The sequence below is a fragment of the Melopsittacus undulatus genome, chromosome 1, assembly GCF_012275295.1.
Source record: "Melopsittacus undulatus isolate bMelUnd1 chromosome 1, bMelUnd1.mat.Z, whole genome shotgun sequence".
Taxonomy (NCBI): Eukaryota; Metazoa; Chordata; class Aves; order Psittaciformes; family Psittaculidae; genus Melopsittacus; species Melopsittacus undulatus.
Genome location: NC_047527.1, coordinates 24,485,699 through 24,557,787, shown reverse-complemented (window position 1 = coordinate 24,557,787; position 72,089 = coordinate 24,485,699). Strand labels below are relative to the sequence as shown.

At 41.8% G+C, this 72,089-nt stretch overlaps 1 protein-coding gene across 1 annotated transcript; it reads right to left on the bottom strand.

Moving 5' to 3' along the window:
• Window positions 1-36,088: 36,088 nt before the first annotated feature.
• CDH17 (cadherin 17) lies at window positions 36,089-58,683 on the bottom strand. The gene is made up of 17 exons (XM_005150969.2): window positions 58,618-58,683; window positions 55,770-55,868; window positions 54,984-55,121; window positions 53,299-53,437; window positions 52,833-52,991; window positions 51,949-52,148; window positions 50,141-50,272; window positions 49,167-49,317; window positions 48,330-48,545; window positions 46,867-46,943; window positions 45,218-45,409; window positions 43,976-44,220; window positions 42,038-42,168; window positions 40,669-40,905; window positions 39,600-39,716; window positions 39,387-39,503; window positions 36,089-36,198 (listed from the first exon to the last, which is right to left on the bottom strand). Exons 1-17 carry the CDS (start codon window positions 58,660-58,662, stop codon window positions 36,089-36,091), a joined length of 2,505 nt encoding a protein of 834 aa, XP_005151026.2. The 5' UTR covers window positions 58,663-58,683.
• Window positions 58,684-72,089: the final 13,406 nt, after the last annotated feature.

Here is a 72,089-nt window from a genome sequence, read left to right as displayed (position 1 = left end):
GGAGTTCATAAGCAATTCAGAGCTCAGCCTAAATGGAGGGGGTAGCTTACATCAATAGAACCTTTCAGGATCATTTAGGAAAAGACTACTGAAAGCAGCAGGTTGTTCTGCTTTCTGCCTAGCATACAGTAACTCTCAAATAGGAATATTGAACTGAACTAGACTAACTTTTATCCTGTACTCTGCTCCATACACTGCTTTCCTGCCTAGCATTTAAGTGGAAATATCTCTGTTCTGCATCATGACATGTAGTCTGAACATGACAATGTGCTTATCAACTGCTTATATTCAAGTCACCCCCTGGCTGATGTGTTGGTATTAAGCCACAGTCACCCCCTAGCAGTAATTCTCAGTGATGTGGCTCACTGGCGATTGACATGGCCACAGTAAATGGTCCATGAATCATAAAGGCCTTGTGTTAGGGAAAGGCAGTGCTTGCTGAGCCGTGTGGCTCAGTAGCTGCCTCCCCACTGCCTCTCCACTGCGGCAGAAACCCAGGTGATTGGCCAAGGTCAGCAACTCTGCAGAATGGGCCCTGAAAAGCAAATAATGGGGATAATGGGTTTCTCTAGAGCATATTTCTGTATGTACTGGAGAAACATCTGGCACAGGGACTGATATCAAAACAAGGAGGTAGTTGAGGCACACTACCAACCCAGCCTGAAGTGTTACTGTCCTGTTACATGTACTGTGTACATGTCTAAATACTGTTCTTTCTTCCAGACACGAGGGCTCAGATTTGGGTTTGGATCTGATTCATCCAAAACAGCTGACAGGGGCAGTAAATCCTGGATATTTCTTTTTTTCCTAATTTATTCCCAGTGCTGCTGAGTAATTCCCTTTTATAGAGCTGTCTTGTTGAGATACGTGTCTCACTCTAAATTTCCACTTCTTCCTACTTCTCCATCTAACTATTTTCTTTCAAAGACACAAATGAGTAAGAAAAGAAGGAAGGTGGCTGAGGACTTGGCACAGGCACAGGTTCACTGCAAAACCCTCCCTTGCTCTAACTGAAGACAACTGAAAGAAAAGACATGACGCTGGATTTTACATAGTATTTCTCAAATGTTGTTAAACTTCTACATGTTACAGTTTGTGGCTGCATTCTGTCTCCTGCTCTCAGCTTAAACAGTGCTCAGTGAAAGTACTTTACAATGGACACTTCACTGCTGCTGGCACTGATTTATGCTGCCTCTTATATTTCACTCTTATACTTATGGGAAAACAGCATGTCCTTGAAACATGTCTGTGCTCATCTAGAAATCTCTAATTTTGACATAAATTAGTATCATATTCATATCTCCTTTTCTTCTGTATTCTTTTCAGTGTTTTGTTTCTGAGATCTGTCTTGCCAGCCCATAATCTATGCAAGCTTGACGTTAGGCACATGAGTAACTCCACAGAAATGTTAATGCTCACAGACCTCAGCCCTTGCTTTTTAAATTGAAACTTGGAGCAGCCTTATGTGATCTTTATATGTGTGAGTTTTATAAGACTCACTCTTTGGTGATCCTGGTTATTACATCCATGGTTGTAACGTTATTGTAACTTGTTTCATCTATAATTGGTGCGACACAAGCCAGCCTAACAGCCTAATATGTTACCAGTGGGACAGGGATTACATCTCTGCCACCAGAAAGCAAAGTTCAGCTGCCTGAGGCTGTCCTTAATATGATAATTGTGTCACCACATGTTGATGACTCAAAACCATGAAGCAAAGATGGGGAAATTCAAACCCTTGCATCTGGGCGGGTCTCTGTGTCCAGCTGCCTCCCAAAATCCCAACCCACTGGCAATATTGTTTTCTCAGAGAAAATCCCCTAAGGCTATTTTACAAGTGGATTTATAGATCTGAATAGAATAGTAATACTTTAGGTGCTGAGCCCCATGGAAATAACTCAGGCAAGTAGCTTTAATTCATGAGTTACTACTTTTCCTTTAGTACCAGCATCATCTTCAGCTTTTTCTTTTGAGCTTTTCTGTTTGTTGTCTCTTTAGCTTTGCCCTGTGTTTTGAACACCAATAATCAGATGTTAGTGATGTACAGCCCTGAGCACTCAAGGCTTGCTTCTGATCATTTTTCAACCTTCCCTCAGAGGACAAAGAAAAAGTTGTGCTAAGCAGAATAAATGATTTCAGTAACTAAAACATCTCAGGAAATGTGGGGCATGAGAGAAAAAAGCAGGGAACCTACTGAGGACTGAGACTGTGCCCATCCTTGCTAAGGATGTGTGGCCCCGGAACTGTAAATCCACACCCTGTCTGTTCAGATGATGTTGGAAAAGGTCTAATAGAATGTTCTTGTGTTAGTTAATAATTTCTTCAAGCTCTCCCAGACAAGCTGAGTTGCACTCCACAAGGTCAGAATGCTCCTTGTACTCACAACCACTGTTCTTTTATTAGTGTATCGACAGCACAATTTTTACCCCAGTAACACAACAGTGTCAGGGCCTCATTTTCCATGGCATGAAACTATTCCCACTTCACCTGCTAGCAAACAGAGCTCTGCTTGTTTTCAAAGTAGACAGCCTGTTCCTACCTCATATGCCTTGACTTTGTCTTGAAAGCTTCTTTAGACAATGTACAGGGCAGTTTGTGAGCTATTACCCAGTTCCCCAAAGTAGCTTAATGTTTTTTCTATGGTGAAGAAGGTACTTCAGAAAAAAAGTGCTCTCAAAGCCACCTTGACTCATGTTGAATCACATCAGTGACAGAGTTGTTGCCTACAATCCTTATTACTAGCTTGTCATGCACGGGCATTGTAAAGCTAACAGCAAAAGGGTATGCATGAGTTTGAAATACGTAAATATTGACAATGTCTAAATATCAGGATGATTTTGACAGTTTTGTGACTTTTTCAGGCTGACAGAAATGTGCTGAATAAGAAATCCAAAGGAATTGCAGGTTCAGAGAAGCCTTGAGGTGAGGGGAGCAGTCCCCCTCTTCCCAGTGATGGGAAAATATTCTAAAAACAAGAAGGGATTTGAAAAGTGAAAAAAAGAATGAGGCAGAGCTGTTCCACCTTTAAAAGAGGAAGACAAAGGGCACAAAACCCCCGTCGGCTCTAAATAGCACTGAAAATTGTAGGGAAAGGAGAGGTTTGAGCCCAGCTTCTGCAAGCTTAAGTAAAGTACCAGAGCAACTAAGGAGAAGCCTTGCTGCTAAACAGGATCTGTAAATGCATTTTCTCATTTGATGCTTTTCTTTGCAACAGTGTTTGCAATTGCAATGGCTAAAATGTCATTCTTAGCTCATTGATGTAGAATAAGATGTGCTAATTCCTTCTGAAATTCATCCAGCATTAAAAGAGAAATCTGACACACACTGAGATTCCTGGAGATGATGTACCCTAAATGCCATTTTTACTGGCACTCACAAAGCAAGACACATTTGAGGATCCCCAACCTGCAACATGCTTTCCCTTCGAATTGTGTTTGTGAACTGAAGTAATCAAATGTTGTAGTGAAGGAGAGAAGCCTCCCTCACTGCTTGTCCCTCATTCCTTCTCCAGACAGGGAAAGGCAGAGGCATAGCAATCAAGGACTTTGGAAATGAATTCCTACCGTCACACAATATTACAAAGAAAGAAAAATTAAGACCTTTCTTCCTCCCTTGGTCTTTGGGTGTTGGTTGCACACATGGCTGCTACAATTCTCATTTTGTGGCATCCAGCAATGCCCCTACACTGGGCTCTGTTTTGGAAGATAAAGCAGAGGAAGCATTGGCATTGCCAGCAGCTGATGGCAGAAAGTAGGGTCAGAAGTAAGAGAACCTGAAAACGGTAAGTGCAGAAAAAATGCAGAGAAAAAATGAAGAGACTGAGCTGAGATGGAAGTGATTTTAGAAGTAAGGAGATTTGAGTGGTCAAGAGAGTTTATGAATCTGCTACAAGCGATGGCCAAAACAGGTGACCAAAATAACCAAACTTTAAATGCAAGATCTGTGGGGAAATCTGAAATCAAAGAGACTGTTAGGTTTTGTAATCACACTCCCTAACCAGGCAGGAAAATTCCTGAGAGAAACCTTAGAGACCTCTTCAGACAAACAATCCCAAAGGAGAAAGTTTTCGTGTTTCTACCAGGCAAATGCAGAGATTTAAGAGCATGGAAAATATGGAATCACAGAATAGTTTGTGTTGGAAGGGACCTTCAAAGGTCATCCAGTCCAACCCCCGGGCAGTGAGCAGGATCATCTTCAACTAAATCAGGTTGCTTAGAACCACATCCAGCCTGACCTTGACTGTCTCCAGGTATGGCACATCCATCATCTCTCTGGGCAGCCTGTGCTAGTATTTTATCACCTTCATTGTAAAGAACTTCTTCACATCCAACCTGAATCCCCCCTCTCTCAGTTTAAAACAATCATTCCTTGTCCTATAACAACTGCCCTGCTAAAAAGTCTTTCCCCATCTTTTTTACAGGCCCCTTCTACGTACTGAATACCAGGTTCTGCAAAAAGGCATGGATGTTACCTCGGAGCAGCGTTGCTTTTATGCCTTCTTCTGAATGTAGTAATGGTATTCAATAGCCAATAAATATTGGGAGGAGAAAGCAAAGTATTCTTACATTTCCAGAAAGCACAGAACAAGAACTCCACAGCAACTTTTTCCTAAACGAAGTGAGCGGTGTTGAGCATTTTTCACATGCTAGATAATGAATCTTGAAATAAAAGATAATTCACAGGCTAGGTTTCTGAGCAACCAGTGGGAGGGTGGTTGGCTGTTTATGTTGTTTATGTTAAAAGTCTTTGTATGGGTTAAATACATCTCCCTCAGTCCCATTTCTGCCTGGAGGAAAGCTGAGAGCAGAATATTATGCTGTAAATTCTTCTGGGACTTTATTTTCAGCATTGGCAATGCTTTCTTTAGGGAAAGAATTTGTAAAAGGATAGCGAAATTTAGCAAGATGTTAAATCTGCATTTACACATTTTTTTCATCTCTCTTTTTAACCCTATATATAAGACAACAAATGTCAGGAATTCTTCCATCTTGGAAGGGTTTAGGTGGAAGTTTATCTTTTTATGCCAAGACAGTCCTCCACTGGTAAACAAGGAAGTCCCCTGGGTCTTCCTAAGGTGGGTAAGGTGCAGTCAGCTTCACACTTGCCAGGATGCTTGAACAGGAATAAAAGAGATGAATAGTTTTGAGGGAGGATAGCAGCTGTACACAGGGGTGGCTGTGGGAGGAGCTGACCTGGTTCTTGCATGCCTGGTACCGAGCTGGGGAGCTGAGCTCTGCCTTGCTGGGTGGTTGTGGATATTTGCACCCACAGGACATGTTCCTCAGGCTGTTTTCCCATACTGGTGCCTGCTGGCCCAGGGTGGTTGGTGTCTGTGCTGCCAACCCCTCTTCTCTCTGTCATTCTGGTTGCCTGACCCTGGGAATAGCCCCTGATCACACCATCTCCCATTTTGCCTGGTGTCCCCTGGGGATTGTTAATCCAAACCCCAGGGTGCACGGCATCCACCCAGCTGTACAACAGCTTGGCACAACCTGGTTCTGTTCAATCTGCATGTATAGCCAGAACCAACATGTCTTACCCAACAATACACAGAAAAGAGTGTGAGCTGGACAAAAAGCTCTGCTTTAAAGTGATGTTAAATGAATTTCTAAAGTGGTGCTTGCATGACTGCCCCCTTCGAGCTCTGTTCAAATTGGTTGTGTGCTGACAGTGGCAGGTCACTAGTTTCCATCGAGATTTCATTGTTGATCAGTGAACGTACAGACTAGCCACAGGGTAATTTCTTCTCCTTATTTAATCAAATGGAAACTTTCAATCCATTTTTACATTCACAGAACAGTCATTGCAGTTTATTAAAGTAGGTTAAATATAAATCATCACCAAAAAAGCACACCCCAGCAGCATAATGATACCCTCCCTTTCCTCTGCAATATTGTCTTTACTTTCCTTGGTCTTGTGACTTCTCAGAAGTGCTTCCTTTAATGTTCATTGGTGTTTGTTTGCTAGAGAAAAGAGTCCTCTGTTAAAGGCTTTGACTTAGTGCTGGGGCTTGAAGGGCAGCAGGGCAGCAGTCACAGCTCCAGCACTGAGAGAAAGAAGTGGTACTGTCCTTTCCATGTTAAAATCAGCAGCAAAGCTCTCCATGGACTTTAAATGCAGCACAAAGAGGGCAGTTTAATTTTTTCACTAAATATAGGCAGCACATTCTGGCCTCCAGGTGACTAGAAATAGGCAAAAAGGATACGTAGGTTTTACATATTTGGACTCACTTGTGTATGATGTGATGGAAGAAAGGTGAAGGGGCTTTTCCCAAGGCACTGGGGAACTCCCCATGTAGGTCACAGCCTCAGGGCAGGGGCACTGTAGCCGCCTGAGGGTTTTACCAGCAATATTGACTGACTGGCTCTGTGGATGGCGCAGGGATGCAGGTCCACCAAGGCCAAGCTGATCTGCACTAGGTGTGGTCTGGAAAAATTCTTATTCAGCCAACAAGGTTGGGGTTGGGGATTTGGCATTGTTTCTTACTTTCATATTCCCCAATACAGCTCTAGACAGCATGGAAAATCAAGAGATGGACATGAGAGTGCTGGTATGGTGTCATTTGCTTGAGGAGATCTGGAAAAGGCTTCTGTCACCACCTGACATGACTTGGCTCCTCAAGCTCTGTAAAACAGAAGAGGTGGGAATAAATGCTTCCCAGTTAGTGAACGCTGAGCCATTGCAGAATTAAAAGAAAGTCAAACAGCTCCCAGGAAGATGTGATTGTTTGATGAATAAGAACATTTTATGGTAATCTCTGTATTTACAAACACAAGGATGGGTCAAATGTCTCCTCCTTGGAAATTGCTTTTTTTTCCCCTAACAGAAATTTCCTTTAAAGCCTAGCAGTTAGAAAATGTTTGTGCTAAAAATAACTTATGAGGGCTCTATCCATGCATGTTCTTTCTCACACAAAATTTATTATTTTGCAAGTATTGCTGGTTTTAGACCACTCAATATTTTTGCAAGGCAATGTAGACTCCTTTGTCACTGGATCATAGAAACTGTAAGTCTCGAACAACACTTAGCTTTAGGGACATCCAGGGAAGACTGCTAGTGTAACATCTCATGCTGTAAACTGAAAGGCATCAAAACAGGAGAGGATGTCAAAGGCATTTACCTGCCTAACTTTGGTGACAATATGCCCAAGTTCTCATGCACAGCTAGGTATATGTTGGCTGTTCACAGTGTTTTCCTTGAATACAGAATTTTAGCTAACAAAATGTCACTCATGAATGTAGGACAAATTGATAAAGCCATTAAGCATATTGTTGAAAGGCAGTGACAGAATTCAATGCTACATCTGTAACTGTGAATATTTAGTAGTACTTTGCAGGTCAAACTGTAACTAAGAAAGTTAGAATTTAAAATTCAATCATGATTAATAGGAAAAGATATTTGCATCTCAGACATCCTGCCTATGAAACATTGCATGCTGCTTGGTGTTTTTCACCATTTTAGAAAACACAGGTAGATGAAAGACATGATCAAAGACCAAGAGGTATTCCTCTAATTACTATAGTCCATATCCCATTGTCTCATCTGACTCAAAATTCCTATTGTCTCCATTTCTGTAGTGGAAATTTCACAAAGTTACAGGGAATTCTACCTATTAAGCTTGAGTAAAAGCCAAACTGCATTTGTAGTTCTTGCCTGTTTTTTTGCATTATGTATTTTGTAAAGTTAATGTTATTGATCTAAAAGATCTTTACCAAAGTTACCACTGTAACCAAATGCTTCCATCCCTGAATCTGCTGTGCACAATAGCTTGTGACAATGAGAATATCCTTGAAGACTTGATTATTTGCGTATCACATTGGAAAAATCCATTAATACAGAAAAGCACTGAACAAGACAAGAAATAATGACCTCCTCAAATTTGATACAATACTTTTTTTATCTAGGAACAAGTTATTTTGAATTATCCTGGCCTTTCACAGTATTTTCTTCACCCAACTGCTTAGCTATTTACTGTTAGCTCTGATATTTTGTAATGAGGATTCTGCATATAGTTTTAGTAGTTTTGCTATTAACTTGCTGTTGAAATAATAAACTATGTCATTAAACAAATTGTGTTATTCAAATAATTGTATCACAGCTTGATATATTTTAAATAAGTTGATTTATTACAATGTCTAGTGTATGAACAAGTTTAGAAGTTAAATGTCTTGCAGAAGACATCCATGCTATAAGATTAATGGGACAAATAAGATAAATGATAATTCTAAAACTACAACTTGCAAGCTTTGATGCAGCTGATGTCTTGAGAATGTTCCCACTCATTTTAATGTTCTGTGTAGGCAAAAGTAATTATTGGCCTACACAGAAAGACCTTAGGAAAATATAACTCATTAGAAAAGCGACCTACTGTATGAGAAGACAGATGATCCCTGTTTCTTCCCAGTGTTTTTACATCTCAACATTGCCATCATCTAGACACGGGTAGTGTACTCCCTGTTTTGACAATGTCAAAAGGAAGGAGGGACTCATAAAGAGATTTTTCATGCTAGTTTGTGAGTCCATGGTGAGAAGAACATTTTAAAGGGCATTGTAATTCTGCTGGTATCTCAGTAGCCATGTCTGTATAACTCAGCTGGGAGGAAAAGAGGAACCCACTTCAGTTAAGCTTTTATTTATGGAGTTGAAGACAATCTATGATTGCTAGAGCAATGCCTCTGTCCATTCCCTGCCTCAGTTTTTCATGAGCACTTTTGGGATGTGACAGAGCATAAACTGCCGGTTGAATGGACTCTTCTTCCACGGAGGTTCACGGGTGCTTTGAGTGATTATGTCCAACCAGACAAGCAAAAGAAGCAAATCTTAACCTTGATGGGATGGAACCCTCTAAAAGCTTTGAAAGAGACTGCATGATCTGATTGTCAGAAAGATTTGGCTTCCATTGGCTCCATTGCCCAGTGCAAGCTTGGAGCAGGAGAGAGCTCTGCTCTTCCCTTGGCTCCATTTTCCTGGGAGTTCTTGCTTGTACTCAGCAGCCTGTGCTTGGAAGGGCTTCAGCCTTGCTGCCTGTTGGCAGCAGCCACTTTCCAGCTCTCCTTGAGTGCAACACCAGCATCGGGCAGGCGCGAGAGCACTTTTCATGCAGCTCTGACCAGGAAGCGCAGCGGTTGAGCAAGTGTTGGAAGTCAATACTGTGCTTGTCATTGACAGGTGTCATGCTCTGGAACATAACCCATGGTACCACACACCTTTATCTTTTTGCTCATTTTGTGTGGTGATCCCAATGCTCATTCTTCATGCTCTCACTCTTCAGGAGACAGGGACTGGTTGGCCTGTCTTCCTGCTGCTGCTTTCTGTTTTCCTTTCCCAGACTGCAATTTTTGCAGTCTTTGCAAGCTAAGCTGAAGATTACATCAGTCTGCTCCTGGCTGCATGTGTGCACTGTGTTGATGCTTGTGATCATCAGCTCTGGAACACAGTAAAAAAAAGCAACTAACCCAAAACAAAGAATGAAGAAACCCCCATAAAATAACATAAAATTAAAAGTAACAAAACCAAAATCAAATGGAATCATAGAACAAAATCCTGCTTTCACTTATAAGCTTTGTGACTTTTGTCCTTGAATGTGTATTTAGTGCTGAAAACCCCTGGCATTGCAGGGAAATAACAGTCTCATTGTTACTCAGTTCAGGGTGCGCATAGGGAATGGTATGGAATGGAATGGCATGGCATGGAATGGAGTGGAACGGAGAGGCATGGAATGGCATGAAGTGGCATGGAATGGGATGGAGTGGAATGCAATGCAATGCAATGCAGTACGATGCAGTAGAGTGGGATGGAATGGGATGGAACAGGACAGAATGGAAAGGAACGGAACTGAATGAAACAGAATGGCACAGAACAGAAGGGAACGGAATGGACTAAACTAGACGACAATAGAAATTGAATAGGCTATGCTATGTTATGCCTAGAACTCTGCATGACAAGTGATGACAGACCAGTCAGTCTCACCTCTGTGCCTCGCAAAATCCAGGAGCAGATTCTCCTGGAAGACATGCTAGGGCACATGAAAAACAACAAGGTGCTTGGTGACAGCCAGCATGGCTTTACTAAGGGGAACTCCTGCCTGACCAATTTGGTAGCCTTCTATGACAGGGCTACAGAACTGATGGACAGGGGTAGAGCAGTTGATGTCATCTACCTAGACTTGTGCAAAGCCTTCAACACTGTCCCATACAACATCCTTGTCTCTAAATTGGAGAGACATCAATTTGATAGGTGGACCACTTGGTGGATAAAGAACTGGCTGGATGGTCACACTCAAAGAGTTGTGGTCAACGGTTCAATGTCCGGCTGGAGATCAGCATGGTTAAACTTCATGAGGTTGGCATCAGCCCACCTCACAAGCGTGTCAAGGTCCCTCTGGATGGCATTCCTTCCCTCCAGCGTATCAACTGAACCACATAGCTTGGTGTCATCGGCAAACTTGCTGAGGGCACACTCAATCCCACTGTCCATGTCAGCGACAAAGATATTAAACAAGACTGGTCCCAACACCGATCCCTGAGGGACACCACTTGTTACTGATCTCCAACCGGACATTGAACCATTGACCACAACTCTTTGAGTGCGACCATCCAGCCAATTCTTTATCCACCAAGTGGTCCACCTATCAAATTGATGCCTCTCCAATTTAGAGACAAGGATGTCATGTGGAACAGTGTCAAATGGAAGAAATTCTTTACTATGAGTGTGCTGAGGTGCTGGCACAGGTTGCCCAGAGAAGCTGTGTCTGCCCCATCCCTGGCAGTTTCAAGGGTAGGTTGGACAGGGCTTGGAACAACCTGCTCTAGTGGAAGGTGTCCCTGCCCATGGCAGAGGTTTGGAACTGGGTGATCTGAAGGTCCCTTCCAACCCAAACCATTCCATGATTCAATGATTCTGTCAATTTCCCATCGTCATTTATTCTTTGGTAACGCTTCCTACAGTTATTCCGGCTTTGGTTGGGGCAGTGAATTTGAGCTGTAGACATCTGTATTGTAAAAAGTAAATTCAGGTTGTCACGTCTCAGTTCACTAATTCTTCTGCATAGTGATCAGAGGTCAACACCAGCCTGAGCTGTAAAAGAAGCATTAATGTGGAAGTCAGATGTGTTATATCTTGTCATCAGCCTTGGGCTGAGCATCACTTTCCAAACAGAATTTTGAACTTAGCCATAAATTACTTGGGATATATACAACAGGAAAATACAGCAAAGAGGACAAGGGAGAAATACCATTCTTCATCCTACTCGTAATCCTGCACATCTTTCTCCACTTCCATGTTACCTAATATAGTAGGGAGAGCTCAGCATATCATGGCTGCTCCTGCCTCCTTCCCACAGCACATCAGACTCCTTAGCTATTACAGCCAGAAAGCATGATGTTTAAAAAGATATACCTTCTGCTGACTTTCAGTTCTCCCTAGTGTAGCCAAACATTTTAAATGGGATTGGTTAATTGATAATGGCAAGCGCTAGGGGTTTATGTCAGACACCACAATAACTAGCTGATAACATTCAACCAGTATTACAGTGTACACTGGCAAATGTTTCCTTTATATGGCCAAGGAGATCTGAATGACAGAAAACCTCTCCTTTGAAGACAGAGCATGCTAGATGCTTTATTAGATGACATTTTCTGTTTAGACTGAGAAGCCATTGTTTCCTGATTATCCTGTGTGAAGAGATGAGGAATGACTGAAGAACTCGCTAGTTTGACTGGCAAAAGCACAAAATCAGGCAGAATGTACTTACCAGTGTCTGCTTTTTCAATTAAAAATTTAAAAAGCTTGCTGTGCTTTCTGCATATTCCGGTAGGTATGGAGATGGCTGCTGTTCTGTGAGGTAGGGGGAGATAGTGATCTGTTTTGCTGCTGTTCACAGAGGTCATGGGCACACATCTTTGGGTTTTTTTTCCAGTGCTCAAAACATGTTTGATGGGGTCTCTTCCCAAAACACATTGCCAAATCCATGTGGCTGAGCAATTTCAAAATACAGAGCTATGGATTCTGACCTGCCGCAGCTGTGGGATATCATTTATGATAATGTCCCTGAGCTGAAGGCAAGAAAACACAGAATTGGTGTCTGTAGCTGTTTACCTCTTGGCAAGGAAAAAAAAGCAACATTACAAACTGATCTAGAAGAAGTACACATCAGAAGAAACAAATCAGAAGTAGGCTCACTAGCAAGTAGCGATCTTATCTATGAAAGGAAGAGATAGTCCCAGAAGTGGTGGTATTCATCAGGACACAGTTAACTTGGTGAACCTCCAAGAGTTTATGTGCAAACACATACAGAAATGTACTCCCAAAATGTTAACAGAGTTTGCCTGCACTTTTCTCAGCCACAGCACCTCCCCTGGGAGAAAGGGAAGCATTGTGGTGATGTGCCAGAGGGGCTGGAGTGCACGGATAGCAACAGGCATGTGGTGGTGGGGGGGCAGCTGCCTAGAGAAGGGTGCTGGCTGGAGATTCCCTACAAGCCGCCAAGAAAGGAGATGATAGATGAAAAGAGACCAAGATGGGGAGAAGCAATCAAAGGGTTACTGAGAGGGTTAAGGCTGCTTTAGTCAAAGGCAACAGCTTCGTTACCACCATTCTCCTTCACCATGCTGGGAAGGGTAAAGGGAAGTGGTGGAATGAGTCAGACAGAAGGTACAAGGGGCCTGTATGATGTGCTGTAGGACAAGAGGCAAGGCAGCAAGTCCAAGAAACAGTCCTCCAGAGCAGCAACCTGGCCACAGGGCTCTATGCATTTAAAGACTTCTTTCCTATAGTTTTGGGCTTTGCAGGACTGTATAAACCACTTTATATTTCAGAGGCTTGAGTGTTTGTCTCTGAGATGGAAGTTCTTAATTAGCCTGACTGTCCTTATGGTCATTCCTTGGTGGCACACTGTGGTATGAAGTTCTGGGGAGCAGCAAAGGTGACTTGTACTCTCTGAAGTTTCTAGCTTGCCTTGTGATTTCTTGTAACATGTGGTAAGACTTACTCTCAAACAGCATGAAAGGCACCCGGTTATGTGATCCAGAGGGATACATTGCTTCCCAAGCTGCATAACTTCCACTGGCTGAGACACAGGGAAGGTGGAGCTCACTGCTTCCTACGGCCCCACCACAGTCCTGCAGATCCAAGAGAAAACTCTTTGCTCCTATTCCACCACAGTCCTGTGCAGGGGTAGGTGTGACTTTTGCTAGTAATGATAAAGCAGTGGCTGAATCATAAAGATGATCTCAACAACGTTGCCTGATCCTTCTGAAATGTATAGAATTATCAAGCATGTCATTATGAAACGCTTAATGTACAGCAGCATCCCCAGGCACAGCTGAGAAAGCATCACAACACACATTGTGCGAACATAGCCTTGGGTGGCATGGTTTAGTGTGAGGTGTCCCTGCCCATGGCAGGGGGTTGGAACTAGATGATCTTGAGGTCCTTTCCAATCCTAACTATTCTATGATTCTATGATTCTATGCAGTTAGACATTGTCTAACGCAGGAGCTCCTGCTTTGAGTAAACCTGCAGAGGCAGAAAGGAAAACAGAGATACACAGGTGAAGGGATTTATTTTCCCTGGCCTGCAGTGACCTAAGGTTCAATGTCCTACTAAAAGACTCCTCTTTTTTAAATAATAACTAACATGCAGGAAGATGCTTCTCCCATGCTTTTTCAAGCAACAAAGCAGAATAAATAAAACTTGACATTAGTATGTGCATGCAAAGCCTCAATTAATCTCCAAAACACATTTTATTTAGAAAAGCTTGGGGGTTTGTTTTCTCTGCTAAAAAGCAGCCACACTAAAAATATTGTTCCTTTAATAATGGAAAATTATGAAGCTCCAACTCTGGCTGAAGATCAGCAAGCAAGCCTCTCTAAGCTGCCATGCCAGATGAATAGGGGCCATGGTGCTGGCCAGTGAGCTGAACTGCTTTGCAGGGGTTTGTGCTAGCAGAAAGGCCTCTGCACCAGTCCCAAGGAAACCAGACATGGAACATTGCAGTTGATGGGGAAGCACCTGGGGCATACTTGTTTTCATGTGTGTGTCACACTCACAAAAATCAGTACTGAAAGTGCACAGCTTCAATATCACCCCGACAGTTGAGAGTTCTCCCTAATGCTTAGGATAGCTGGTACAGTGCAGATCACCATGGTCCTTGTTGCCTCTTTACGCTATTGTCATAGTCCAGAACATGGGTCAGAGGAAGGCATGGATGAGAGGCAGATGTGCTGCAATAACCTTCATACACCAGCATAACAGGAGCACATGCAACCATTGGTGCTAACCCCTGGGAGCTCAGAGCAATGACGGAAAATATAGTCTTTGTCACAATATCAGTATGTGTATTTGGGTATCACTGAAGTTTTCTATCCCACTGTCTGTTTTCTATTTAGCTTTACAACATTACAGTTCTGGCCAAGCCATCGTTACTGCTGTTCCTTTTTTTCCACCAGCTGCATGTTGCAGATTACTTCTTGCTACTACACTGAGCCAAAGAAGTTCACAGCTGATACAAGAAGTTCCATAAATAAAAAACCAAACTAGAAAGACAACAGAAATTGCAGTGCAATATCTTAGAAGACTCGCACCAGAGGATGAGCTATTTTGTGTTCTTTGGGCATATCCCAGCAACAACTTCCCTTTGTTTGGGGCTCCTACAGAGAATACTTTCCACTGTACACGCTGCACACATGGTGGACGGGTACAATTTCAACCTCGTTGCGAAGTCTGGGGAGGATCCCCGTTGATCTTGGTGGGCCTGAGGTTCTTTGCTCTTTTGGGGGTTGGTATGGTTAGACAATCCAAAGGGTAACTACACGTGCTTTTCATTTCAGCGCATCCTCTGGAGATATTTGTATGGTGAAGCACAGCACCACTGAGACACAGTCACCTCCTGACTTGAACCTGATGCACATTGCAGTGTAGTTTGGGTAGGGTTTACCCAGGTGAACTCATAAAAAAGGCTGAGGAAGCTTTAAATTTGATGTTAGACAGACAGGATTGGGCTTAATAAACTTTCCAGAACTATCTTGCTTTTGCAAAGTGATGAACCAGCAAGTAAGTGATGACAGGATATGAACTGGATAACTAAGAGGGGTCTGCTCCAAGGGACCCTGTCTACAATATGGTGGTACCCAGGAAATGCTGTGCTAGATGCATAGCCTGTGGCTTGATGTTAGCTGGCCCCAGGCACAGATCATTATTTCCGATTTTTCCATAGAAATCACATTCTAAATATCAAAAGGAATGTGAGGATAAAAAACCAAACCAAAACAAAAAACCCCAAATTAATTTACTCCATTCAAGTCTGGATTTTTGTGATGAAATGAGCAGGGTGTTATAAAACAGAAATGATCTGACAGTGCACAGCAATAATTCATCTGCTCAGCAGAGATTACGAACAACAGAGACCTCTGGCTTTGCTGCTGTTGGCTTTATCCTGGCCAGTGCCAGGATAAATGGTGATGGACATTTGCATTGACACAAGGAAAGAAATACTTGTGTAAAGAGAACGATTTGCAGAGCAGGCTTCCTGCCTCTCTGCTGAATGCTCCTGCCAGTAGCTGAGTGCAAAGAATCCCCATATAGGGTCTACCTCCATTCTGTGCTGCTGTGTCATTGCAAGTGATAGGGACAGACACAGGTGGTTCAGACTTGAAATCAGGTTGGGACACTGAAGCCCAGTGTTGCCTGCTGAGGGCTCTGTATCTGTCTATAGCACCTCAAGCTCTGCCTCTCTGCTGCTGATGTTGTCCCTTTCACAGGTGATCATAGAATCGCAGAATTGCAAAATGATTTGGGACGGAAGGGACTAAAGGTCATCTCATTCCAATCTCTCTGCCATGGGTAGGGACACCTACTAGATCAGGTCACTCAAATCCCCATCCAGCCTGGCCTGATGTTTATTACTTATCAGGAGCTAGAGGAATACAACCTCTGAAGCAGCCATCTTTAAGTCCTATTGACAGCTTCACCTCCTTCCCCACCTTGAGAATGGAAACACACCGAGCCCCTTGCACAGTGCAGGTGCCCAGCACTTCTTGGAGGTGACCACTGGTCACAAAGAAAGATCCCACTCACTCTAGCTGGTTTGTAGCATCCCCAGAGTGTAGAGCAGGGACACTTTCAGAACATGTGACCCTGGAGCTCTGCAGGAATCACAAGCTGTAGTAGGAATGTTACCTCTCATGTTTGGAGGAGAGACAGTGCTGCCCCAAAGGAGTGGTGTGGTATGACATTGGTCCTTGAGAGATGACGCTGCTTGGCATCACACTGTTATATAAAGCTTTGCTTTGTTCAGATGTGTTTCTTAGATTCCCCTTCAAAACATAGACTTGAGGACAGATGCCATATCAGATTCAAGTTATGAGGAATAAATATTACAAAGCTTTAACAATTTCTTTCTCCAAAGGTAGCTCCTCCTAATTGTAAAATATTAGAGGGATAAGAGACCCTTCTGCTTGCATCTTCAGATAAACCCATAGGTTCATTGCTGAACAGTTTGTTTGGTTTTAATCAGCTAAAGACCCATAAATGCTTCCGACAAGGCTTGTCATCTCCGCAGCACTTCCAGTCCCTGTTCAGCTGTACCAGTAGCAGTCCCATGAAGGTTCGTAAGGGCAGTGTTTACACCTTCCAGCCAAGCTCCAGTGGGCAGCTGCATCACAGTGTTTGATTTTTCCAGACAAACAGCTTGCTGCTACTTTCTGACTCTGCTGAGCAGTCCCCTTGTCAGGATGGTCACCATCGTCCATCCCATGCTGCAGCTGGGGTAGTTCATGGGATGTCTCACCAGGCTGAGCGATGAGACATCGCACCCCGCTCTTAATGTCATCATTAAGCCAAATGGTAGCAAGGCTCTGAGTGATATTTAGCTGTGTTTAACTTTCTTGTAATAGATGTTTTAAAACAAGCTCCTGTTTTCAATGCAGAGTTGAAGAGGATTTGGGGTCACACGGGGGCACTCAGCTGGCATGCTCCCCCCCTTCCTCGCTCAGCTCCTTGGGACGCACGCAGCTCTGCACTATGGATGATTTTTCCACTGTGTTTACTGGAATGGCCCCATCCTCCACTGCTGCCCAAGTGTTCTGTTAACAAACTCAAGTGACAGCACTAAATCTTTCTTGGGCCCTACACCAGCACTGCCAGAGCTGCAAAGTCACCTGTCTTGGGGTGATATGGAATTAGTTATGTGCTTAGAGCACTGGAAACCAAGACTTACTATGTGCAATAAATACCTCTTTTGCTTGACATTCCTATGTGCGGAGCTTATACTCAACCACTTTGGCTGTTCCTAGAAATTCTCACGTGGTGCAAAAGCAGTTAAAAAAATGCCAGCACTGCCTCAGGCCTGCATTATCAGTGCTGCTTGCACACAGAACTCCTTTCATTGTCAGCAAGCAGCACTTATTCAATATTACTGAATTGAGTAATACTGAGGCAGCTGAGGGAACAGGAGAGCAAATGTGCAGCGCCACTAAACATACTGTGTTTACTGAGGACCAGAGCCTGCCTGCCCCAGCCAGGGTAGTCCCATTGCCCACAGTGAGGTATCCTCTCTGGTGGGGTTAGGATGGAATCAATGGTTTGATCCTGCCCCATTGTAAGTCCTGCAGAGGCAGAGGTTGTGACTGCCCTGAAAATCTGAATCACGCAGAGTCCTGGGGGGGAAAGAGTTGATGGAAGCAGCAGTGAGCAGGACAGCAGAAAATGTGTTGTCTCTGCTTCCTTTTCTAGCAGGCAGAGCTTTTTCAGCAGGGGACCAACTGATCAAGACTGGAAAAAGATATTGAGGAGAAAGAGAGGGTGTGGGCGGCCACACAAGAACTAGTGACATTTTTTCCAGTGGAAGACTTTTTTTTGTTCGAACAATGCCATTCATGTCAAACTGAAACTTTCCGTGGAAACATGGGTATGTCAAGAGCATTTTATTTTGGAAAAGGAAAGCCTCCAGAAGCTTTTAAGGAGAATGGAATATTTCAGTCTGGTTTTTGTTACTATTATTTTAAAATTCAACAGTCAATTTAAAAAATGCAATGTTTTTCTTTTACTTCAGGATGATCTTTTTTTTTTTTTTTAGTATTTTGGGTTTTTTCTTATTGAAAATGCAAAAGTCAATATGAAATATTCTGATGGACAGGGAATTATGGGTTTCCACCAACATAATTTGCTTTCTGAGAGTGTCATGGTGCTCTGTTCCCATTAGAAAAAGAAAGAAATTTCTGCAAACAGATATTCTGGTTCCCACAGTGTTCTAGGACCAGAACCAAAGCACAGAGACTGAAATGCAGCAGTAAAGGCATCATCATATGAATCATATTCATTCTATGATTCTATGATTCTATAACCTCAGCCTGCCTGAAGTGCCTGCTTAACCCCTAGATACCAGGAAGCTCTGGGTAGCTTCTCCTGACCCTGCCTTTTTCTTCTGAGCTCATGGAAAGGAAAAGATGGAGGAGTGAGTAAATGAGGTCCCACTCTGAAGGCATTTGTTGCTACATACCCCATTGCAAACCAGGTGGTCATCTGAATGTTCAAGGTGTAAATGCTCTTTCCCTGTTCTTAATCTGCCTGCTCTTCTAGGATGGGAATCATAAAAGAAATTACATTCATGCTTAATTTTAGCCTATTATCCAGCAGTGTGCCCAGGCAGCCAAGAAGGCAAACAGCATCCTGGCTTGTATCTGGAATAATGTGGCCAGCAGGAAGTGATTAGAGGAAGTGATCATCTCCCCATACTCAGCACTGTTGAATCTGCATCCTGAATACTGTGGTCAGCCGTGGGCCCCTTGCTACAAGAAAGACATTTTGATGCTGGAGTGTGCTCAGAAAAGGACAATGAAGTGAGGTGAGTGTTAATCTCCTCTCCCAAGAGACAAGCTATAAGAGGAAATGGCCTCAAGTTATGCCAGTGGATGTTTAGGTTGTGTAATTTCTTCCCCAAAAGGGTTGTCAAGTGCTGGAACAGGCTGCCTATGGAATGGTTGAGACACCATCCCTGGAATATTTAAAATACATGTAGAGATGGTACTTAGGGTCTTCATCTCGTGGTGGACTTGGCAGCATTAGGTTAATGGTTGGACTTGATGATCTTAGAGGTCTTTTCAGTCTAAATGATTCTATGTTTCTATGACCCTGAATGCACCTAAGTGTGCTCTAAGTTTAACACCTGCTTTGCACAGTCAACAAACCACTTCTGAAAATTTCTGTAATTTTGTGCCTTCTTGTTTCCCTTCCCATCCAGCTCTGGAGGGTGAGTGCTTTTCTCCTTGAATGACTTCACCAGCTCCTCCTGTATTCATGTGCCTTTCTCGCTCTGCTTCCTCTGCTTCTTTTCCCTTTTCCTCTGCTTCGTCAACTACTTTTCCTTCAGTTGCTATCCAGACTTTCCCTGCTAGTTGCTTCCTCTCATGTCCTGCATTTTTTTGCCACAAGTGTTGATTTTCAGTTCTGGTTTGGTTTGTGTTTTTTGTTCGGTTTTTTGTTTGGGTTGGGTATTTTTTTCCTAAACCCTGAGGCCTGTGAATCCCAAGTTACTCACATGCTTGCAGTGAACATGAAACATGAACATCTGACTCCTGGGGTCCTGTGCTCTGGACCGAGTACAAGAGCAAAGCAAGGCTTTTGGATACATCCATCACTGTGCAAAATGAGATGTACATCTGCCCAGTTCCCCACAGCCCAGCAGTGTGTTTGCTTAAAAAAGCACAAACTGTAAGGGAGCTGAAATGGAAGAACAACAGTGACATACAAAGAAAGAAAAAAGATTGCTTCCTGTGCAGATTAGCTGCATCCAAACTTAGACTTCAAAAAGATTTTGTGACTTTTAAACAAAGCAGTTCTCCTAATCACATGTCTACGGTAAAATAATGGCAGCACTTAATCCACTTTGTGCTTTGTTTTATTTAGACGCTAGCTGTAGGCTGTTTTTGTTATACTTCACTCACTGTACTACTGAAGACATTTACTATTACAAGGAAAATACATTGCAAAACTATGCACAGCTTGTAGTTTTGTTATATAATGCATGGCACTTGAAAATATGTTTTTTCTGTAACTTAAATAGAGATAATATTCCATCACAAGAAGTTGATATCATATAGTCTATAAAGGACTACAGGTTCCTGGCAGTCAAGAGAACTGTCAGTCCCCAAAGGGGAGCACAGTATGTGTTCATACACTTACTGAATGGTGTCAGTAATGCCTGTCCAACAGTGATATAACATAGTATAAAGCTTAACAGCCAGGTTGATGTGCAGGGCTTCTCATTTAAAAGGGAGGAATATATTGTACTTAAAGCAGAACAAGAGTGAGAAGCACTGCTGGCTGAAGATGAGCACTTTTAGATTTCCATGCATACAACATTTAATTCAAGGAATAGGAAGCAGAGCTCTAGCTAAACCAGGCTGAGAGCTCAGATGCAGGAACCACTGGTGGTCATGCCACTAGAAACAAGGGCCTGCCTCCTCCTCCAAGATCACGTGGGATCACCAAGCAGTCTCCTGCTTCACATGCAACCCTGTTGGGCACAATACTTCTACACTGGGATCCTGCTGCATGTTGATGCCAGGCAAATTTCTTGTTCCACTGCTTCTGCTAGGAGGATGTGTCACAGTCCTGCTTTTCTGAGTCGTAAAACCCAAACCCTATTATCTAAACTAATGCTGTTTGTAACTAGTTTACATTTCCAACTTTTTCCCCTTATATAGCTTTTTTTCTTTCCCTGGTGTTTACTCTTTCCAAATGTATTTCTAGAAATCCTTTGTATTCCTTTTCTCTTCCCCGCTAAGCAGGCTCTGGTCCGTCCTGTAGGATAGTGTTCGTCAGTCTGATCCTTGTCTGCATCTGCTCCCTTTTCAATTAATTCTTGACAGGGGATGACTAAGAATGTCAGCAGTGTTTCAGATGAGATATCCCAGTGTCTTGGAGACCAATATTCATAATTTCTGTCTGCACTGAAAGTTATTTCCTCTGATACACACAAGGCACATATTTGCTTTTCTCACAGCTGTGTTGCAGCAGTGGTTCATGCTCGTCCAGCACCACACCAGTATAGTAGGCTTCTTTCCCAGCAGTTCCCATCTGTTGTTTCAGATACAACAGAAACGATTTTTGATCCCCAAGTGATGGTGCCTTCATATTGTTAACTTTCAACCCATTTCTATTACTTATTTTTCAAGGTCACCTTTTATTCCTTTGTGGTACTCTGGTTCTGTGTTGTGTTGACCATTACAGACTACTTGTGTCTCTAGCAAATGTCATTGGAAAAATTACATTTCTTTGCTGAAGTCCCAAAGGAAAATATTTGATTAGATAAAACTAAGACTGATCTTTAACAAACTCTAACAATGTGCTTCAGCCCAGTAGTTCCTTTTCAACATGATCTGATTTTGCCTTCTCTGTGTGAAACCCTGGTATAATTTTAATCCCTCTTCTATCCTCTACCTTCCTCACTTATATTAACCATTTCCCATTTGACAATATGTCAAAATATCAGCTGATACTCAGTAGAATTAGATCTGTTATAATTTTTTCTCAGGGCAAATTCATACTTCTATCAGTCTGGGATAATTAAACTTCATAAATCCATGTGCCTTTTATCCCATGCAGCTACTATTTTCATGTCTTTAATTATCTTTCTTTTCAGTTATGCTTGCTCTTTAAAGCCAGAGTATTGGTCCTGGCCCAGAACACTATTTTTTTCCTCTTCCTGAAACAGAAGCATCATATTTGCTATTCTCTACTCATAATTGCACCATTTTCAACTTGCTACTAAAACTGTGGCTACCAAAACTGTGGATGCATGTAATTAATTCTTCAAGAATCCAGGAGACAGAAGCCCATTTTTAAAGTACCTGAAGGTTCGTTTATGCTTCAAATGAAATAATTTCCTCCAGTTGCCTTGCTTTCTTCCATACTTCAATTCATTTTTGTTATTGCAAAGTCAGACAAAGTATGAGTTGACTCTTTCATCTCTTTAGTCTTTACTCTGTTGTGGTTTCACTTCTCTCCCCATTGTTTGTGGGGTTTTCTGGTTGTTTGCTTGGCTGTTATTTTTTTAATATACTGCTGAAAAAATGTTTTGTTTTTCATTTCCACTGCAGCTTCTAAATCTATTCTGATTTTTTTGTTGTTTATTCTTACTTTATCTCTGCATGTCCTGATGTAAAAAACATTACTTTCTTTGCGCATCAGAAATTGTTTATAGTTTTTAAGGACCATAGCTTTATATGCTCATCAGAATTTGTTTGTATTCCTTACAGACCATTCCTAAGTTTTTCTTTGAAAGAGTTCCCAGCCAATTAAGCCTGGAGTTTTTCTTTTTCTCTACAAGTAGTTATTGCATTTTCAACTTAAAGAAGTACCAAGATCCCTTCTCATTCAATTTTCTGAGTTATTTAGTTCAACCACCTTCATTGCTTATTTTACTAAAGCTCATTGCTTGCGATTTCTGTTTACAGACCTATCTTTGGCAGTCTTTCCAGAAAATGTAAAATTTTAATATTATTACTGAAGTTATGTTTTATAATCAAGCATTCTATAATTTCCTCCCACTTACTGATGGTCAATCTAAAATAGTATTGGTTTTGTTTGTTTGGTAACTTTTGGAAAGTATCTTCTGGCTTAGTACACCCAGGAACATCTGAACTCCAGTAGAATTTTTTCTTCAAACTGAACTTGGAAGGTTAGAGTATGTTCACATGGTTGCAGCCTTTTGAATCACTGCATCCTAAACATTTCGGTTCTATTTCAGTTTGACAACTAAGACACACGCTTATGGTCCGCTACCAGTTTCCAGCTTAGTTTCTTGAGATTGTATCCTTTCTATCCTACTCTTCTTTTGGTGGACATAGTTGTTCTATCCTTCAGTGCAACCACATCCACTTTACTGCTTTATTTCTTCTTTGTACTCCTGTATAACCTTTTTCTTTATTCTTTCTTCCTTACTATTTTCTTCTCTTGATAACTCACTTCTGCTCCCCTTCTCACACCTGTATCTTCCTTTTTGCATGTCCTGTCCATCTTAAGTGTTGCCATTTGTCCACAGGCACTCTGTTTCATTGACCACATTAGGTGGGGTTTCATGAATAAATAGCTGTTGTCAGGTAATCCCTCTTGCAGCTTCTGTCATCTTTGTCATCACGTCCATTCCTAGAGATGTCTCCACTTATGCCTCAAGAACAAATTTAAATTGCCATCATTAAGTCTCCTCATCCTTGACATTTTTCTTCACAGCTGGTACAGGAAACTCTAAGCTCTCTTTTTATAGTCTTTTTTTTATTCATTGGTTTCCTCTTGTTTCTGCTGTGTCTGATCTAGTCAGCCAACAAAAATAATTTCCTCTCCCCATGTACTGCAGTTCAGTGGTGTGATCCTGGAGCTGCCCTCACTGTCCTCAAATGTCCTGCAGGTAGCAATGGATCCTGCAATGTGAGTATTTTTATCCTTGCAGCCCCTCCTGGTACGGCTCCTGCTGTTATTGTTTACTGCCATGCCATTGTCATAGTCAAGACACATTTACAGTATCTGGGTTTAGATGATGCATTGCCCTACGTAGCATCATGTAGTTCTACTGGGTTAACAACACTAAAGGCATATTTTTCCCCTCTCTCTAAGAAATAGACCATAACACTCTTTGCTGGTATACCCAGCAACGCTCTGGAACTTGATAGTGAAAGGTGAAGTTCATACTAAGGGTGAGTCTAAGCTTTGTCATTTATTCTGAATCAAGTCAAACCTGAAGATAGTTATCTCCCAGTCTTCAGAAATGAATTATTTCAAAGATAGCAGAAAGCACTGATTTTAAATTTAAGTTGGCTTTCTGAAAACACGCCTGCATTTATCAGAGCAGTGAATGGAAGACAGCACTCTACATCTGATATAGATACTTTGGTATCTTAAATAAAAAATGTCTTTAAATGCTCCAGTGGTGTTCCAGAATTTTATCCATTATATTTTAGCCTTAGATTGATGTACAGGGACATGATACAGCAATCAATCCTTTTCTTGGAAAACTAGAGTAATCTTTACATTTCCTTTGCCTTGGGACATCTCTGTCAAGACAATCTGTCTAGAGGTGTCAGTCATAATATTTTTGCAGACCATCTTCCAATAGACTATAGATGTTCCTCTTCTGCATCACTGTTTCGATACTGGATGCTTGGGGGCTGATCCAACAATTAAAAAATGCATGCTTCCTTGTTAGTGTATGTTACAGGTTCACCGAAGGCTTGGCCTCTCTATCTGTACTCTCCAAAATGGAGATTAAATGTTCCAGTGAATCCCATTTTGCTTTGGAGCAGCCGGTGATCACCTCATCCCTACACGTACACACTGAAACCCCGCAGAGCTCCGTTTTGTGGGGGCAGATGCCTCTAACTCTGCAGTTAAGGCTGTGCTATCAAAGCAGCAAGCGGCATGGTCCTTGTTCTCCTCAGTGTTTAGACTTCTATAACTTACTTATCAGCCAAGTAATCAAAACAGCAAGGCAAACACCCAGTAAAGGGCAAATGTAAGTTGTACGGCTCTGAGACCTCCCAGTTACAACACTGAAAAAAATGTGCAATTTATAGAGGTTGTTCTGCTGGAATTATCCTAGTAAGATAGTTCCAGTAAAATTCCTCATGCAGACCTACCCCACCTGGACAGACAAAATCAGCTACCTTGTGTTTATATTAAGTCTTGAAAGCTTATCTGCTGGGAAAAAAAAAAAAAAAAGATATTTCATCCTGAAGGCACAAATTGGGTTTGAAATACTAAAACATTGTCAATTTCTGGTGGCCAGACGCATGAACTCAAGATCTGAAGGGGGCCTACAGGGATGCTGGTGAGGGACTATTCATTAGGAACTGTAGTGATAGGACAAGGGGTAACGGGTTGAAACTTAAACAGCAGAGGTTTAGACTGGATATAAGGAAGAAATTCTCTACTGTTAGGGTGGTGAGGCACTGGAATGGGTTGCCCAGGGAAATTGTGAATGCTCCATCCCTGGCAGTGTTCAAGGCCAGGTTGGATGAAGCCTTGGGTGACATGGTTTAGTGTGAGGTGTCCCTGCCCATGGCAGGGGGGTTGGAACTAGATGATCTTAAGGTCTTTTCCAACCCTAACTATTCTATGTACTACCTACGGTCACACCAATCCACAGAAGCCCACAGCACTTCATTCCTTCCAGACAGCACTGACCCTGCTCTCAGAAATCATCTCTGTACTGCCTTGCTCACAAGACTGAATCTGGTGACTGCCATCCTCAGAGATGGATGTCTCCATGCAAGGATCCCCCACTGCCCACTGCCCTTTAGAGCACCTGGTTCCTTGCAGTGTTGCTCAGAGTAATCTCCGGCTGAGGCCCACACTCATTTCTTTTACCTGATGGTAAATCTTTTGTCTTCTAAACATCATTTTCAAATCCCTCTACATCATTCTGTCAGTTAGTCCCCTGCAATAGAAATCAGTGTTAGGTAACACCACGGACTTCTCAGTCTTCATCAGAGTGATATGATGTACATCAAACCTTGATCATGCTCACTCAGTACAATGCCCTCCATGCCTTCGCTTTCTGGGGTGCTTCTTTGTCAGCTGGGGATTTCCTCTTTGCTTCCACTCTGCACTTACTGGCTCTGCTTGAATCCCAAGTGCAGCAAAGCTGATCAACCACCATGCCAAGAAAGTTTGGCAGGAACATCTGCATTGTTTCTCCTTGAAAGCACTTAATTTTTCAGCTGACAGATAAATGTTGGAAGTTCTCAACATGCAAACCTACTTGCCACTGTTATCTGAACCTGTTTTCAGCTAAAGCACTGAAGCGTAATGTGTTTTCTTGCCCAACACTACAAAAGTCCAGGAAAGACTGTCATGTTTCACTGCTTAACCCTTTTCTGTTTGCTCACATCTTCCTCATTCTCCTCCCCTGCTAATCATTATCCACGGTCATGACTTGAATCCCAGAGGGTGACACCACAAGTTCCCATATTCACAGGCTAGGAAGGTTTATGTCATTGCCATCTGCCTGGCATTGCATATATGATCCAGGATCTGTGGGAGACCAGCACCTGTAGGACAGGCAGCATAGCCAAGTACTCCTCAAAGACAGACTTGGCCACAGCCTTAGGGTTCACAGGTGTTGGTGACTGCTCCTGATCAGCCTATTTACTGTGCTCCAGTCACTCTCTTCCCAACTGTCCTTGCTTTTCAGATTTCCTGACATATTTGTGAAGGCTGCACCCCAGTATTCCTGCTCGATGCATAATGTTGAAGGCTCATTGATTTTCTGAATCATGACCTCAACGATAGATTCATAGAATCAAAGAATCATAGACTAGTTAGGGTTGGAAAGGACCTTAAGATCATCTAGTTCCAACCCCCCCTGCCATGGGCAGGGACACCTCGCACTAAACCATATCACCCAAGGCTTCATCCAACCTGGTCTTGAACACTGCCAGGGATGGAGCATTCACAGCCTCCCTGGGCAACCCAGTCAGTGTGAGAGACACAGGGTTCCAGTCAACTAGCCACTTCCCTCCCTGAAAGGCTGTGATTGTGATTTTGCAATGTACTGTTCATTTACTAACAGGCTCCTGCTTCTACTTAGATACATAACATAAGATGTTGGAATCATAGAATGGTTTGGGTTGGAAAGGACCTTAAGATCATCTAGTTCCAACCCTTGTGCCATGGGCAGGGACGCTTCACCCTATTCTGCCTTGTCAACACTTCCACCCTGGCTTTGGTCCCAGCCTGTTTTATTGCAGACCCTACAGTGTACTTCCATTACTTCTGCTTTTCTCCAGTTTCAGCTGGTCCATTCTACATCTTTGGTAACACACACATCAGTTGAAACATGCTTGCCTGTCTTTTCATGTCACCACATTCTGAAGGCATCGTGGTGCACCCTGAGAAACAGTAATGCCACTGGCCAGTTAATTACAGTTATTCATCATAATTCAGTAACCACCATAACAATAAAAAATAACACAAGTAGAAGTGCCATAGGGAGCAGTGGCCTCTGTGACAGAGAACTGTTTTGTCTCCCATATATGCCAATTTTAACAGGGATGTTTCATTGTGGAAGTGTTTTGTGGACACACTTCTTTGTTAAGACTACCTCCAGCTAACATTACCACATGAAAAAACTACAACTTGAGAGATTTCTCAGAATATATTTGAGTTGTCCATCACCTTATTCTTCCTGTTGCATGTTCTGGTGGCACCTTCAATACCCCTTTGGGACAGGGAAGCCCTGTTTTAGACTACCGCGATAGAAAGTAAGATTCCACAGTGACTGTTGACAAGAACTCAGTTTTCAGGCAAATACTTTTGTCAGCTGCAGTGGCGATGGTGGGTCATTTCTGAAGAGAAGCCATAGGTCTTACTGTGGGAATTTGAAACTCTCTGGATCATGGTAAAATGCTGGTATGCAGTGCAGCAGAAAACTAGCAGAGTTTGTTTAAGACTCTCAGTGATATGAAAACTACTGACAATGTTTGAATAGGCACAGGCCTGTCTGAGGGGCCAAGAGGCTTCCTAGCAGCAAATGGAAACACTGCAAAAGGAAATGAATGTGCTTTGTGCGTCTGCAGGAATGCACATCAAAGGCAGATTGGGGCTGGGTGATAGGCCCTTGCAAATCAAACAGGCTCTGGAGATTGCTACTATCAATAATATTTAAATATCCGGGGTATCTTCCGCTCTAAACACCCTGGGAAAGTGGCTATCGTCACAGCTCTGCTGTGATAATGCCTTCTCGAGCCCATGGGAAAACAGCTCTTTCCACATCCCTGCAAACTGAACACCCTTTACATGACACTCACTCAGCATCACCACGGCTCTGGCCAAGCTCCCTCCCTCCCCACCATCAATGCTTTCCCAGGCAGGGCTCCTCACTGCACCAGGGTGCTCTGTTGGGGCTGACAACCCACTTTGGGCCACCACACTACAACTTTTGCTCATTGCTGCTGATGACAAGTGTTTGCTTACTCATAAGAATAATTCATACAGAACGGTCTTTGTTGTCAGAGCTGGGTACATCATCCATGCAAACAGCACAAAAGGAGATATTTGGTGGCTTTAGCCAGTGTGAACAAGCCGTCAGCCCAGCAAGGGCTCTCCACGGAATGCCCACAGCCCCAAGCAGGTGATGAATGCCACAAGTTGCCTTAAAAGCCATTTCTCAGCAGATCTGACTTTTGCAGACGAAGTGTGGACCTGGCAGAGGACATTTCTTTGCAACTACAGCTCACAGCTTGCAGGAGCTAGGCCTTAAAAGAATGAGACAAGCACATGGTCTGATGACTGCAAAGCAAACAAGTGACCAATGCAGAAGGGATGCAGGGAGGGAACTTCATAACATGCATATCTCAGGAGCATTCAGGGTCCCACTGTCCCAAGGGTTACCCTCTCTTGCACCATCACAGAGCCCTGGAAAGGTAAGAGACATTAACAGGTAAGAAACCTGCAAGCCCAACATCCAGGATGCTCCTACAATACAAGATACTTATAACTAAATTACTTGTTAGTACAAAACGATTTCTAATGCTTGAACCCACAAAGCCAGCAGCATGAGCAAACACAGTCACTTGCCTAGGGCTTCCCATATGTCCCCTTCTCATTTCCTTCTTATCTTAACTAATTAGGCATCATTCAACTTTCTTTTGGCCTCAGCTCCCCTGTTGTAACCATGTAGGAAGATGCCGTATCTCTTACTCATTCATCCTGTCTTGTAGCGCACACTGACAGCCTGACTTACACAGGAATAACAAACCCCTCTGAGCTGTGCCTCTCTTGAAAGAAGTGCACTGTGCATCATGGAAAAAAAAAGGAGCCCAGCAAAACACTTACTGACTGGGACCTAAAGCAATAAACGTAAGGCTCTAAAAATTAGACTTGGCAAAAAGCACTGCAGATAAAATCAATAAGGAAAGGATAAGAATGTATTAACAGAAAATATTTCCTGAGGAAATGGAAAAAGTTTCATAAGAGCAGATTTTAACATCAACAGAGTTATCCAAAGGGCACGACAAAAACCTGCAGCTGTTCAGAGGCTGGCCAAAAAGGAAAATATAAAACCACAGGTGTCTTCTCAGTCAGGTCTGGCAGCAGCAGCCACCACCAGCAAAAGCAGCTCAAGAGAGGTGGCAGCTGGAAATCCCCCAGCTTCTGAAGGCACTGGCACTTGCTGTCTCTAACCCTTCTTTAGCCACTAGACTCAGGGTGTATTTGCATCCTGCAGTTCACCAAGCTCCTTCCAGGTAGGAAAGAGTGGTGGTTTAGAGAAGCTGCACAGCCTTCAGGCACGGCCACTCATGGAGGTTTTCAACTGGGGCTCAGAGTACTTTCCTGCTCATTTTTTGGCATGTCTTGCTTGGTGCTGCCTTCTTGTTCCTTCTGCCCTCTGATACTCTCCCACCATCATCTCTTTGGGATTGAAAGCAACATGTCACTAGCTATGCCAGTCCCTAACTCTTGTTAGTCTGCTCAGCTGGCTGGGACAAATTGGTTTTGAAAGTCTTCTTGGGTTGTAACTCATGTAAATCAAGTCAGCAAAACTTTACTGGCTCCAGTCTATTTAGTGCTGGTCCCCTACTGCCTTCCCACAATGGTTTTTCAGAGCTGTGTAAGAACAGAGAAGTCACTTGGCTGGAAAGGAACGAGCAGCACAGGTGAACTTGCTGCATTGCACAGAGGGATGCAATAAACCCTCTGTGAATCTCACCTGGGGATACGTCTTGTGTGCTCAGCTGTTGTGTCACTTAAGCTTTGCCAAGCAAAAGAAATCATTCAAACATAGGAATGTAGTTCAGCAATGAGGACCTCAGGGTGTGAAATCTTCGAGGAGGCTGTTTCTGGCAGGTGGAGAAACAGCAGAAGGTATGCTCATGCTGACTGTTAGCAACTGGCTGCTGACCCCAGCTCTTCATCTGGCAATGGGATTACTGCATGAGAGACAGAGTACCCCTCTTTCTTGCTTCCAGCTTCTATTCTTCTTCCTCATTTCTGAGAACCAATACTGACATAGAATTATGGAATCATAGAATAGTTAGGGTTGGAAAGGACCTTAAGATCATCCAGTTCCAACCCCCCTGCCAAGGGCAGGGACACCTCACACTAAACTATGCCACCCAAGGCTTTATCCAACCTGGCCTTGAACACTGCCAGAGATGGAGCATTCACAATCTCCCTGGGCAACCCATTCCAGTGCCTCACCACCTTAACAGTAAAGAACTTCTTCCTTATATCCAGTCTAAACCTCTGCTGTTTAAGTTTCAACCCATTACCCCTTGTCCTATCACTACAGTCCCTAATGAATAGTCCCTCTCCAGCATCCCTATAGGCCCCCTTCAGGTACTGGAAGGCTGCTATGAGGTCTCCACACAGCCTTCTCTTCTCCAGGCTGAACAGCCCCAACTTTCTCAGCCTGTCTTCATATGGAAGGTGCTTCAGTCCCCTGATCATCCTCGTGGCCCTCCTCTGGACTTGTTCTAACGGTTCCATGTCCTTTTGATGTTGAGGACACCAGAACTGCACACAATACTCCAAGTGAGGTCTCATGAGAGCAGAGTAGAGGGGCAGGATCACCTCCTTTGACCTGCTGGTCACGCTTCTTTTGATGCAGCCCAGAATATGGTTGGCTTTCTGGGCTATAGGACTTGCAAGTTAGATGTTAGTCCTGAGGAGGAGTGTACAGGGACAGGAGGTTGTGAAAAAACATTTCTTGACCATATTCAGCATTAACGTGCATCTTACAGAATGGTTTAGGAATGGCAACAGGAATCTACTTATGATACCGGTATCATAACCAGATGAACTGGATGTAAGTATGCATGAGGCTCATGGCAATAATAGTTATCATCTTCTTAGCTGCAAATGCATGACACTTCTTCCCCTTGAGCTCATCTGTGGCAATATCCTTTTGCAACCTTACGTATTGCCTATCTCTGGCCCTCAAGGTGTAAACAGAACAGGCTTGAGTAGTTCATATCCTTACACTGTACACACAGTCTTTAGCTATCAGTGGGGGAACATGCTGTTCAGCACCAAGTTCAAAGATCTGCTGCTGGTTTGCCTTTAATCTTCTGGTTTGCTTTTGGAATATGCAATTAAAAAACTGGAAGTGTTTTTCCTGGCTTAGGATCCTTGACATGATGATGCTGTCCATCTTTCTGAACTTTTCCATGGTATTTTACTGCACTGCGGGGTGTGCGTGTGCACCAATGTAACCCTTTGGTCACAGACTGTGGTGGCTGCCTTTTCTGAGCTTTGTCTACAGAACACGGGAACATCCTGTCTTTGCAGCTCAAGGACTTTGTCTTGTAATTTAAGATGCAGATTTCTGCATCCTCTGTTGAAGGCCCAAAGTCAGACCATAGGGAAGGAGGGTGTCTCTGAGGGGGTGAATGCAATTAGAACAACATTTAGAGACTAAGCATGAGAGGTCTGGTCTAGGAGTCGTAACTATGGTTTGTGTGGTCCCTTGCTCTAGTTTACACAAGCAATTAGCTAATTTCAGCACACAGTTCTGGCAAATCTGCTTGGAAATAACACCAGGAATAAATGTGTGTGTCTGTGTCGTGGTTTAAACCAAGTCCCCCAACTCCCTGAGAGTTAGGAAGGAGAATCCAAAGAATGTAGCCCCCACGGATTGAGATAAGAACAGTTTAATAGCTAAGGCATAACACAAAACCCCTACTGCCATTTACTACTACAAATAATAATGATACAGCAAACAGCAAGTGAAAAGAATACAACACCGCACCAGCCACCGACCCATAACTCACTCCACCCTGCCCGGCCGAGCACCATGTGCTCCCTCCTCCATTTTTCTCCACAGCTCTACCCCTCCAGCCTTCTCTTTCCCAGTATGCCTCCTGGGCATCACGTGCTATGGTATGGAATACCTCATTGACTAGCCTGGGTCAGGTGTCCTGTCCCTCCTTCCTCCCGGACTCCCCTCCTCCACCTGGCTGAAAAAAAAAACCTTGAACAAAAAACACCCTCAAAACATGCTCAAACCATGACAGTCTGGCTTAGTTTTGGTTTCTCTTTTTTGGTGGTGTTGTTTTACTTTTAAAAGTAAAGTCTTAAACTCCTGGTGAGGTGCATCTAAGATTCACTGCTACACAGAGGGACTAGGAGAGCACCCATCCTCTTTTAGCCCAAACTGATTCTTCTTTACCAGTCAGTTTCCCACCCATAGTGGGTCCCTGCTTATCATAAGGGCACAGCTCACTATAGAGCCGTTTTGCAACTGTGAAGACTCATGTGTCCCTGCGTTGCCCATGTCTGGGGATCTGTCCCTCTATGACTGCTGCTGGCTCCAGGAGCCTGGTTGGCACTGCAGTCCCATCTGCACGGCTGGCTGCAATCCTCCCCATGCCACCGCTGGCTGCTTTATCTTCATCCCTATTAACAGTCACAGCTGTAGCTTTATGTGGTGGATGCAGCCTTGTATGTTTGACCATGTGAGCAGAGCTGATGAACTGTTCTTCAAAACATGGATTAAGAACAATTCTTTTTCCCACCTCCAAAAGCTGCCATTCTGTGGCGTTTGTTCTATAAACCCAGATAAAAATCTTGTTTGTACTTTTTAAGTTTATATTTACAAAAATGTTGGAAAATAGGCATAATGACAGTTTAATTAATGTACACCATTAATCCTGGAGGTAATTAAACCCTTGATAAGTCTCTAATCTTGTAAAAAAGAATTAGAAAGCACTGAAACATTTTTTGCTATCTGTGAACCTTGTAATGAGATGTTGCATGCTTGGAGGAGGAGCCATGGAAAGGAACAGCGCCAGAGGACATATTCTCAGCAGATTTCATCACTGGACTTCTTGTGTGATATTGTTCTTGGCAGAAAGGTTGTAGCTGGAGTCCAAAGCCATCAACACTGTTTTCGAAATTTGTCCTTCTGCTACCAATGTCTAAAGTTGTTCTGATAATCTGTGGATATAAAGCACGAAAGCTTTATCTTCTCTATAATTTTCTTTTAAGTATCCTGCATTTAAAGCACTAATTCAATTTTCATGCGTGCAGACCTTACTAGTTTGCTTGTAGTGAATCACATGTGTGTGCAAATCATGCTGGTATGCCATACCTATTATTCAAGCACACAAACTGAATATAAGAAATAGTCCAAAGTTGTTTTAAAAAAATAATGTGGCCAACTTCAGAGAAGTAGTTTTTGGAAGTCTGGACTAATTTCTGCTTTCAGTGCTGTCTATATCTTTACACTTTCATGTGTAAAGTGCAGTTCATATGCATGTGTAAAGTGCAGTTCATATGCTGTTAGTTTTTACCAAGAAGTGTCAGTGAAACTACTTTGGAGGATGCAGTGACTAAGAGACATTGACAGGAATTGAAGGAGCTCAAAAAGCAGTGCTCATACTTTAAAACTTGGATTCAGAGCAAAATGTAATGTACAAAGGCATAACGTTCTAGTATCTGCTGGTCCTGCAGGGACCTGGGAACCAGCTGGGGCCAGTGGGAAGCATGATGGAAGGAACAATAACAAATATTGCTTCTCTTCCTCTCCAGAGACCCAAAGAAAACTGAATTTGTCCTCTGGAAAGGAGGCTGGGGACATCAGTCTGCTGCTGGGGGAGGGTTAAGGCTGGGTGAGAGCTTTTGTCTGGCTCCCAAAAGACTGAATTGATGGAGTACTGGGTTAAATAAAGCCCCAGAGGGCTAAGGGTGAAGTCCTGGCTGGCAAGCAGGCAGGAGGAGGGTGAAGAAGATGGGGGTATTTGTGGCAGGGTTGGAAATGTTTTGATTTTTTTTTCTTTCTTTTCTTTTTGCTGCTTGTTTGTTTGGGGTTTGGGGTTTTTTTGAGGGTAGGGCTATTGAAGAGTACAAGAAGCACTAAGAAGTCCATCGTACTCCAAGCTGTAGGCTTGTTAGCAGCTGCATTGCTGAGGTAATGCCCATGCAAGCATAAACATGACACATCCCTTGAGTGCAAGGAAATCTGGGCAAGTGGTGTGGGGAAGGGGGTGCAGGTGGGGTGGAGCCCTCAGTGTGCTGTAGGCCCTGGCTATGCTCTGCTGCAGGCAGGAGTGTGGGCTGTCCGGAGGTCATTGCAGCAGCAAAGGAAAATGTGCTCAGCCCCTAGAGATGCTTTCCCAAGGCAGTTGCTGGAGAAGGAGCAGCCTGAGGCAGCTCCATTCAGACCTCTCCTGCCATAGGTGAACCACATTTGGTAGAGTAATACCTGCAGGAGGGTTAACTCCCAATACACTGAGACTGGGAGTCTTTGGGACTGAAGATGTGGTCAAGCCACTGAGGTGGGAAGATTTTTGTTTGTCCTAGAAGCTCTGCTATTCACTGTTTAGGGGCAGCTAGGCAGATGGCACAGTGCATTACCCCATGAGACACAAGAAATAGTGGCAATGCCTCTGTGGGCTGAGGGAAGGGATAAGGCCAGCTATCAAACAGCCATGAATATAGGTAAATAAGATAGTTTTTTTATACCCTTCTCCAGAAAAGAAATTATTGAAAATAGGAGATACTTTTGAGTAAAAATAGCAAGCAGAAAGGTCAAGGAGATAAAGCAAAGTGAAACTTCTGCACATTTTCCCTGTCTTCAGATAAAGCTGTATTAGTATACATAAGTACAACAACTCCTGAACTTTGGCTCCTTTATTTATAAAACAATATACTAATCCCGATGCCTGGACACACTGACGTAACTTAATGTCATACTTTCCAAATATAATGGATTGCATTCCCATCATAAAATAAATACATTCCAGCAGTGAGCCCCACAGCAAATAACAGAGCTCCAGCAGCTGGGGAAGCTGGGTAAGAGGTACAACAATTGGGTTGTGTCGTTGAAGCCCGAAAGCAAATTTTTTTTCTGGCAGCACTCTAGGAAAACCTATTATAATGCAATGCTACCAAAAAAGTGCCCTTTTCTTTCTAGTTCTGTGCTGCATGCAAAAGCTATTAAAAAATTCTGTGTAAACAAACATACTCTTTTCCATATGACCTTTGCTTCAGTGTTTGCAGAAGTATATTGTCTTTTCAGTTTAACACAATATTTGTCAGCTTTTATTTATAGCTTAAAAGAAAAACCTCCCTCAAACTGTCACCAGATATGCCCTTCTATAGGCATGCTGTCGAGAGAAAGGCTTTCCTTCTCCGAGTGTCATCCTAGGCTCAAATACATTCTACTGTAAGTGCCTCCAGCAATCATTGCCTCTTGAATCAGCTGGGCATGTATCACTCTGTCCTGAGAGCCATTTTTAATCTGTGTTATATGAAAGTGAGGGTCAAATTCAATACATAACCAATCAACCATGGTTTGCTCTCATGCACTCTTTTTTCTTTTTTTAATTTTTATGAAATAAGCAGTCATTAAAACCTTTAAAGAACATTTTTATTCTTATCCAGTGTGTAGGGGGCAAGAACAATATTTGCACCAGTAGGATAAAACAGCACATTACTCAGTTCCACATGACTCCGAGTGCATTTTTTAACTTAGAAACTGTAAGAAAGTTTGTGCTTCACAAACTGATCATACTCTGTGGATTTCAAAACTGAAAAACAGAAATACCACATTGCCAGTGAATATTGCTAGTACAAATTCACCAGCATAACATAAGCAGGCAATACCCAGGGAAGATCACAGATTGCAGTAAGTTTGGGATCTCCTTTGCTAAGAATCAGAGAAATTCCTGCAGCTTCATGGGACATCTTCAAATGTAGCACAGGACTCTATTCCCCATTCTGCTATTCAGTAACTCACTGAGACAGAAAGAGCCAAAGATGTATATAATCCTCTGGAAACTGCATACGTACTTCAGCTTGCCAAACAAAGAAGGCTGGTGCCAGGCATTGATCCTTGCAGGAGCTCAGCATTTGGTGTTGTCATGAGTTAACATTTCAATCAACGCTGATATTAATGGATGCTGCTGAAGTGTATGTACATTTTTGGTTTCATGACTGAGTAATATTACCCACAAAAGTGAGGACAAAGCGCTGGGAGCCTGCTTTTGCATGTGTGTATCCTCAGTTTGTGATTGCATACTTCTGGGCTTTGGGAACTTCAAAGCTCACTCCTTCTCAACCCAGAGGGCATTTTTGTCTCTTGGTGGAACAGTCATTAAGCCAGCCTATCAAGTTCAGACTTATCCTTTACATCTTTCTGATGGCTCTTCTCTTCATTCTTTTGTTTGTATTTCATGTGAAAAAACACACCCCCTACAATAAAACCTGAAAAACAGAAGGCACCTGTCAGTGACGGGAAAAGACATTTTAGCAACAGATCTGACACCCACACTGTAATATCCATACTCCTTTATCTCTTGAACAGAAACAAACAGCTTTGAGGAATGATCATGCAGTGCTGGACCGACAGTGACCTGAGGCACCGCTTGGTCATGATCAGATACCTCAGGTTTCAGGAGACATTCCCTAAAGAAGAGCTTCTCCTCTAGGATCTGAACAGATGGCAGGGTGTCTTTTTTAGCCCCTCTCCCCTTGAGCGGTGATTTGTCATGTTTCTCTTGAATTGTAATCCCTGTTATTTTTCCCCCACTGGAATAGCAATTCTGTCACAACAAAGCTGAGACAACTGACAGGAAAATTGTTCTTTTGGAGTCTTTGGTATCTGTTAGGAGTAACTGATGGCCTCCAGAGATTTATGCACCCATGTCCATGAATGATTGAAATTTTCTTCTGGCTTAGAATAGAAATATTTATACCCTTTATCATCACTTGCCATATTCAATCTAAGGCATTTAGATGTCTGCAAATGGATATATACATATATATGTATGTACATCTATACATCAAATATGCATATTTAATGTATATATTTCTGTTTAGTCTTTTAAATTCATTATGACCTTGCTACATTGTATGTAAATTTATTTCCTCTCACTGTTAGATTACCTATCACTTTCAACATCTCATTGCTCCTTTACTAAAGTCTATAGGAATGCTCAGCTACTCCCCTTGCCCCATTCATTCTCCGAATATCTGTTCTGTAGTGGTTCATATTTCACATTCGTATTTGTGGCATCTGAGTACCTAATCAAGGAAAATGCCTAGTATCTGCCATGTAATATTTATGCTTCTACCCTCTTCTCAGTGGGAGAACCACCTTCCAGGAGAGAGACAGTTTGTCTCAATGGAAGAGTTTCTCCCATCAGAAAGGTCTGGCTTTGGGTTTGGGGTGTGTTTTTTTGTTGTGCTGTATTTTATTTTCCAGTGTCTATGCTCTGTCTCTCTTACAGAAAGTAAGAGTGCAAAGGATCTTTGCTTTTGGTGCAAAGGATCTTTGCTTTTGGTACAAAAGATTCTGAGGTCTGAGAGAGTCCTTAGCTCATGCAGGAATTCATTCTGGTGTCAGACAAGCCCCCGGGAGATGGCTGGTTTGTGGTTATATCTTCCGAGTTTCAAGGCCAAACTCAATGTTTGTAATTTTCTCAGGTTTCATAAAATCTCTAGATACTTCTCATTTTTTACTTGGCCATCTCTGGCCTCTGTTAAATCCACCTGAGAGGCCATCATCTGATTTTGTGTTTACAATAAAAATAACTTGCTATTGAAAAAACCCTGCATATTCATTTCAGGAATTAATTTCTAAATTTCTTTATGAGCTACATACATACATTGGATTTTTAAAAAGTCATAAAACAGTAACAATTTTTGTGGTGCTCTCTGAAGCTGACCAGCTCTCTTGTAATGAAAACATCTTCAGTCAGTTATCCAACATAATTCTCACTTAAATATGACACTAAACTAAGTGAGGGATCAGAATAAGGCATTGTGCAGAATTAGATGATGTGAGAAGCTTGAACAGAGATGATAAAGATGCAGTTTGAGGGGTTTCTCTATCACATGGTCTGAGTATGGGTTCTTCCATTTTAAGTTCACTGATTTCTTTTTCTCTTTTTATCTTCAAAAGACACACACATATGCATCACATATGTATTGGCGCTTTCTCTTGCTTTAGGGGTTTGTGTATTACAAAAGAAAATCAACACAGCTTTGGTTTTGTCATTTTAGGTACTGAACTTGTTCTTGGAGCCTCATTCTTCTTTTAGAGTTGAGCTAATGTTAACTTATATAAGTCTGGGTTTTTTCTCTTTTATCCTCTAATTTAATCCAACTCTTTCAAATATGAGGTCTGTAATGTATTTAATTCATTTTCTTTGATTTTTTCCATGGGTTTTTCATGCTTCCTCCCCTCTCTACAGCTGAGTCATAGTTTCCCAGCCTGGCTCTTGTGACCATCACATTCAAAAATCACACAGGACTGAGTACTGAATTCTTCTTACTCTTCACTTCCTAGGGAACTGGATCCCATCCTCATTGACTTTTGCATTTACACTAATAACAAGAATACTGAAGAAACCTAGCGATGGCAGAACCACCCTCGATCATCTATCAAAGGTCTTGGGAATCGGGGAGATCCCTCCTGACTAGAAAGTAGTCAATGTTATTCCTATTTGCAAAAAGGGCATGAGGAAAGACTGAGAGAACTACACACTGTTAGTCTAACCTCAGTTCCTGGAAAAATTATGGAGAAGATCATACTACTGCAAGACAGTTAAAGAATAAATGGACTACAACTGGATATTAGGAAGTATTTCTTTACCAAGAGGGTAGCCAAATACCAGAACATGCTTCCTAGAGAACTGGTTGTTGTTTCAAGCATGTCAGAGTTTAAGAGGTGTTTGGACAATGCTTTAAATTTTGTCAAGCCCTGAATTGGTCAGGGAGTTGGACTAGATGATCATTGTAGGTCCCTTCCAATAGAAATATCCTATCCTATCCTATCTTGTTCTGTCCTATCCCATACCCCCCAAAAGGTTTTGTCAAAACTTAAGCTGTTTGTTAAAGTTTCATCAGCTCATGCCTTTAAGAACATAATACTGTTCACTACTGCTTAACTAGGTAACTATACTTTGGTCATTCAAATGCCAGATTCCCACAACTCAAAGCAATTATCCATTGAAAAAAATGGAAAGCTAAGAAGGTGAAACGGGTGATAAAGTCATAATTGTAAGCTACAGGTACAGACATTGTAAGCATGACCTCCCTGGATGCTTCAGTATTTTCACTATAAGGGCTCCAGTCCTTTTCCCGACAGGGAAAAGACAGTAGGTAGCAATGAAGTGGTAATATGCTACCAGTGCAGCAGTTTTTTCTGTCATAGCTGTTTTCTATGTCATTGTACATTGATCTAGGACAGGTAAAATAGCACTATTCCTATGACCAAAACCTGACAAGTTTTGAGAAGTCATGATACGCAATCACGAGATTCTCTCTTTTGCTCATTCTGCAACATTTGTGACATCTTTTCATCCAACAAGCGAACAAGTGTCAGAAATGCAGCAGCACCATCCTATCTCAGAGACCTGATTTCATATCAATCAAGAAAATTGACATACCAATGATGAGCAGGACCCCAATAAGAAGCCCAATTGCCTGGCCAGCAGTTGGCCAGGAGTGCTGACGCTCTACTTCAATAAAGCATGACTTTTCACTTGAACACTTGCAGATGTTTACTGCAAAAAGAAATGCCATGAGGTTAATGAGAACTTAACCAGTTTGGTTATTCATAAAAGCAACTGTTGTCTTGAACAGTTCTGTTCATACTATACCTTCAACATTCACTTTTCCTTCCAAAGGTGGTTTTCCATTGTCATTAATTATTACTGGAACATTATACACCTTCTCTTCAAAGTTAGTATGCTTCGGAGAGAGGTAAGCATGAGTAGCTGTAAGTAGGAAATGGAACATTCATGTCAGCACAAGAAAGAAATGTAGTTCAACATTCACACCAGCTGCAAATGCTCTTTTTTAAGGCTGCTCTGTAGATGTTGGTAGTTCCTGTTTGCCCCCACCCCAGTTGTCATTGGTTTGCAGACATTAAGTCAAAAAGGACTCATCTGGCCTTCAGTGTCATACAGTCATAGAATTAACTTCCTGATTTCCACAACAGGCCAGATCTGATTCTGGGGAGTACTACAATGAAAGCATCACATTTAAACCAAGAATAACCCCTCCATAATCATAGAAGTCCTAATCAAGTTAAACCATTAACCCAAAAAACTTTGGAAAACCATACATGAACTCCCTTTGCTGCAAGATCTTACCATTTACTCCAGCTCCTCAATTTTAACTTATGATTTATCCTTTCAAAACTTGTTCCTTTCACATCACAACAACCCAGCTTTCTATAATGGGACATTTCATCGGGTATCTGGTAGGAAGTCCGACAGGCTCTATTGGCCAAGCTTTTATCCATGCACTTACTGACCCCCCTTCAAATAACTCCACTTGGTGAGGCATGACTTCCCTTTGCACATGAAATGTCAGGAATAGGCAGTTTGCAAACTGCTCTGTTTCAATAGCAGAAGTGATTTGTGTTCATTAATCGCAGAGTACATTTTATTGTTATGTGTTTCTTCTGCTGGAAGTACTAGTGAAATTTTAGCTTGCAACATAATGGATATAATGTCTTGAAAAAAATAATGACATAGGTGCTCAAATAAATACATGTCAAAATGCATGTAATTTCTCAGTAACCTGTTTTTTTTTTTCTACATGGAATAGTGGATATACAATAATAGTAATGAAAAGGAAATTGATATTTCTTTATATTTCTTTATATTTCCCAGAGTACTTAAAGGGTCCCATATTATTATAATAATAGCTTTATTAACTTACCATTGACTTTTGAGATTTCCCAATTATTTCTTGTATTCATATCATCGAAGAGAGAAAAAGTGAATGTTGAATAATAATGCTGTTCATCAGCATCAGTAGCTTGAATCAGAGCTTTCTCTCCTCCACTTAGTGGGTAGCAGAAGAAATTAGTATAACCCTTGGCTAACTGAGGAGGGTTATCATTCACATCAAGTAATTGTAGCATCAAGGTTGTTTTGGATTTCTGAGCTGCATTATCTGTAGAGTTAGATATTATAGTTAGTGCAAAGTTGCATGCGCATCTTGGACACAGGCTGGGCTGTTGCATTTGCAGCTATTCTATAGGTACACCATCAGGCAGGCAGCAGGAGGTGGGATTCTGTCTGCAAATTGCAGAGGCAAGGTCTCAGGACACCCTAAGGGACTCATGCCAGCTGCCTCTAGCAAGTGAAAGAAGGCAGATAGAACATCATACCCAGTAAGCAGACACATCAGCATTACATCTGGTAAGTGGTCACATCCAAGGTGACCAATGCTCTTTGGAGACTCTTAAACACAAACTGCTTAGCTTTCCCATCTCTCTTCTATAGGTAGGAAATGCAAGTCAATATTCTGCCTAAGGCCTGTACACAGGGCCCAAGAAGACCTTACAGAGCCCTGTAATTTCTCCAGCCTGTTCCTGCAGGAACAGCCCCACTCCATCTTGGTGCTGAAGGAAGCATTCTTTTTTCCTGACATACAGGAACTGCATCTTTACCCATATTTCCAAAAACAGTGGCTAGTATTGTTGTTTATCTTTTTTTTTTAATAAAGGAACTCTAGATTTGTACCTAATTCAATCAGATATAGTCCAGAGTTTTTAACCCCTATTAAATGTAAATCACATAATGATATCTCCCCAGATAGACTTTTTGAAAGATTTTAACAGGTGGATCTAGTAGCCATAATATATTTCAGACTAACTAGTGTACCAGTTTTATTCATAATAAAGTAAAATTCTGTACAAGGTTGCAAGTTACTCTCCAGGTGTGCATTCAAGATGCCTAAACATACCTACAAGAAAGACTAAAATCTTTATAGCTATAGAGCAAAAAAAGTGACAGAAAATGTTAATGCTGAAAACACTGAAGTAATTCTAGCCTTTTTTATGTGCTGTGAGACTCAAGCGAATATGATAACTAACTTCATGAAACCTCTTTTAACCCTCATTATCTACAACATCAAGATTTCTTTTAAGAAAGTTAAATTGTTAAGAAATATGAACATCTAAGGATACATTACATGTGTCTCTAATTTCATGAGTTTAGTCATGGAAAGTATGATAATTCCTCATAAAGCAGTAAGAGCAGAAGATTCCTCTGTGTGCTTATGTAGCTGTTTCATCACTTACTTAGCTCTGATGCAACAACATTGACTGTGTACTTTGCTTGCTGTTCTCGATCCAAAGTGGAAGCAGTGTATACCTGCCCAGTGGTTGAATCAATCCTCAGCCATTTCCTCACATCACCTTCTAAGGAGTATCTTTGGAAAGAGATAGGAAAAAATCACGTATACTATTCGAAATCAAAAAGTTGCTGACAAAGCAAACACTTCTTCATTGATTTTAGGCTTGATCACAATTTTGCTTGAAGAGAGGGTTCTTGAAGAGCTCTGATTTAACTACAACCAAAGAGGAAATACAGAGGAAGGGAAGCCAAAATTATTGGGAGTGAGAGCAGAACCGTGGAACGCCGCCACTCCTCCAGCCTGTGTACTGCAACTCAGCCTTCCTCCTGACTGCAAAGTCTAGGGCCTTCTGAGCTTTTGATCCAAAAGTGTTCTCTGTTCTAACCCCGTGTCTCTCTTTCACCATTACATCGCCCACATCTTGGTTTTGACTGGGGCACAAGCCAAAGCCTGGGCGAAAGAGGGAGCAGTAGAGCAGGCACCCGTTTCTGCACCAGCAAGGAGCCTGGATCCTGAGGTGAACTCCAGTGGTTATATGCTGCCACTCTGGAGCAGCCTATAGTTGCCATCAGGGTGGCCTTGGAACAGAGAGTGCTTTAAACATCACCACATAATTGCCTTTATATTATTGTTTAAAAAAAACAAGGTCTCTGGGTATTTACTTGTACAAATTTAACCATGAACATATGACCCAGTAAAGCACAGGCATTTGCTTGAGTAGATGTGACCTGACCTTCTCATTCAATGCTTTTGTTCTTTCAGTATGCCTTGCATTAGAAACAGCATGTTGATATGCTTGTGCATCTTTTACTTTTTATACTTTTTATTTTATGCCCTTTAACCAATTTCTTAGGAGAAATGTGGTTTATGTATGTATGAATTCCTGTTATCTGTCATCATCCCCCAAAGCTTCTGAACTATATGGCTCACTTTCAAACCAGTTTGACAAGAGGCCAGACATGCTAAGTTCCCAAAAGCTAGGGGAAAGTAGAAAGCCAGATGAGAAACCTCTGGGAATAAAAATCCATGGGAGTCCTATCAGTCATATTCTGCAAGTCCATTAACTACTTGGTGTTTTGCCGAATTTTAGTAAGATTTCAAGGATTGTTTGGCTTGGGTTGATTTGCTCAGCATCCCAGCAGGCAATCATGCAGCAAGAGTCACAAATAGTTCTTTTATCTGACTTTACTGTGTAAGGTACATTTACACCATGCAACACAAGCACTGTGCATCCATGAGCTGGCAGAGACTCAAGGGGACTTGACCATACAACATGGCATTGGGCCACTGAATGGGCCAGTTTGAGGTTTTGTATCCCCCTCACAATCATAGGAGTTGTCTGGCACAGAGCTTTGCATCCACAGTGGAAGCAGGCATATTGTCTTTGGCAACTGGAAAAGAAAGTGAATTAATTGTCAATGACAGATTTGAGCTTCACTGCAGGTTGCGTGTTTTAGTGGAGAAAAAGCCCTGTTTTCCACAGTCCAGTTTCTGTAGAACAGGAAAAGCAGTTGCTGTCCTACTGGTTCCTAGGGGTATGCAGTATGTGCTTCATTCATTTGCTAAAGGCGTTATGGATCTGGAAACCCTGTTAATCTCAGACCAGTTCTGCATTTTCCTTGGAGACATATATTGGCCCTTTTAGTTTCTTGGTTTGGGGGTCTTACTGGCTGATGCTTGTCACAGCACAGAGAGGAAGCCCAGTAATCTGTTCCAAGTGAGTCACTGGTCACCACCCTGCCACTCCTCCACCTTCTACTAGGAGATAAGACTTTAGTAATAAAGTCTTTTCCTGCTGTCAAATATTGGGTGTGATTTCCTTGTACCTCTTTCAGAACAGTTTTCTAAATCTAATAAATAAATCATGGTCACTTTTTTTTACCGTACAGTATCCCCCTCAGGATCATAGGCTTCCACCATCATGATCAGGGTATTGACAGGAACGTCTTCAGACACTTCTCCTTTGTAAAATGTCTCACGGAAAACGGGTGGTTCATCCACATCTGTTACGAATACTTTAAACAGGGCAAGGGAGCTTGAATTGTACTGCACACCTGACACCAGAGGTTCAGGGTTTGTGGCATTGATCACCAGGTTGTACACTGGAACTGTTTCAAAATCAAGGGCCTAGATAAATCAGGAAAGAAAAGAGGTACTTTCAGTAATAGCCCTGCCATCATGGGGAGCTCCCATGGGAAACCAAAAGTCCCCCTCTTTTCTCCTTGAAACTGCATCTCATACACAGATTAAATAGGGGAGAGCTGTCAGAAGCACAATGACACTGGGAACAGTCAATATAAATGAGACCATATGCCCATTTGGAGGTCTCCTCAGCAACTGCCTTTCCTAATAATGTTGCCACCTGCCTGACTAAGCTCAATAACTATATCCTGATTACAGCAATAGTATTTATAGCTCTGTACGAGAAGGCCTTGGGTGACCTCTGGGTGACGAAAGTCATGTGAGTGTTTCAAATATCCAATTGTGGAGTTTCTCACAATTGCCTCCTTGGGAAAAAAAGACACTGAGGTTGAACCTGAAGATGGTCCACCAAATGCTGCCCTTGGCCTGGCTGGCAGCAGGTGAACCAGATGCAAATAACACATCATCTCTTGAAAAATTAGTGGTAGGCTTTCTGGACCCATCGTTTGAGAAGGCTAATTACAAAGGGAGAGCACTTTTGCTATTGAAATTAATGGGTGCAGAGAAAGTGTTCTCCAGCTTTCAACATGTGGGATATATCACCTGCTGCAGCACACTCTGACCTTGGCTTTATCACAGTTAACATTTGCCTCAGCAGGAACAAACTGGTTCTCCATTCTGACATTGAGACATGCTAGTATCACTTGCACCTCCCAACGCAAAAGCCCAGGCCACCAATAGGGAGGAGGATCTGCCTCATGACAACCCACCACCACAACCACAGCCCATAGAAGCATTTAGCTGGCTTTCTCATTTCCAGAAATGCTGCTGCAAAATCAAATAATGCCATTTTTTTTCTTGATGGTGCATAAAGACCTACTTCATCAACCAGAGCCTGCTTACCTGGAGAAAGGACCTGCAGCAGAGCCAGATATACATTTATGCATATATATAAAGGAGAAGAATAAACCCATCTACTCACCTTGTTAATCCTGACAAACCCTCGGTTTGTGTCAGAATCTGTCTCTATGAAGAACGTGTTATTTGGATCTCCTTCCTTCACTTGGTAAATGATGTAGGAGCTCCCTGTGCCAGGCTCATCTCCATCGGTAGCTTTAATTTCTAGTATCACTGTTCCCACTGGGAGATCTTCTGCAACAGTCACATTGTGATACTGAGGAAAAAGAGATCATTGAAACATGACACACCAAGCACCATCTGCAGATAAAACTTGAATGCTACACCAAGGTTGTGACCCACAAGCACAGATGTATTTTGACCCAGAGCAGCTGTGTGACAGGGAAGTGGTGGGTACACTCCACAGCAGAGACATAACTGGGTCAGAAAAATGTACTAAAGCATTAGTGAAGTGCCCTGAAGCAATACATGTGAGCTACCTCACTGCCCATGGGAACTCAGAGCTGCAAGCTGGGCCTCTGCAAAGTTGCTGTATCCCCCTTTTTAGCCATACATTTATCAAAGGTGATGGAATATCTGTCAACAGGTGAACAGTGACCAATAGTCCCAAACCTTTATCTCCTCTGTTGAAACCACTCCATGTTCATGCAGTTCTCACAGCAGTAGGGATAGTACAGCTCCTCTGTACCCAGTAAGAACCATAGCCACTGATTGTTAAGTATACCTTGATTGATAAATATACACAGATTGTTAAATATAAAAGCACCATAGGCCATTGCAACATTAGCAGCCTGGCTCCATTTACTCTGTTTGATGTGTGCCCTGACCCATCAGTTTCATCTTAAAACCAAGTCCTGGATCTTGAGGTGAGAAAATCAACAGCCTGCTAGTCTGCATGTGTTCAAGTTCCTGTCATCATCAACAGAGAGCTGGGCAAAGAATGCAGTCAGCAAAGCCCCAAAACCACCACAGCTTCCCCAAGAGCACATCTACACCTGATGGGACAGGCAGCTCTCCTGAGCCCTATGTTGCCTGTAAGTGTGGTTGTAGATCAGGCAAATAAATGTAGATACTTCAGCCACTGCAGTGCCTGCAGGGAGATTTAAGATTTAGGCCAGCAGGCAGAAGTCATGGAAGGTTTGCAGGTCTCTGCCAGATGCCAGCATCTCCACCAGAGGAGGAGATAAGAGCCTGACACTTATTCTATAACCAAGGGCCAGCAGGTATGCATTTTGGCATGGATCACAGGACCTCTGTTTCTGGTTAAAGAAAATAGAGCCTTCAATTTCCATTCACCTGTGGGCTTTTCTGGATACATTAAAATAGGTTTTGGAAGACAGCTTGGGAGATGTTAGCTTTTTTTCCATTTAGCTACTTTATTTAATTTCAAAGCCTTTTCTTCCACCTTTCCCTCCAGAACTTATATTTCTGGAATGAACTGCCTTAATGGAATAATTTCTTTCTGCACACATAGTTTTCCACTGAAAAAAATCCCTTATATTTCAGAACTGAGTCTGTCCCACTATTCACTCTCTAGACAGAATTTATATGCAGGCTTTCCAGCAATACCTTGCCTTGATTTTCTCTAGTAGATTGCTGTTACTTGTTCTGTATATGGTTATTTTCCCACTGACATTCAATAGACATAGAACGTATGCTCAAACATTTGTCAAAAGTTATTGGGACATCAAGAATGGTGTTCAAAATACTCACATCTGATTTTTCAAAGATGGGAATCTGATCATTGATGTCGATGACATGTATTTGCACGTCACAGATTGTTTGGAATACTGCATGGAAAGAGAACAACGTCACTGCAGTCCTTCTGCCGAAAATAGCTTTCCTCTGAAAGGGTTCACTGTGAGCAAAAGTGAATGCTGCCAAATTGCCCGATTCAATCAAGTCCTGCTGTTGTAAGAAGCACTTGATCTCCAATATCTCTTAGTGACAACCTCACTCTCTATCTTTCCCAGTTTCTTCAGCATTGTCCCATCCTGTTTCATTTAATTTCCCTCACTTTTTTAAAATCATATCCCTTTACCAGGGTGATAATGGAGACATTTAAGGCCAGGCTGGGGGTGACTCTAGGCAACCTGACCTAGTTGAAGATGTCCTTGCTCATTGCAGCAGGGTTGGACTATATGACCTTTGAAGGTCCTTTCTAACACAGACTATTCTATGATTCTGTGAATTATGTTAGCATTCTCAATATTACTTCTGTGTGTTGAAAAGTAAACCCCAGCTTGTTATGCTACTTTGCCCTCTTGGTGGGTCATCAGGAAGCACACCCATTTTTATTCGTGAAAGTTGCATTCAATTTTAGTTCTGTGTAAATCTATGTGCTACCTGGGAAAGGGCACCCATAGCAATGGGGGGGGTTGTGATTTTAAAAGTATACTCTGTCTGGTCATGTGCTATTCATATGTAGCTGGATTTTGGTGATTTACAGATGCACTTTGTATGCTGGGAGTTAAGGAATATTCTAAACAAATCTGTTTGGATGGAATTCAAATTAGTAACCAAAACAAATCATCAGCTTCTCCCTCTGCAAGGTTTTCATATCATCTGCCTAAATGATGCTATTTCACATACAGATATGTCACACTAGTTTCTTTACATACCAATTTCCTCCATCCACGAGTTTTGCCTGACTATGAGGACTCCAGCACAAACCTTGAAGCTTTCAGGTTTAGTATGGGGTTTGATTTCCTTTCCATTCAGCGAACCACAAAAGACTTCTGGGAATTTATATAATGGACAAGATTCTTTTTGAAGATTAATTTCAGCTTTTAATCTTTTAAAATACATTATCTGAACTCTCTGAATGTCTGCATTTAATTTCTTGATTTTCTTCTTTAAGTGCCTTTGAAAGATTTTTGGGGAAAACCACAATCATGGTCTCTTCAACATTTTTTCCTTGTGGAAGGAAATCTCTTACTGGAGTACTTGTTAACAAGCTTCCCAATTTAGCCATGCTCTGCCCTGGAGCTCGTTTCCTTCCATACTTGTATTATGAATCATGATTAACCTCTCTGCATCTTAAGAGCAAGGCAGTACCATGTCAGAGCAAGCCAGCTCTCAGTGCTAATGCCTCTCCAGTGAATCCTCCAGGTCTCCTTTCGTCTCCTGATACTGAACACAATTATTCCAATGTATAACACAAGGCATTTACACACCTGGATCTGTCACCAGCACTTTCAAGGAATAGTTAGATGCAATGCGCTTGCTTAGTGAACGGCCAGTTAACTGCAAAATCCCAGTGTCTTGCTGAATGAAGAACAGATTACTTGCAGGAACATCAGGAACCTGACTTTCAATTTTGTACTGCAGGCGAGAATTAAGGGTGTCCTCCTGATCCCTGTCCGTAGCTAAGAGGGTGCCAATATTACTTCCTGTGGCAGAGGAGAGATGAGAGTCAGTGGTAGTTTACCTCTACAGATGTACATGCTGACAACAGTATTATCAATGCAAAGAGTAGAGGGTCAATAAAAATACAACTGCATGGAAAACACTGCAAAGGATACAATTGTTTGACTTCTGGGAGATTTTCCTTTAGCATCCCAACCAGCTTTTTTGGGCTTGGGGCAGTCCAAAAAGACTGGGCCATGTGTTTTGATCGAAGAAGTGATTCTAACAATAGATACTTCAGCCTTGAAACCAGATAACTGATGTGAAGACTTGGCGACAGATTATATGATATTAGTAATAAGAGGTGTGTTTTTGCATTCTATGCAGTTGTCCAAAACTGTGATTGTGGAAAATGCAATTTTAAGTTTTAAGTGGAACAACATTTTTTAAGTGGGTGTCTTGGGTCTGTTTTTCTCAGGTTATTGAAACTCTTTCTGCATGAATTCTCAAAGTGAAAGCAACAAAGCTGTTTGCACAGGAAGACATTCATCTATGAGAGCTACATTTTACTCTTTGGGATCAAAATTTCTAGCTTTATATGAACCCAGCTGGAAACAACAACAGGACTAGAAGGATGGATAAATGAGTAGAAGCTGTTTTCTTACCTCCACCTTCATTTTCTTGAACTTCAATTACAGTGAGGGCCTTCTGGCACACAGGGGGATTGTCATTAATGTCTTCCACCGAAACATGAATTTCCAGAGGCTTGTCCACCAGTTCTCCCTCGTTATCTTTTGTGACCACAAAGAAATTATACTGCAATAAGAATACTGAGATTAGATGTTTTGAATGTCCAGTGTGACAATATTTTGCATTTAAATATGTAACTATGGAGCACTCCATGCAAATGAAGTATTTTCTCATATGTTTGTTTAGTATTTCACCTGGTTTAACTCAGAACTCTTCCATCACCCCTTAGAGCCTGAAGTCTGAGATCTCAAAAGAATTAAGTCCTGAATACTTCATTGTACTTTGAAAGGGCTTTCACAGAAATACAAGAAAAGCAAGAATACCTCATTATCATCACTTTGCAAATTCATCTGTCACATACAGAGGTAGGATTCCTCCAGCATATTTAATCTTGGTGCCCAAATTTCCTCAAATAACAAAAGCAGACAGAGGGGGTTCTGTCTAAAAGGCCCCTAGATGGGTGAACTTCCCAGTTGCAACTAAAAGTTAAACTCTGCTTCTGTTCTGGAAAGATCCCTGGGCCCCTGGGATTTGGAATAGATATAAAACATCCAAATCTCCTGTCCTTCACAAATGCCATCGTCTACCTCTTGCTCATACCCCTACAACCCTGCCATGGTTGGTCTGTATTGTATGCTATGCATACACTGTGGGCAGTGATTACTACTGCCAGATGCATGAAGAAATGTTGTAGGGTACTAAACTGAAGGCTGCTCACAGTGTAGTAGATGAATGTTCTGTTATATCTATCAAGTCATTCCCAAAGAGGAATTACAAGAAACAAAGATTTTACTCCTTTCTAGTGAGCTTTCTTGTATTTAGTCCCACACCAATAAACAGCTTCCTGCTGTGGTCTTTCCCATTGATGAGGTTTTATGTGTTTACTTACAGTATCCTTTTCTTCCCTGTCCAATGGTTCGGTCACATAAATAACTCCATTCTGATCGATGGAAAAAGGGAGCCGGGGCAGCTTTTCTTTTTCAAAAATGTCATAAATTACATCTTGCTCATTTGAGTGCACCTAGGCCCACAAAAATGAGTCAGGATAGGAAGTCAGAAGTGCAGACTGAGATTTAATAAAGATAATTTCTGGGCCACAAACAGAAAAGATTACATTCCTGTCAGCTTCATAAACCAGAAAATTAACAGTTTGGCAGTTTCTTGGGATGAGCTGCAGAAAACCTGACTGTTAATCCACCTCTGTTCTCTGAATTGTTGTGTTGAAGCCATTTTACCTTAGTTTCTTCAGCTCTCCACTTATCTTTTTATGGAAGGGTTTTGGGATGTGGAGCTAAATGCTGATACATCAGAAAAAGGCATTATATATATTTGACTGTCTTGAAACTAATTTATTACATCTTTTTACACTGTCTGTTCCTGCCTGCTGGTTTACCTAATTCAGAGATGTGGAACAACAAAACTAATAGCAGGTACCTATTTGCACAAATGTGTCTGCATGCTCTTTATATGAATCAAAGTCTGTGATGAAGTATCTTTAATGGAGTGTTTCAGATTTAAAATCAAATGCAGTAAACAGACTTCCAAATTAATGAAGCAGTCAGTATTCCTGGGAGTTTTATATATGCACTATATTGCAGGAACTGCATTTCATTTACCCCTGTGCAGAATCCACACGTCATTGGCTGCCACAGGAAATTTATATATAAGTGATTTCTGAATAGGAGCACCATTGCATTCAGTTTTCCTTTCACCTGTTTTCCCTCTGGACTGCCTCAGACAGACACTGAGGTCAATGGGAATAACATTGAGTCAATTACTTTTGCAAACAGAATCCGAGGAATCTTGCCATGTCCAAGGGGTGATGGCATTTGGGTGTCAGTGCCAAGGCATTTTTCAAAGTCAAACATTTCTGAAAGGCTGCTGGCCTGTTAGTTGATAATTGCCAATGTATGTACACTGCTATCGGTTTGCAGTGATCAGCAAAGTATTTTGCATTTGCACTGTGAAAAGAGGAATACCGTGGGAATGCAGGATGCAGAAGGATGGCATCAGTCCTGCCCCCCAGGTACTCTTGACACAGTAGGTGTGCTGCATCACACCAAACTGGTCACAGCAGAGCTTTCCTGGTCCAGGGTTGCAGTGGAGATGACCCCCAGGCAGCCTGTTCCATGGATAGAAGAAGTTAACCTCTGAATAACCTTCAACAGGTTAGCTCTTGGTTTGCCTAAAGCCTGGAGGGCCCATGGTGTTAGAGTGAGTCTGGAAGTGCTCAAAGAATCCCATTAGGAGAGAAGAGTGGCATCTTCACAGAGGGTCCCAACTGTCTGGGAGTTCCCTTGGGATGTCTCAAGAGCTTTACTTTCAATATTGCACCAGGTAGCCTTGTAAAGCATCCTTTTTCTTCCAGTCATTACACTGTAGCAAAATTACCCAAATGTTTCCTCTATCTATGGGATGCTCTCACACACACAGGCAGTGCTAACAGCTTCTCCAAACTGAAGGGCAAAGTCCAGTCACTCTAATGTTTATATTGACTGTATTCAAACTATTAACTTTCACACTAACAATAATTTAAAGAGACCAACTAGAGATCATTCCCAAAGGATATCATATAACAAAAAATTACAGGGAAATACCAAAGTGTTTCTGAAGAGCCTTGTGTTGAGTGCAGTGGGGACACTTTCACAGTCAGCTGTGAAAACAGCTCCATGGCACAGGAGTCATCAAGGGCCCTACCTGGCTGATGTTGACAGGGTGGGCCTGGGTTGAGTTTTCTTGGATGTAAATGATGGAGGGAGCTTTCCACAAGCTCTCCTTCACAGTGATGATCACATCGGTGCTGCTGGTGAAAGCATTCGTTGTCATTCCTGCCATGTCCTTCACAGTGACAACGAGTGTGAAGGTGTCCTGCTTTTGAGGATCTAAGTAATAAGAGCCTAGAGACAGAGCAAAGAGCCAAGTGAAATGAAGCAGAGGCTGTGGAGATGGTTCATCTGTCCATTGCACTGTAAGCACTGTGTTTCTACAAGCACTATGCTTGTTCATTTGCTCCAGACTCACTCCTTAGATTGGCCTCTGTGCCAAATCTTAGCAAGCCATTTCCTCTGGCTTTTCTGCATAATGCAGCACAGCATCATGTGGACATAACTGTGTGAAATTTCTGTGCTGTGGTCTCATGTTGTGTAGATCCATCACTGAACATCCCTCACTCCAGTTAGACACTCCTGTTTAGTCCAGCAGAAGACACAGGGGGTTTTAAACTGTTGCAATTCAGTTGGGATCATGTGGCCAGCTGAGTTTTCTCTGCGTTTTTCATGTTACTGCTTTTGGGTTTCTATATTTCAAGAAAGAGAATTAATCCCAAGACATTGCTCAGTGTAGTCTGAGGGACAGAGGGTCTACCTCTCTTTCCAATGCTCTTTCAAATCCCAATCTCTATTTCTGACAACTTCCCTTGAATTTGGTGAGACACAAAGTTCCCCCCAAATCAGGGCCTCAGTGGAATATGTCCCACTGACTACATTCAGAATTTAACATGAGAGCTGTGCTGTTGTTTTGCTTCTATGTACACCCAGGAACTCATGCTTGCTTTTTTGACGAATAAGAATCTTTTTACATACCCGTTCTACTTGGTGAGATTGCTCCAGTTGCACTGTCAATCTGGAAAAGCATTTCTGAATAAGGATTGGGAAAATGATGAAGAATGTTGTACACCAGCTGTGCATGAGGAGTGCTAGGATCATCACGGTCAGTGGCATGGACATACACAAAGGGCTTGCCTTTTGGATTAGAGAAGAAACAGTAGTAAGAGGAGACTGAAACCTCAACATGTAGTTCATCCAAGCAGAGCTCTCAAGCTAGGAAGGCAGCTTATGGAAAGTTATGCTTCTCTTGTGGTAAACGATGCTTGTGTATAAAGCTTACATTGCCTATGTATCATCCCACAGGTAGTCCCCTCAGCAGCTCTGCTTAGTATTTTCCCAATAGCTGTGAAGACCAGTTGATGAAGATGATGTCAAGAAATGTAGTTAAACTAATCTACCTAGCTTCCCATTAACTAGAATATTTAATTATTAAGACAATTACCTGGACGAGAGTTCTGCCTCACTATTCCAGTATACCTCATCTGGTCAAATTCTGGTGGGTTGTCATTGATATCCTCCACATATATTGTAACAGCACATGGACCTTTCACTGTGTTTCCCTTTTCATCCAGGCTTTCCACCTTTATTTGGGGGAAAAAAATAAAGCAAAGAAATATTTTCATGTATATAAGTTAAATGGCATAAATGAACATCAAGATGTCAAATGGTAAGTCATTCTTACTGTGATGCAAATCTTGTGGGAGTCGTCACTGGGTGGCTCCTTTTACAAGGTATATACCATGGTGTAACTCACTGATAATGATTTGCCAGAGTATATAATGCCAACAGAACAAAATAACCTACTCCTACTTCTGATGATAATTTTCCCACTTCCAGTCTCAGCAGACTACTTGTATTCTTGAACAGCTTAGACATCACGATTTCTTTAAATAGAAATGGATAGTTTCTAAAGAACAGGGAGAAAACCCGACATGATATAGCAGACTCAAGTGTGCTATTGCAAATATCAACCAGAAAACAGACTGATTTACGGGTTTGTAAAGAAAACTTGATTCTTAGTTCTGATTGATTGTATTGTCATTCCAAACAATTTGACTTCTTATTTTTTGTACTTCTTTGACCTTAAAGCACCAAGTATATATTGTGTCTGTCAGAATTAATTTTATTTGCATATAATAGAACAAATTATGATTATTTATGTCTATTATTTTACCTATTATTGGAAAATCTGGTTATTATGCCTGAGTTACTATGCCTAACCAAGTATCATTTTTCAATTCTGTCATTACTTGTTTGTAAAGGATTATCATGTTTAGGGTTAATAACTTCCTCTCTAATTCCAGTTCAAGGGTCCTTTAAAGCTGAGAACATGAAACCATTAAACCTGAAGTGCTAGACTTTAGAAAGATAGCTTAGGCTTGCTGAAACATCATAATGTTCTGTGTTCAGATACCGATCCTCTCACAGTCATCTCCTTTTCAGTTGCCTGTGCCTCAGAATAAGACAACACCATTTTTGACACAGAATAAGAGCACAACAGTACACTGAGAACAAAAGTTCGCCTACCCATTGTCCCACTCCCAATAGTGTTTACAATGACACCCTTACGAAAAGAGCGTAACAGCAGGGCAAGCACAGAATGCTTTTTAATCTAATAGCCTCTGACATACATGAAACAAGCTTTCTGCTGTTATCTAACAGAGGTTAGATCTTCACCTCTGTGGTTTTTACTCACACCATTTGTCACTAAATAGAATATGATCTTCCTAAATAGATTATAATAGCCAATCTTCCCATTCCAGCCATGGAGTTCACCCAATCAGTCTTCAAGGTTAACAAGTGAATCTCCTTCATGGGGCCAGACTTCACTTCCAGTCAAGTGTCCTCCTCATTTTAGAAGAACTGGAATATTGGTGTTGGCATCAGGGTAATTTCTTTTTTCTCAAAATAACATTCGTGTGTTAAGGCACATTTTCCTGCAATAGTTTGAGAACTACAAAAACCATGTGCCAATCAGCAAAACTCAGTATTAAAAATTAAAAAGCTGCCTGTAAACATAGACAAAGGAAAGAATTTGTAATTTCAGCAGTTTTCCATTAATCTCAGGTTTATAAAAAAGGGTGAATATGAATAACTCTCCCTTCCTATTTTTCACCAAATTTTTACCTGCAGCCTGTGCACTGCTTTGGTCTCCCAGTCCAGAGACCCATTGAGATACAGGATGCCTGTCCTTGGCACAATATCAATTATTCCATCTTTTTCACCAGTCGCTCGGAAACTCACAGCAGGTGGCTCAGATGTGAACTAGAATGGGGAAAAAACAGAAGAAAAAATCATCCTCTTTTTCAGCATTTTCACCCTAATCAAAATAATTTTATGCTTTTATATCTTAAAAATCTATGGCCAACAGTGTGCTTGGCTGAGGGAATGATATTCCAAGAGTGTGCTCAAACAAATCTGCTCTTTTCTGATCCTCAACAGAGGAGTTTTCACATTATTTCCTGAATGCTGCAGGAAATCCCAACAGTGGTTTCTTTCCAAAGCAAACGTCTGCTTAGGATGAAGCTTTGTCTGAGCACGGGAATGGAAAAAAATGACACACATTGTCCATTTGCCTGGGAGCTGGATCTGTCCTTCTGTGGTTATGGCTTTGGGAAGAAAACCTCAGACCTAAAGGAAAATTATGACACAAGTTACATGGAAACCCATTTTCTAGGAATGCTGGTTTTATTAATCCCTGTCTTAGGATATCATCTCAAAATGTGCTTAAGAAGCGATTGATGTTTTTTGCATGCAGACTCTTGAATTCCCAGATAGAGGAAGTCAAAGTTAATTTCAGATCCTCCCGGGGGACTGTTCTTCCCACCAGCACAGATAACACTGCCCATAAGGTCAGTGTAGGCAAACTATGTGGGTTTTGACTGGGCTGGCTACCAAGAGATACTTGATTACCTGGTAAATGAAGCGCACTCCCCCTCCTTCTGGAACAGAGAAATTCATGTCCTTCAGAGGCCCAGACACATGCAGGTCCCCCAGATTCTGGCACATTGCCTGTGAGAGACAGAGAAAGGGATGGAGGAAAGCAGATGAGGGATGTTTGCTGTCACCACATACAAACATCAGGTCTCCATCAACTGAACCTCTTGAGAGTTATTTTGCTGTAACATAATGGAGGAGACTCTTTCTGTTTTGCACTGAACACCTCCAGGTTATTTAGTGTACATTTATTTTTAAAAGCAGTGTTATTTATTAATCAATTTGGAAACTAACATTTGGACCCTACATTTTTCTGACCACTGCATAATTACATGAGATTTGATCTACGTTCAAGAGCAAACAGAAGCACCAAAGAGCTGAATGCTGACTGACAGCAAGAAGAAATTCATAAAAGCATTTTGTGGACCACCTCTGCGTCCCTGACAGGACCAGTCAAATCCCATTCAGGAGCTGCACAGTCCCATGGCCACAAGGGTGCAGGGAGACCCAATGCCACATCTGGGGAGGGGAAGGAACTGGGGCTGCACCCCTTGTAATTTGGTGAGTAAATCCAACCCTTTATTGTAAGGGGGAAAAGGTGGAGCTCCTCAGGTCCCCTACTATCCCAGCGTCTGGGAAAGCTGCTTGAGCCCTGTGACTTCACATCCGCTGCATGTGAGTGCAGACCACAGCCAGAGCAAACATGTCCTGATGATCTTTGGCTTTTACCTTGTCACAAAAATGCCTTGTAAGTCTATGTCAGCCTCTGTTTTCTTCCTAATGTCTGACAATGCCTTCACATGGTGTTTTTTTTCTGGCATTTTTTTTTTGAGTTTTATATATGTGTTTTCCAACCACCCCCTCCCTGGTGCCCAAAGACCTCCTCACACACTCCTGCCCTGACATTTCAGTGCTGTTCTTGTTTTCAAACAACAAAAGGAAAGCAAAAATCAGCCTCCCAGAGAAGCCCTTGCACACAAGACAATTCATCCTGTGGCTCAGATAATCAACCTCTTTCTCCAAATGCAAGAATAAACTCCCCTGAATGCCTACCCTTCTTTCCCTGTCACCAAGGTCTAGCTGAGGAGCTGCCTGCAAGAATTAGGTCTCCATCATTTGGCTGCACAGGTAAAACTCCCTTTCTTTTGGATTAAAAATTACTTTATTTTGCTTTATGGATTTGGAGTGCCATTGCCACCCTCTCTATTGCTCCATGGAGCCGGGCTGTGGGAGTGCATGTTCTCTGCTGTATGACTTTTGCCCTGGATTTAGTGCTATTGCTGCTGGGACAGCTACTCAGCCTCTAACAGAAAAGCACAGTCTACATATTACCAAGTGAAAATTTAATTCTGTCTATGACAAAAACATAACTGAGTTCAGCACAATTTACCCTAAAGTGCTACTCTGTGTGTGTGCGTCACAAGTCATGTTTGAATAACACCAGATTCTGCTTAATATAGCAAGAGATGCTGCCCTCCTCGCCTACAAGGGCTTGTGCCTCTTCTTGCAAACAGGAATACTAGAATATAGTGAGAGCTGGAGAAGGAGGAGGAGAGATGTTAGTGAACAACAGTAGAAAAATGTCAAAAAAAAAGCCATGTAATTGGTTCACATACAAGGAAATAATACTTTACAGCTGCCCTTTACCATTATTATTAAATGCTGACTGCTGGCTTCTGCCTGGAACAAGACAGCAGGACCCTAGATCTGACCTGCTGTGGCTGTTCCTCTTTTGCACTGGTGGGCACAACCTGGCTTCTGGAGGTTTTTCCCAGGGCTGTTCTGTGCAGGGCTTTTGCTTGGTCATGTTCTCCGCCATGGAGGAACAAAGGCTGACGCTATAAAACCCAAAGGGTTCAAAGTGCAGGCTGTGGAACAAATAAGAGATATCTCTTCCTGTGGATTAAAATTACTTTATGTGGACCATAAATATTTCCAAACGTATGTCTACAACATGAATCAATACTCAGGGGCCTGAAGGGGAAATAGGCTTTTCTCCTTGGTCTGTATTCAGCTGGCATCCCTTTTGAAGATGGCTGTAATGCCTGCAGAGCGGCTTTGTTGTGGGCCAGTACTACTATGGGCAGCAGCTCTTGAAATGGGAAGGAAGAAGGAGGTACTCACTACTGTACATCAGTCCCACCCCTCAGGGTCTCCGTATTCTCAGGCATTTTATAATAGACCTGAATTTGACTCCTTTTTTTACCTTTTCTGTCAATTTCAGTCATAAAGTATAAGACACCACTGTAGCCTTCAGAAAAGTCAATCTATTTAATTTAATAGATGACAGCCATAAATAGCACAATTAATACATTTCAGCACCAGAAAATCTTCTGAAAAGAGATTTCTATAGACAGCATAATGAGCATATATAATTAATATGAATGGTTTAAACTCTTTGCCATTATATGTCTTGGAATACATTTAATATGTCAGCACATGTATGCATTATAATACAGAACAAGATACAGATGTCTTCACTGTTTGGTGATTTGTTGCATTATTTTTAATTCTTTCCTAGCATGAAACCCACTTATTGGAAAAAAAAACAAATAACTAAGGAGGAAGTACAAGAGGCAAGGTGGGTAAGCATGTGTCTTTTAGGCTTTTTAAAGTTTTTTTCCTAATGATTGACATCTCTCCTTAGCTTTTGGCCATGGGTCACACATGTACCAGGGCCGTACTCCAGCACCCATAGTTACAGCTGCTCTGCTGTAGCACACTGCCAGCCTGACCTGCAGGCTGGGACATCCCACGGACTGGAACTCAGAGGTTCACAGGTAACCTTTGCTCCCAGATAAACAAAGGAAAAGCTGTAACTCACCAGGTGAATGACAAGCAGAAACTGAAGTCCACACAGCTTAAGCATACTGGAATAGGCTTTCTTTTGGGTCCTGCAAAGAAGAGGTGATAGTCACTTTAACCCCAGAGAGCTGGCCCAATGTATTTGTGAATAAAGTCTACAGCTAAGCTTTCTGGAACCTGTAGAGAGGGAGCAGGCAAGGAGTTTGCTCTGAAGGACCAAGTGCAGCTCTGCCCACAGGAGGTGAGACTGCTGGTGTCCCTGGGCTGGTTGGGAAGGTCATTCCCATCAGGTGTGTCCCCAGTGGTGTAGGAGGTGCCACATGCTGTAGGAGCCTCCAACAGCAGACAAAGGTAGAAAGCAGCACAAAACTTCAAGCTATGCAACCTCCCTGCTGCAATGATGCTGTGTCACGAAAGTCCCATTTTCATTTCTGCTTTGTTGAAGGCAACAACATGTTCTCATGAAACACTATAACCACAAGAAGATGAAGGTCTTGCAAAGAGCATTCTGAAAACTATCTTCTGGTTACAGAAAGCAGCTGTTCAGTGTGGCTTGCAGAGGCAGAGGAAGCTGGAGGTGTCTGCACCCTTAAAACACATGGTTACTGGAAATGAAACTTCCAAGTTCAAGGAGCACTGCCTGCCTCAAATGCCAAAAACCTGCTGAGCACACACTGCCATGACTTGTCTTACATCCTCCTGGAAACTAGATGGGTTCTTCAAAACTGAACTCTTGCTTTCCCACGACTTCTTGATTTTAACAAAAAGGACAAAGCCGGCTCTGGGAAGAGGTGAAGCTGGTGTACAGTGCTGCCATCTTCAGTGATGCTCCATGTTATGTGGTTCACACCTACAGGTAACCTTCAGCTACCACAGCTCTGTCCCATGGAGGATCCCAAGGAGAAGATGGCACTGTGGAGGCAGTGTAGAGGCACAGCTCCCTCCAGATATCTTCCTGCTTGGGCTTCCCATCATACCTTTCCCCCCTCTCCCTCCTTTTCCTTCTTGTTGAGGAAATCAGCAGCTGACCAAAAAGGGGACCTGTAAGCATGGAACCTGCTGCCCATAGTGTTGTTTTCTCCAGCATTCATTTTAGGATATGACACAGGATTTTATCTTGCAAATTCCATTCTGAGCAGGGTCTTCTAGTGTGTGCAATTACACCCTTTGAAATTACTGGGCTCTCTTCTTGGGCTGGAGCTAGCTGCGTGAACATGGGATGAAGATAAAATGACGCTGCTTTGAAACTTGAATTGATCAGGAAAGTCAATAAAAGTGTCAGGAAACTAGGGCTGAAGGTGAACACACGGTAGCTGCCTGGCAGTGATGCCTGCTGCACAGTTTCCTCACCATCCTGCCTGCAGCCAGAGGTGCTGGAGCCTGGCACAGGCAGAACATAGGTCAGGAAGACACTTTGAACCTCCTGGGAAGGCACTTTGGACCAAGACCGTTGCTGATTGTTCAGTTAGAGACTTGGCGGAAATTCATTCAGTTCCTCCATAAGTCCAACAGCCTCTCTGCTCTCCTGCTCCTGATCTTTTCTGGATATATTGGCCAATTTTAGTCACACTTAATAGTAGGGTGGGAGCTTTAACAATCTAATCTCTTATTAATTTGGAGTGGCAGGTGGGACAAAGGACCCAAAAACATGTCCTCCTTGAGAGCTGCAGTGTGTGCCCGGTAGCTGCCTGCATGGTTTCATCTGCCCCTCTTAGGGAGATATGTGCCTCTCAGCTGGCCTGTGGTGGAGGGACACTGGGGAAATAAAAGTACTGTGAGAGCCTACAAGAAGTGAGGGAAAAGGTCCTCATCTGTGCATGGGGTGGTCTGGGGATACCATGGTCTGTATTCAGGAAAAAGAGAAGGAGCAAGACTTACTATGGCAAGGAGAAAATTTAAGGAAGGGACACATCCAGCCCTAGTGTACAGGACAGAAAATGCTGGAAAATGCACTCCTTCATGTGCTGCTGAACTGCAACGTGTATCGGCCAGGTTTCTGTCCAGATCTAACTACAAAATGCAAAAGTGGAAATACAGCCATTTTGTAGGTTATAGGTTTGCATGGTAAGTGCCTTCACTGTTCCTTTCTCTTATTCAAACATCATTCCCTAATGTTGTGCCACCATGGTGGCTGTTACCAGGCCAGGATGAATGGCTTGGTCAGCCCTTGAACGTTAATTTTTGGCTGGAAGCTGTTATCAAGTCTCACAAAGCCTTGCACTGCCAAGGACCAAAATGCATACTGTTCTGTCACTCGGGACAGAGTTTCAGCATATATAAATTCATACAAAGGTTTTCAGTAACAAACAGTTTCAGAATAGGATGAGCTTAACTGAAAGCAGCCTGAGATCTGGCTAAGCATCGGAGCCATATTTTCCCCTTCATTTCTTAGCTTCATCTCAGTGCTATATCCTGAGTAATCCCTTATGGCTCCCCTGCCTGACCAGAAATCTCTAGGATAAGCATCACTTAAATATTCCAGCAACTTTCAATAATAAACATACAAAGAATAAAGAATATTCCTGGAGGCTAAAGATCAGTAACAATCACAAGCATCTGGTTCCACAAATAAATAAATAAATACATAAATAAACAAAAAGTTATTTTCTTTAAATGATTTATCTCAGATGTTCAAATTCAGTAAAGAGAACACAGAGGAAATTGATCCAATTCAAATACAAACCAGACTCAGCCTTAGCACATCAGCCATTCATTTTACAAGGACAGCTGAGTTCCTAATGCTTCCTGAAAAGCCTTCAGCAAAGCATTTGCTCAGGTTTTAAAATCTTCCTGTGAAATGACAGTTAGATCATCCCTTACCTGTAACACAAAGAGCTTATTTTGCTCTAAAAATGCTTCTTTCTTTCAGCTGTGGGTATCGCCTTTGTGCAGGTTGGTAGTGTCTGTCCGTGCTTCTCCACACAGAGGTTTATAGTTCCTCAGACTTGCCCTAGAGATTCAGCAGCTCAAACATTAACAGCATGGAGAATTATTGATTCTTAATGACTAGGTGTGGTATGAAACGGCAGCCGTGTAAGGCAGCAATGTAGCCCTGAGATAGCTTACAGCCTTCAGTATTTCTATGTCCTTTGGTATTTCCTTCTGAATACATTTTTTTTCAGATGGACTGTGAGAAATGGACGCACAGGGAATGGGTTGGAGCCACAGAGAGAAAGTTATCCTTTCTGTAGGAGAGGAGGTGGAAAGGAGAAGGTGTGGGCCTCGGGTGGAGATCATGTTTGCTACTTGCCTAGTCACAGGGAAAATTCGTGTTGAGAAGACAAGAATTTGGACATAAACGTGGCTTGCTTTCACAGCAGATCGATGCATGGGGAGGACCAAGCCTAGTTATGAAAATACTTCGTCGGTCATCAACTCAGCTCCAATTCTGCCTGAGCTCTGCAAGAAGTTCACTTCAGGTAATTTTGGGCAAATCACTCTATTTTCCCTTTTCCAGAAGCTCATTGCATAATGGAGGTGATCATTCCTTTCCACCATCTGTGAACTTTTATTTCTGTTTAAGGTTTTCAGCCCTTCAAGGGAACTAGCCCTGCTAGTGTCTGTATTATAGCACTTGTAGTAAGGGAAATGGAAATCAACTGGACTGTAAAGGACTATGGTAAAATGTGTAATAAATAGAATATATTTGGAAAAAAAACCCCAAGTTTTTAAAAAAATCATAATCCTTCAAATGTTATGCTTTCTGCTAACTCACTTTTTAATATCATTCTTATTCAGAAGTTTTTAACAGGCTTGTTTCATTCTCTCATGAAATGTCACTTTTCAGCCAGGTTCTAACCTCTAGTCTCAGTTTCCCCAGTATGTTAGATTGCTCTTGGAAGTTGTTAAATTTTCAATTAAATTATCAATTTCCAACTTATGTATCCAAAGAAAGAAGCGTCTAGAATCTATTACAGCTGGAAGGTGTACAGTTCTGGGAAAGGTGAGCTTTCTGTTTGTCTTTCAGATCACACTTTTCCCTCAAAATCAGTGTTTGTTTCTCCAGGAAAAACCCTGTGCTTTCAGCATGCTTTCAAACACAACTGTTCTCCATTTGCTTATGCACTCAAGAATGATTCAGACTTTCTCAAAGCTGTCTGCTAGCAGTGAGTTATCTTTAGAACACAGCTCAAAACCAACAGTTTCCATAAAAGCATTAGAGCTCATTGTTAATGATTTCAAAGTAAATATAATAAGCGGGTAGGAATTGAACTTTCTTGGAAACATGTTGACTTTAAACGACTTACATGCAGATCAATTGTGTACTAGTTGGATATGAAAGAACGGTACTTTCAGCATGAAGTATAAAATTCAAACCAGCAACAATCCATGCTGCAATTACAAACTCACATAAACAAAATCCTAATGTCATTTTCTTTCAGCCTTCCTTTACACGACAAGTGCAGAATAACTCATGTTGTGATGTCAGAAGTCAGAGCCACAAAAACAAGTCAGGTATTTTTCTTCAAACACTTGTATCTCTGCTTGGAAATCCAACTATTAGGAAGTGCAGAGGGAAATTGAAATATAAATTCAAGGTACAGAATATACTTAATTGAACGCCTATATAATTTTTAAGTCACAAGAAGATGTGAGCCTGCTCATCCCCAGTATCTTTCTCTGGCTGAAATAATTTCCCAGCCACAGCAACAGTTTGCAGGTTGTAACCACACAGGGAAAAAAATCTCACATGTCAAACACATTACAAAGTCCAGAAGCACTTAAGGCTTTACAACAGTCATAACATTGTGCCACAGATGAAATCACAAGAAGAAACTCAGCAGTGAGACTGGTGCCTTTAGCCAGCTGTTTCTCTCACTTAATCTGATGAAAAGAAGGCAAACTTCCAGGTGTTTATTGTGCGAATCATCATTCAATGAGTCAGATTTTCCAGAAACAACTCTTCTCATATCATTAGTCACATCCTTTTCACTATTCCCATTTATCAGCTTTGTCATTCCACCTTCTCTCCTGGTTAATTTTTTCTTTCTTTTTACTTTTATTCTTTGTTTCAATTCACCCTATGTCTCTTCACATCCCTCTTCCACTTCCACAAAACTAACAGGACCTGCCTGACCTCAGCTTTTTTCCCTTTCTGTTTGTTTAGAAAATACTTCTTTTATGGATCTCTTAGGGCATGATAACTTCACAACATCATCAATATCTGTCAAAAGGAGCCAGCACCAGTGGAGGAAAAAGAACTATAGAAAAATCATGCTTAAAAGAAACAAGTTACTAGTCATCTAGTTCATTTACTTCTCCTGAAGCAGAGTCAGTTACACTTGCAACCTCCCCAGTTGTAAAAAGTGCAAACAATGACCACTCCTAGTTTCTCATTCACATTGTTGCCTGACACTGCTTAGTCACTCTCAACCCTTGCCGATGAGCTGTGCCCCAGATTGTCCTAGGTGAGACTTTCCAATTCTGCTGAGGACAGGTTCTTACAAACAGAATCTTCTAAATGATACAGATCTTACCAATGCACTTATAAAGTGTTTTCATGTTATCTTCATTGCATTGGTAGTTCTGATTTTGTTTATATTTCCCTATGCTATACAATCACCTTTAATGGTGTAGCCTACTTATGACTGTCTTTGTGCTTCCTTGTGAATTTGACAACACTGAAGAGCTCTGATTTAACTAAGTAGTTTATTCTTACAACCCTTCTTAATACCACTTCTGCACTGGGACATATTATGCCATTCATTCCATTTATAAAGAGACCTGGCCAATCCTGCTAATGCTTTTCTTTGGCTTGTTTCTTATGAAATTCTTCTTATTGATAATCTTATTTCATAGAAATATGTTTTTTTCAAGTCCATCATATTTTTTTCCTTATCCTTCTTTCCATTTGCAAAGATTATGGTATCATTGTGGTATAATTACCATACACTCATATCAGCCCCATCACCTGTACTCAACGCTTCAAAATAAATATATTCATCCCCATCAACATTTCACATTCTTTCTTGATAGCTCTTTCTGAAACACTTTACCCTTTCATACAATGGTCCAATCTCAAATTATTCAGCCAAATCTCTGTGGCTTTCATAATCTTGAGAACAAATTAAGTATTACAGGGCCTTTATTTTGATAGCTTTGCCCTTTATACTGTTTATACCCCTGCTCATGTTGAGATAATTTATGTTTATACAACAGTGCAAGATGTGGTGTTGGAGAGAGGGAGCTTGGACAAAAAGCACCAATCAAAAGATCAGATGAAGCATTTTTGTGAGCAGTCATGCAGAACAAGAGACTCCATGGTAAAGGGCGTAAGCATAGTGATGAACTATGTAGGCATGTGTTGAGACAGGAACAAGGCATGGCATTGACTGTTCAGCAGGGTCCCTGCAAAAAAGGTATGCAGATGTATTCGGCAGTTCACAGTACTAATTCTTGATGTGAGGGTGATGAAGCTATACAACTTGTGCAACTCTGTTCTCCTACCCACAAGATGAGGCTTTCTGACTGGCCTTGAATGATAAAAATCTTTCTTGAGGCATCCCTGTTCCCAGAACTCGATATTCAGTTTTCACCTGCCAACATTAATTCTCAGCTGGATCAGTTATCCTGCCTGGGGAAGCAGGTTACCGACCACCAGTAGCTCAGGTGAGGTGACTAAAAAGGTTTACACTGTCTCACAAGCAGAGACTCTCTCTGGTAGCTTTCTTCCTTGGAGCTGTCATTGTGAATTGCCCATCTGCTAGAAGACATGGCCTCTGTCCTTCCTTAGCAAAGCTCACAGGCCATTTCCACCACACTGCTGCTGTTGCTCTATGCCTTTTGCATCTTAGTTTGGCTACCCTTGGAGGACTCCCTGTCTATTATACTGATGCAATTCTCCTGGCCACTGTTGTGTCTCAGCCTAGCCACCTCCTCCAGCAGTCTTTCACCCACATGGTACTTCATTCTTGGCTCACAGTGACACTGATACTACCTTGCAGTTCACTAATCCCCACCAGGACTTGGGCAGAGATATCGCAGGCTGGTTTCATTATAGGTAGGAGGAACCCCACTTTTGCTCCCAGAGGATCAACCTGAAGGCCTTGGTCAGCCCCATCCCTGCAGAAATTGCCCACACATGTAGTATTCTTAGTCACAGTTCCCACATCCCCAGGTCTGACTTCTCCCATCTCACACAGATAGATCCTACTGGCTTGCCTTCTTCATCACTGGCAGAAAAGGCCTGTTGAGAAGTTCCCTTATTTGCTGCTTCAGGTGCTGGCCCCTGTCAGGTGCTGAGCTAACACTGTTAAACTCCTGGGCTGTTAAACTTGCCCAGGTCAAGATGACAGATATTTGTTTCCCTCTTTTTTCTTGCAAGCAATGACATAATGGAACCAAATGGCTCTTCTGGATTAAACAATGCATATTCTAGAGATTACTGGTGTTTACACTACTTATTGCAAGACCTCCAAAGGAGATTAAAACTTGAGCTCCATACAAGCACAGGAAAATTCACTTTCTTTCAATGTGCTGGTGTCCTCTAGCTAATTCTCATGACATCTTAGGGTAGCATATGCATTAGAAGTTGTGAACTGCATATTCAAAAATCATATTTTTTCCTTATAAATGCAGAAGCAACAATTTTTTTACCTCTTTCAGTCATTACTCAATACATATAAAGACATGTCCACAATTTGCACAGGTCAAAACATGTAATACAGTGTCAAAACAAAATAGGAAACCCAAGTCTTTCCTCAGCTATTTCTATTTAGAAATTGTGACAGCATTATGATGTAATGCCTACAAGGATACTGGAGAGGGACTCTTCATTAGGGACTGTAGTGATAGGACAATGGGTAACGGGTTGAAACTTAAACAACGGAGGTTTAGATTGGATATAAGGAAGAAATTCTTTACTGTGAGGGTGGTGAGGCACTGGAATGGGTTGCCCAGGGAGGCAGTGAATGCTCCATCCCTGGCGGTATTCAAGGCTAGGTTGGACAGAGCCTTGGGTGATATGGTTTAGTGTGAGGTGTCCCTGCCCATGGCAGGGGGGTTGGAACTAGATGATCTTGAGGTCCTTTCCAACCCTAACTATTCTATGATTCTATGAAACAAACTTCAAGTGGCAGTCTGACACTCTTTTTTGTTTATTCACACACACATAAATGCAGATGGCCTTAGGACCTGTAAAACAGTCTTAAATCACTATCATCTGGATGCACGTACCCACATGTAGGACATTGAAAGATACATGATAAAACAAACTAGTCTCAATGGTTATCACTGTGATCATAGATTCTGCTGCCTCAACTGCTCCATATAGCAGTCACGGGATAAAAATCAGAAATAAACCCAGGAGCAAAGCCCAAATGCCAAGATTCCCCTTTCAAACTGAAGCAGGACTTGGGTACTCTTCATTTCCCTTCTCTGCTCATCAGAAATCACAAGCAGGAAATCCCCATGGATCCTAGCAGGGATCAGGGACTCTGGGTCCCAAACGTAGCACAAACACTTTCCTGCAGGCACCCAAGCACCAGAGCCAGGACGGACACCCACTTTCAGCCCTGTGCTTAGCCTTCCCTGGTTCCCAGCACTGTGCAGCTCACTGCTTCGCCTCCTCACCTCCTGGGTTTGACCTCCTGAGGTGTTTCACTGTCCCTGTTCACTGTATCAGGACCAAGGTCTTGGAGCTCTGGGGTTAGATTTTACTCCACTATCTTGAGAAGAAAGCCCAGCAGTATTTAAGCTTTTTCTTATATCTGGTTCTCAACCTCTTTAGTAAAAACTGCTGTTACGATACAGAATATGTACATGGTGACAGACTTACAAAGTCATAAACCCAAACTGAAATTCAGTGGACCATATACAGAAATCTGCAGTGCCTGGGCAGTCCCATGTCCCACTGCTTAGCTGGGAACCTGGAAAACCAACCTTTCAGTGAAAACATCTTTCAAAAACCGACATGACTAACTGGAACCTGATGTCGTTTGTCTGACTCCCTCCCACCTGCCCAGCTTTGAGTACAATTGAGTTTCTGCCACTCAAACTCTTCTAACTCTGCCTTTGCCTTGGCTGTGCAAAAACAGCAACAGAGCATCAGTCCAACACACTCATCTCAAGTTTAATGAGTCCTCTAAATGGCGGGATTTATTGTTGCCATGCTAATATAAACCAAAGAATAGAGATCTTGACCAGTGAAGATAAAACTGCTTCAACATTATAACAAGATGCTTCTGCTGGGATGGATTCAAAGAAATGACTCTCTTTCCCTAAGGAGGCATCAGAGAATCCTGGCTCACTCACCCCTTGGTTTGAGCTCATCTCTTTTCCACGTAGACAGTATTCATACTGACACTGTGTTACCTCACAGGGTGGAACTTCTACAGCCTGATAAGATACCAAGTGGCTCTCCTGAGTGCAGTACTGCTCATAAATATTTGTACAGCAACTGTAATAGCAAGAAGAGCAGCAAACTTAAACTCATAGGAATTCTGACTGATAGTTGAGTTCCCAGAGTACATTTAACTAAATAATATTTGCATTTCCAACACTGAGTTGTCTTCCTCAAGGCCTTCAAGACTAGGGACAGAGAGCAAAGGACTGAATACTTGCATTGATTTTGACTAGCAGTGAAGGCACTTTATGTCTAAATATAAAATTCAGGGTTTGTTTTAGCACACATTCTCTTCAGAGGAGTTGTCAGATGGCCATAAATGTAATTCCCACTGGAAAATTGTCACAGAACAGTCCTATTACCACTCATCTCAGCAGTACCATAAGATCTGGTTAAGCCATGCTTTACACCAAAAGTATTATGAACTTCCAGAGAAGTGCTTAGATGTGGACTTGAGCCTTTTAGAGATCTGACTATTTCATTTCAAAGTCAAATTACACAGCTCACAACACAAACCTGAATCAAAGCTGAGACTGACCTTTATCTATTGGAAGGAATTTTATGTTCCTTTGTTTCCATTCCTGTTTGGCCAAGCCAAACATAAAGTATCTCGTTTATTTCAATTGCCTACTTTGGTGATCAAGACGTTGTCACATGGATGAGCCATTAGAGGATAAGGCCTGTGGTCTGCGAGATAGGACTGTGCATATTGTGTGTGACAGCCACCTACAATGAACAGTATTTAAAGTACTAGTTCCTGTGCTTAGAATAGAAAATGCCAGAAATACTACATAATTTTAACTTCTACCAGCAGTGGATAACCGGCTTTCATTGGCACACCATATGCAAGCTAGGACCTCAAGGGACTATTTCTGTGACTAAATAGCTGTGGTATTAGGCTATCAGTGTACGTACTTCATGTTCATTTCTCTACTTCCAAGGAGTGCAATCATTTTAGCTCTTTCCCTGCCTCACTTATGAAAATGCCTTCCTCAACATACACCTCTGTTTGCTTGACATTAATGGAAGGTGTATGACTTGATGCCCTCCCTCACCTCCCACTTTAACATCTCAGACCTGCATCTGTCTCATCACCTTTTAAGTTAGAAAGGCAGTCAGTAGGATAAATTCATCAGTACAGAGCTACATCTGCTTTTTTGCTTCTCAAGGTCAGTGCAGCCAGAGGATGAACTGATAATTTTAACATCACAGTGCCTTGGAGCAGAGTTGCCCCAGTGCTGGCCTGGACTGTTGGTACCAGCATCCAACCTAGATTACAGGGATTCAGGACCAGCAAGGCTGAAACTAAATGTTGTGCATTCAGGGGTTAATTTCATGGCCAAAGACAACAGGAACACAGGACAAACTTCTTCCTGGGGAGCCCAAACACGAAGTTAAAAGTGTCACTAGGAAGTGAAGCACAAAGCCATTGCCTTTTATTCCAGCCTCCAATAAGGTGTGCTAGGCTGCACTCAGGTCAGAGCAGCACCTCTAGCCTGCTTTTACATTTGCATTTCCTGTCTGTAGCTACTTCCTAGACTGTATCCCCAGCACAGGTACAGCAGTGTAGGGCTGAGCAAACAAGCTTCCTGGCACCCGGCAGCCACAGGCAGATTCTCCTCCCAGCCCAAAGGGAGACCAGCACACTTCAGTAGCACATCTATAAAACAAAACCCAGCCTGCTGGAGAAGAGTTTGTCTGAACTTTTTGGTTTTAATGGGCCTTCTGTAAGTGCTGAGTAGACCCAGCAGTTCATGGGATATTGAATAAATTACATCAGTTACTGATTAAGGATATGTTTACACTTATAATGCATTATAGGAGTCCCAAGTATTTTGCAGACTTGGATAAATTCAATACTGCAAGATCTCTGCAAGAAAAATTATCTCTTTTCCACAAAAGCAGTGCTGCCACCAATTCCAGGAGTTCAAAAACCATAATTCAGGCCCCAAAACACCATGATGGGCTTAAATAGGTCTTAATATGAGCAACATGAATGAATGTCTTTTTGTTCACCTTTTGATGTGTGACTTATCATGTTTCTTTACAGCTATGAAGATTAGACTTTTTTGAACAAAAGACACCTTCTCACATATTCATAGCATTATGAAAGCTATCAAGCAGAAAATAAGATTGTTTTAACTTCACAGTCAGAACTTTCTGTGTATTTTCCAAATGAATTATTATGCTGTTTGGAACAACAGAGTTATTTAGCTCCTATCTTTAATCTAAAGTGTAAAGAGGTTATCATCAGTCTAAGGATTTTGAATTATGTTCCTGAAACAGTAGTGCTGGTTGTAAATTATTTTTATGAATTACTCTTGCTGGAAAATTAAACAGCACAATGAGCAGATAATGCAGAAAGAGAAGCAGTACATGTCCAATGCCTCTGATGCTCACTCTACCTACAGTGATAAGATCACAGAGAGGAGAGATAGATTAAGGATGGGGTATTGGACTTTGTGGTAGCTGGTTGGGATTTTTTAATAAAACTGGAGGGGAGATTTTTGTCCTTTGTTGCCCAAAACATATTTAGCTACATTTATATTTATTTCAAAAACAGTTTAATTTTTAGTTCAGCCTTCAGATTCCTGCTTTTAAGGTTATTGCTGAATAGCCTTAATCTATTTACATCTTTTGGTTATGGTGATGCACTGCTTGTGGAAAACTGCCTAACACTTTCCTTAATTGTATTTCTCATATTTAGAACCTAGGAAAAGCTGGTCAGGAGATGTGTCCATCACTTCTGCTCTTCTAGCAGTGGATGAGGGGGGTAATCAGCTGCACCGGTGGGAGAGTGTTCCCGTAAATCTCCTTGAAGTGTAAACTCTGACATCTAACGTCCAAGTCAACTTCATTTATAGCACCTCACAATGCTTTGCACCACACTGACTGAGACACTTGTAGGTGTTCCCTCTGCTCTGATGCAAAGTCAGCAATTTCCAGTGCAGCAGTCAACAAAAGACAAATTATTTCTGAAACCACAACAGTATCGACCAACTACAAGATCACCTTTGTCAGACATTGACTCTTCTGTTAATTCTTTCTTAAATTATATCTTTAATTTTAGAAGTCTTTTAAGTAAATTCAAATAATTGAGTTTATTTAAAAAATGCAAATCAAGTTTTTTTATTAATCCCCATTAAGAGACCTTTGCTTCCATAACACTTTAAGAAACACAAGAAACACAAGCCTATTTGATATTCTGCTTATTTTCAAAAGCAGGTTTGAGAGAAGTAGCAGCTTTTGACAATGGTAAAGTATTATAAGTATAAATAAAAGACTTGAGTATGTATAGTTTGACTACAACAGGATTCTTACAGTTAATTCCTGCAAAGTACTAATTACTCTTAAAATTGGTAACTTCATGTCACTGCAAGTTTTTACTAAATTAAGCTTGGTGAGCACAACAGAAGCAGATTTATTTTCCTTAATTTGGTTTTTTTTTTTCCCCTTTATTTTTGGCTGCTTCTGGAATCCAGCTTTAAATATGCCATATTTGCAGACTTTGCTACACTTTAAGAATGAATGTCAGCTTTTATGGTTTCAGGTTTGTTTTCCTTTGCTTTTAATATCTAGCCACTATGGAAGTTATGCGTGTGTGTTTATGTAGATATTTTCTAGGTTATTTACAGAAAGGAAAGCAGTTTGTTGAGTAAGCACAAGTGTTTAACACAGTAGAAATGCTGCAAAGGACACATGGAAGGGAACATTACATAAATGTTGAACAATTTCCATTTAAATAGCATACCATTATTGCCTATTATAAATAATAAACATTTTATTCATATAACATGTAAATGCATGTGTTCTTTATTTATTTGTAAGCATTAGCTCTTTATCTATTGTATATTTACAGTTTACTTTGTATGTTTAACACAATTCCATGTATCTGTAGTTCTGATCCAAATTTTTTTTATTTTTACCCAATGTAAAGGAAAATCCCCAAAGCTTTTATCAGAGGCCTCCCAGAAATACATTTTCATGCCACTAGGGATTTCTGTAGGTGACTTTTGCTTCTGTATATGGACAACTGTGACTATCCTGTGAGGATCTACACAAGATGCCGATTACACCTGCAATCAAGGCTTGTTTTTATGGTGGTTTCTACTGATTGTTGAAAACTGGAGTTCACTCTTTCACTGAGG

Bases quoted from the DNA above. Each gene is read 5' to 3' on its own strand.
- CDH17 (XM_005150969.2), bottom strand. From the start codon at position 58,662: ATGCTTAAGCTGTGTGGACTTCAGTTTCTGCTTGTCATTCACCTG. The intron at 52,149-52,832 runs GTATGTAAAAAG...CTCTGTCTCTAG, and splicing joins AATCTCACCAAGTAGAACGG to GCTCTTATTACTTAGATCCT. The intron at 42,169-43,975 runs GTAAAAAAAAGT...CTCTTTCCAAAG, and splicing joins CCTGAGGGGGATACTGTACG to ATACTCCTTAGAAGGTGATG.